Source organism: Heloderma suspectum, chromosome 10 (assembly GCF_057233095.1).
Source record: "Heloderma suspectum isolate Gila_16-S chromosome 10, 16-S_ref, whole genome shotgun sequence".
NCBI lineage: Eukaryota > Metazoa > Chordata > Lepidosauria > Squamata > Helodermatidae > Heloderma > Heloderma suspectum.
The window spans coordinates 9,606,181-9,677,306 of NC_139467.1; the positions used below are offsets into that span (position 1 = coordinate 9,606,181).

Consider the following 71,126-nt stretch of genomic DNA (forward strand, 5'->3'; position numbering starts at 1 on the left):
TTCTAGTTTGTGTTGAAAGGTTTGCAGGAATAAAACTGAACCAGGAGTCAGCACTGGGGTGGGTGGTGGTGGTGGGGAAGTAGCGATAATGAAGAGTGCACCTGAGCAAATGCAGAGTACTGTTTGCATTCCTGGGAGACCATGGCAACCTTCTACATATCTGAGATTTGAGATAATGCAGAAGGCTTGACTCCTGGAAGATTCATTCTTAATTGTGAAACCAAAAAGTGTTTATGGCAGCCGTCCTGGAACTTACATGTTCTGACATGGCAGACTGTTATCACTAATCCCAGATGTGCGACAACTGTTTCTCTCTCTCTCTGCCCAGTTAACGATTTTACTCCATATATTTCCCTTTCCCCAATGTGGCATAATTATGGAGGTTCCAGAAAGTTGTGGTCTATTTCTCTTTTCCAGGGAAGCTGTGGAGGTCCAGAATAAATGCCTGTGGTAGTGATGGACTGGGCGTGGGCTAGCAAGCCAGGAATCTAGACAAGACAGAAGTGCTGTTGGGCAATGGGAAAGCCAGTACACGATTAGTGCACAGCCTGTTGTGGTGGGACTGCACCCCCCTTGAAGGATCAGGTTTGCAGTCTGGCCATGCATTTTGGATCCAGCTTTGCTCCCGGGTGCTCAGGTGACGGCTGTGGCTGCAAGTGAATTTGCACATCTTCGGTTACTGTGCCAGCTGCTGTGCTCTTTCCTGGAGGAAGCAGATCTGGATTCTGTCACATATGCCTTGATCACATCCAGATTTGATTACTGCAATGCACTCTACGTGGGACTGCTTTTGAAAAGTGTCTGGAAACTTCAGCCAGGGCAAAACACAGCAGCCAGTGTTGGTGATTGGGGTTTGCTTTTTGGAACCTATTGTTCTGCTTTGGTTCAACATACACTAGCTGACAATTGGTTTCTGGGCTCAATTCAAAGTGTTGGTTAATACCTATAAAGCTCTAAAACAGTTTGGCAGTGGGTTATTTGAAAGACAGTTTCCTCCCACATGAACCTGGTCTGCTTACTGCATTTATAACCTGAGGCCTTGCTCCTAGGGTCTCTAACACAGTCCCCATGAGTCCCAATGTGCCCACAGACATCTCTGTTGGCACACACCAGGCTCCTTGCCCCTCCTGATTTTTATTTTGTTTCTTAAGATTTTTTTAAAAGGGTGACTGTGAGGCTGGCATGCTGCAAAGTGAAGTGCTGCCCTTGTGTGCCATCGTTATTTGGGTTGAAAAGAGTGTTTTTGCATTTTGGAGCTCCGTTCTCACCTCTGCCTTGTACTTAGGTTCTTGGACAGATCACTTTTCTTTTAGTCTCACCAGTTTGCTTTCTGGGAACTGGCCATGTGCAGCATGGTAGCTATTTTATGGATGGGTAAGCCCCACCCCCATGGCAGCCATAAGCAAATGTGTCCACTGACCCAAAACGTTTGGGTAAAGCTGCTTTGTTCCGTGTCCCAGTGCTGGGGCTGAGCAGAGCCTTCTCAGCGGTGGTGTCCAAACTGTGGAACTCCCCCCACTCTCTACCCACCAGCCCAACTGACTTTCCAATATTTCCAGTGAACTGTGCAAACCTCTTTGTTCTGATCCGAGTTTTCTGTTCTCCCGGCTATGAATATATATGTAACTTGTTCCAGTCTGATAGCGTTCTGTTCTTTTAATTCTTTTGTTACTGTTGTAGCTTATGGTTTTTGGCTTTTAAAGACTGAGGTGAAAGGAGAGGTAAAATACCTCGATAAATAAACAAACACACGCCCTAAATTAATGACGTGGGTGTGAGAGAGAAAGATGACGAGGAGAGAGGCGCTCTGCATGTGCTCAGAGGCAGTCTTTCTAGGTCTCAGTCGTGGCGATGAAAAGAGATTCCAGCCAGGACTGACCGAGCATTGGCTCAAATTAAGCCCCGGCACCTCTCATTTTACAAATCAGGTAAGCAGGGAGGGAGGGCCGGTTGGCGGGGATCCTGTCGACGGCCGGGTCGCTCTTGGGGATCGGGGACTGAAAGGGGGGTCCTCCGCCCACCCCTCGCCTCCCCTCGCCGGCCGGGGAGATTCGCTCGCAGGCAGGGAAGGGGGTGTGTGCGGCTGGGGATTGGGCTGAGCCGCCGGGGGCGGGCCGGGAGGCGGGCCCGGGAGCCGGGCAAGAAGGGGCGGCTGAGCGGCAGCGGCGACGGCTTTGCTGCCGGAGTCGAGTTGCAGGCGCTCCTCCGACGACAGCGCGCATCATGGGCTCCGCTTGCTCCCCGAAGGCGCTCCCTTTGCAGGGCCTCCTGCTGGGGCTCTTTCTGCTCGCCTGCCCAGGTAAGGAGCGGAGGGCAGCAAGCCCCCTCGCCCCTGCGGAGCGGAAGGGAAGGCGATCCCGGGCGGGGAAGGAGCCGGGGGGGATCCGCGCGCCCCAGGGCATGGCAAGCCCCCGGGCGTCTCCGTGCGCCCTAGCTAAGAGGCGATCCGAACTCTTTCTTGGCCAGCTGCTCAAGGGAACAGGGCACGTGCTGTTTGTCCGCCTCTCTCCCTCCCCGGTTTAAAAGTCTTGGATTCACCTGCTGCCCCCCTCCAGCCGTGGCTGCAGCTCCACCCCTTCCTCTTGACCAACCCTTCCACCCCCCAGCTTCTGAGAGCCTAGCCCGACCAATAGTCTTGGGCAACAACTTCGTCTCTTCTTCGGGTGGGCGGAAGGATTTGGGGAGGGGGCTGCTTTGCACCTGTGATCCGCCTTCTCCGGGTCCACCTCCCCACACTCCTCCCGGGAACAGCCAGTCGGCAACCTGCCTCCTCGACCCGAAGAAGGGTCTCTGCGTGTGCCATGGAGGGTCGCTCTGCTTTTCTCTTTTTCTTTTCTCTCTAACCAACCGCCTTTAGTGGCCAGGAAAGGGGGGGGGGAGAACGACTCTTTCTCACCCCAGTCCCAAGAGAGAAGCAGAAATGAATGGGGGTATGGGTGGGGCAGGGGTGGTGGAGGCTGGGATCAGTTCTGGGGCTTGTGGGAAAGACCGGGGTGAGGCTGGGGTGAGGTGGGGGGTAGTGGGAACTAATAGCCAAAGGTGTCCATTGGAACGGAAGATAGCAAGGCTGGAGAAAATGGGTGTTCTTGAGTGCATGTGTGAGGGATGTCTCCTAGGAACTTTTCAGCGTAGCCTCTTGAAAGCTCTGGGGCAGGAGTGAGCGGGAGTCCCGGTGTGGACTGGGTAAGGGGCTTGGTAACAACCCTTTTTCTTATGCCTCCTGTTCTTCCCACTCCCTGCACCCCAATTAATTTCCACTCCGCAATATTAATGATACCTGTGTAGACACCGTAGTATTAAGTCATACAAAAAACGGAGGCAGCCGTATTGGCCGTAAGAAAAATCCAAAATATTGGTGTAATACGTTTATTAGGCCAACTCAGAGATCACCAAAAATATGTAAGCTTTTGATATCTCCAGATATCTGCATGGTCAGAGTCTTTGCCGACACCTCGCCCTCTGCTCTTCCACTTTCCTATTCATTCCTTCCTACCCCAGATGTGCTTCTCTTCTCCTCCATAGCTCATATCCTTGCATATCTTGGCCATCACCCCTCTTTTCCTGGCACCTTCTTGCTCAGCAGTGACTTGGTCATTCTTAAGTGACTCATGGGCACGGTGATGTGATGAGATGAGAAAGTACTGTTTGAAACATAATTAAAAGAGGAAAAGTAAGTGTGTGTGTTTGGGGGTGGAGGGTTGTAGCCAGAAGTAACCCTTCCACAAACCTGTAGTACATATTCTTTCCCCAGATGGGGAATAGAAGCTGTGGGGAATGGTGGTTTTCAGATCCTAGCTGCACCTGCTTCAGCCAGCTAACATCACACATACAAGATATGACTATTTGGTTTCAGGTTAACTAATCTGGAATAAATACTAAACTCAGGTTCCATACTTGTGCTCTAGTCTCCAAATACAGCATGCCTAATGCAGCTTTGAACCTTCCCTCCACCTGTAAACTTGCATTAAAAACACCACCCTAAACCCTCAGCCGTTCACTACTACACTTTTAACCATCTGTATTGTAAAGTATGTTAAGGGGTAACTAGTCCTCATGAACATTCTTATCTCGGGGAGCTTTTCTTTTGTTTGCCAAGGCCGAACACGGTCTGGAGCATGTAAATTAATACTGAAGAAGAACGTTATTTGGCATGGGCAAAGTATCTCATCTCTAAGGAAGCACAGCCCATCTCCACACATTTGGGATTAGGACACCAAGCTCAGATGGTGTGGCTTTCATGCAGGGTTGAGCCCCAGCAGGGTTTTTTTTTAGATCAAGCAAGAGACGCAACCTACTTTTCAATCCTAGGCAAAGAACAGGAACAAAGACCTGATCCCCACTTAAGGCAGAGAAAACTGGTTCTACAGAGCTTTCGCTCAGTTCTAAGTTAACAATAGAGTTCACTTTCCTTCCTGGCCAGGGAGAGAACCTAGGAGTTCCTGACTCTGCCACCTCAGTTTTTACTCAGTTTAACCTCTCCTTCTCAGGACTCCAGAATTCTATGGGCCATATCCCTCTGGCACCGGGTCTTGTAGATGCCAGAGGCTGGCAGAAAGGGGAAGATGTTTATATAGTTGGTTCTTCAGGAGGTGAATAGGTTTGGATGCCAGAGTGGTGTGTGTTGGGTGTGGGAGGGAGGAGGTTGGAATGAGGTAGAGGATGCCCAGGCAGTAGGCGGAGGAGTGGGGTGGCTTGTAAATCACTCTTAAGTCACCAGCCCCCTCCAGCAGCTTGGAGTACTGGGAGGGATGCTCTTACCCAAACATGTCCCAGCTGGTTGTTTGCTCAGCCCCAGCCTCTTGCATTCCAGGTCCCCTGCGTTAGCTTTTCCCAGCCTCCTGGGTTCTGTCTGCAGGAACTGCTCCTTTTGCTACTCCAAGCAATGGGGGAACTTGCTACTCCAAGGCAGTTCCTTCCTACCTTGCACCAGGGAGAGGCAATCGCTGGCAGCTTGGGGGAAGGGGCTGGGGAAGACTGTTTTTGTGGTCTTGTAACCCGCCCATCCCAAGTTTTCTCATCCAGAGCTTAATTTGTAAAAGGAGTTCTGGGGCCTGAGCCTGTGTAGAAACCACAAGAACATAAGAAAAGCCCTACTGGATCGGACTTAAGACTCTGAGCATGCAGACTTCTAGGCCAGCAGCCTGCGTTTAGTCCAGGCTTCTCTTCTCTGAATTGAATTCTTCAGGCTCAGTCCTGGCATCGTTGTCAAATTATTGAAGTCTTGTCCGCAGTTCCAGTTGTGTGAGGGCAGGCTGTTTGTCCTGGTTTTTGATTGGTGTGAGAAATGCACTGTGCACGTTCTCAGAACCACAGTCTATACCTCTTCCAGAAATGAATCCTGGCTGAGATTAAACTCTCACACAGTCCTCTCTCCTTCTGCATAACTTTCCTCTCCTTCAAAGATTTCCCACTTTTGTATAATGTTTCTTGAGAGAAGAGAGATATGGCAGCTCCTTCTTATCTCTCAACAACTGGGTACTAGGGAAGAAATGTGGAATATGCCCCTGTGCAAGGCTCTGGGCAAAGTGCCCTTTGGTGGGCTCTCTTCTCCATCAGTGGTCCTCGCAAGCTTATCTGTTGGTAGACAGCAGTGCTCCAGATAGCAGTGGACTGCTGAGTGTAGTCACCACTTTTAATTTCTCACAGTACTCCGGGCATTGTGGGGAATGGCAGCTAGACCCAGGTGTCCGGGACTGCTCTGAGCATGAGACCAGTATTTTTTTTTTTTTAAGTGGAGGTGGGGGGTGATATGGCAGATGTCAGTAATGGGCCCAGCAGTGGCACTTGGGCCCTGGAAGCTTCCCAAGGATACCAGGTTCTGATGCTGGCCATGCCCTTGTGGATCTTCCCTGCCTTCATTTCTCTTCTTACAGGCCCTTCGTAGCATAGCATATATTTGGTGTGACTTCTACCTTCTTTATCTGTATTCACAGCCCCACTGTATCACAGGGGCCCAAGACAGGGAGCTAGTTTTGTTTATAGATTAATTTAGACAACTGCCTCTTGATTTTAATGCTGAATTTTCAATGTGTGGTTGTTTTGTGTGTGGGGAGGTATTTTATTAATGTTGTAAGTTGCTTGGGAGACATGGTAAAAAAGTGGGATATAAACTGATAAATTTCTAAATCAAACGGATAAAAAGAAAGAGATCCTCTTCAAAGGATTCACAGAATGAGGGCATATAGTCAAGATTGCTTAAAATTGATTAGTTGCTCTTAACACCCTTTAACAATCTTTTTGTACTCTACTAATGGTGAATATATTCAAGCACCAAGTAGTGACTTAATTGTAGGACTATGGATGGAGCTGGTCCTTTGTGCTGTGAGAATTTTATCATTCTCCTGCTTCCCTAGATTACTGATGGGGTGCAGATGTGTTGTAAAATTCTCCCCAACTGTGGGGAAAAACTACAGATGGCCAGCTCCCCATGTGGTCGTATGCCTGCCATGATAAGTTACCACTTGGTGAATGATTGCTTGTACTACTCCAACTGAGATGGTCACAGAGGTAAACAGATATTTTTTCCTACCCATTCGATACATGCATATGGCAGAAGTGGGGGTTCAAATCCTTGTTAATGATAATGAGTTTAGAATTGGGAATAACTTTGTAATTGTGGGGTTCAAAAGCGTGGCCGTGAGTATTGTACCCCTGTGTTAGCCAATGGGAAACAATAGAAGAAATGCAGAGCTCAAGACCTTGATGTAAAAAGGGTAACACTAAATTGGATGTTGTGTACTCAATTGGTGGTAAATGCATACAAGCACGAAGTGTTATCTTTGGTGGGCCTATCGAGCTTTTGATAGACAGATGATTGTGTTTGCTCCCTGCTGCTTTATTATTAAGCCTGCAATATATTATTTTGCTTAGTTGCTGTGTTTTTAGGCTGTGGTGTTTTTAGATGATTTTATTGGTTTGGAAAGGGGGCATATAAATGTTTTAAATAGTAAAATATACGCTATTGTGAGAATTTCTGTTTTAAAATCCTGCATTTCTAGACCTCATAGATATGGAGAAAAACTTAAACCATAAGGAGAAGCTCACCGGTAGTCCACAAACTCTTCTACTCCTTGATAGCTACTCTACTATTTCCTCGATTAATCATCTTCTTGCTGTTTCAAGGAACTACAGCTACCCCCACCCAAGTCACCATCTTTGCTCAATCTGTCATCTGTCCAGTGTCTCCCTACCTATAGTCTGTTTTTTGTTTTTGTTTTTTTAAAAAAGGAGGAAAAATTAATGGCTACTTTGGTGTGAGAGGATGAAAAATGTGGGAATGGCCTAGCTGGCATGCAACGATAATGCTGGATTTTTTAAAAAAAAATTCATCTGGCTCGATCTCTCCCATTTGGCTGTCAGTGAGAGCAACTAAACAATCCAGGGGCGCTATGGTTAGCTACGTCTGAACCCAGAATGCTAGCTTGTCTCTTTCCCTACAAGCCAGAGTTGTAATCCAGGGTTTGTTCTTGGGTTCCAGCTCTGGGTTGTCAGGCCAGAATTCTGAGCCTGGACATAATGCATTAAAAAAAATGCCTGGTTTATCTTTGTGTGCGCACTGGACCAATATGATACCAAACCGACATTTCTCTGCTTGGGGAGATAGAATTAAGCAAGGTAGTGATTTGGCCTGGGGAAAGGTAGTGCTTGGATTATTGTGAGATGCCTCTTAGGGCTTTGGCCTGAGGGTATTGTGAATGAGGCTGGTGCGAGCTTGCTGGCTTTCCCCGGGCACAGTGTGTAACATTTGAGGTGTGAAAATTGCTTTGGCTCATGTTCTATGAGAGCTTGGCTGTGTTGGGCAAGTGAGGAATCAAGACTTGGGCCAGTTTCCTCTGCATGGCAGCCATTCCATGAGGCAAGATGTTCATGTGTAGAGAGACCTCGCACACAGTGGTCTCCATTCTGTGTTTGCATGCGTGTGGGCAGGGCAACATGCAGATAGACAGTGTGGTGGTAGTTGGAGCTGATCCAAATTGCCACATGGGCTGTCCTCTGCACAATTTTAAGTGGTGCACTGCAGGCCAAGGGCCTGTCTTTGTGAAGCAGGCCTATCATGGCTCACTTGCTACGTTACCATTTTGTTGGGCTTGATGTGTTATGTTTCTCTCCCCTCCCCGCAGCCCCCTAACTCTGGCTGCCCACTTCAGATCCACACACGTGGAGCACTTGCCAGTATAGTGCAGCTGAGGGTGGTGTCTATGCCACTTGTTCATGAGCAGCAGGCCCAAGGCCTGCTTGCTGTGGCAATCACTATGCCATCCTGTCAGCTGTTGCACCGTATGCATCTCTCCCCCTCCACTTCTGGCTGCCTCTTTCTCTGATAACATCTCTTAGGTATCCCTGAGCAGGCACAGGGAGACAACCGGTCTGGCCACTTCAAGGGGCCCTCACAGCAGCTGGGGGCGGCATTCGTCGGAGAAGGGGATGCCGCTAATTTGCCCTTCGGGGGCCTACATTAGGACACAGCTCCCTCTCATATTCTCCTGGCAAGCTTGTAATCCCCTCAGCATTGTTCCCCCCCTTTTGCATCAAGGCCTCTAAAAGTCCCTTTATGTGGGAGGGCTGTGGTTTCAGGTGTGTTGAGGCCTGTTCCCGTCCCACAAGAACGCCTTTCATTGCTTGGCACCTGCCCCTGGCTCCTCTCCTCCCTGAGGCAAGGCCTATTTTCGCGCTCTTTTCCTCTCTGTCTCTCTCTCTCTGTCTCCCCACACCCTTTTCTCTCGCTCTGTGTGCCTCCTTCGCTTGTCCACCCCCCTTTGCCGCATTGTGTTTATCTGGCGAAGCGTGTAACCTCTTCAAATCATGGAGTAGAAATTAATGATTTTTTTTGCTACTACACCCGGCCGTGGCGGAGCTTGGACACAGATTCCCCAGGAACGCCAACGAGTCACTTATTGTCACATAACAACAGAGTTGAGAGTGGAATCCACTCCAGGGATTTTGACTCCTCGGGGTATCTTGGCTTTCTTCTAGTTTGCCGTGCTATTCTGCAGAATCCCGGAGTCCTGGCTTTAAATCCTGACTTTCTTAACTGCCTACACTATATCTAGGTTTAGATATAGAAATTGGCCATGGGACCTTTTATTTTAAATTGTCAAGGACATGTGCAGTGGTAAGTGTCTCTAAGCATATGCAGAGGGCCTTTATGTTTCTACTGAGTAACCGTAGCCAGCCATATTTGCACATGTGTACGATTAGGGGGCAGGGTTTCTGAGGCTATGGCTGACATGCAGATTGGAGCCCAGATGTATTTAGAAGAGAATTGACTCCCAAGTCTTGCCTTGTGGGGTCTGTAATGTAGCCCACTTATGTTCCATTCTCTTCTCAGAGCTGGGAAAAGAACCCCGGAGTTCTGGGTCTAATTCTCATTGGGAACCCCCCTTCGCCTCATTGTTTCCCCCTCCTCCAGCCCTGCTTTTCTGCTGAAGTTTCTAATACTTCCACCTTTCCTTGCTCTACTTGGCGGCTGCCACCCTAGGCAAGCCCTAGTTCTCCCCCATGTTAATTAGCTGGCTTCGTTAAGCGTGTCTGCAGGCGCCCAAGCGCGCCTGGGATGCTGATCTGATTCCTTGCTCTTATTGCTGCCCTGGGAGTCAGGGAGATAAACAATGCGCCCCAAGGCACCGCCTTCTCTTTCATCCTTAGATGGGCACGGCAGAGTCTGGAGAAGAGAGCTCCGCAGAGTCGGGGGAAGAGAGCTCGGAAGTCCTTGCTCCAGCACTCACCCATGGTTATTTGCAGACCGGGGCCTTTTTTTAGCTGCTCTGGGGATTTGGGGCCCAGTCTCCCCAGCCAGCCAAAGGCTGGAGCTATTCATAGCTGGGCATTTGGTTCCCAGAGTTTCTCACGGCAGTCAGGAGCTGAGGAGGAGTGGACTCTGAACGTGACACTAAAGAGCAAAGGAGCTTGGTGGGATTCCAGCCCCCACTCCCACCCTCTGGAATGCTTGTGCTGGACATGCCAGGAACCTGCTTGTGTATACACTACTGGGTGTGCCATGGAACCCGCTTGCACACATGCCTCAGGGAAGCTGAGTGTCCTGGAACTTTGCAAGCTCATGCAAACTGCTGAGGGTGGCTCAGCGCACAGAGAGATGTGTCATTCAGACATATGTGTCACTAAGTGTACCTTGAAACACCCCTGTGTGTGTGCCACAGGGGGACTCTACCATCAACGTGTATACTCTGTGCTTATTTTTAAAAAAATATCTCCCAAGGTAATGCAAATGCTGCAAGAAGATGAGCTGAATACTGTGACCTGTGTACATTATGCAAACCATGATGGGGTAAGGCAGGCTTTTTCCCTCTTGCATAATTTATTTTTACCGTTTTGTAAAATTCCGATTATGCCAATTACAGGGGAGGTCTGTAAGGCCCTAACCGCTGGAGATCTTTGTCATCCAACTCTTTGGATTCTGAGATTGCCTATGTGCTTTTAATATCATCACAGCCATTAGAGCTACACTCTTGTTACTTTTCATTTTTGAAACAAACGAAGAGGAACAAACCAAGAACATAACAAGCTGGACTTCTCAGGAAGTTGAATTTTCTGTGTGTGTTTGTGCTCTGTGTATGCTGTCACAGAATCTCAGCGTATGTGCAAATCTGAGTATACTCAGACACACACACACCCCTTCACATTTGTAACAAAAGCTCCTGAAGCAAACTGGAGTACGTAAGAAGAGCCATGCTGGTTCAGACCAAGGGTCCAGGACTTCTGTGGCTAACTAGGGGCCTGTGGGAAGCCCCACAGTAGGACACAAATGCAATAGCATCATCCTGCTTGTGTCACTCAGCAACTGGTATTCAGAGGCATACAAACAATCTGGCATCACTCCTTTACCTATATCTGCCTTCAGGAGGAGACAAGAGCTGTGGAGGGAAAACCCATCCTACGGGATTCTGTGCAGAATAGGAGCTCAGCCCCCCTCCTTCCATCTGTCTCCCTTTGCAGGAGCACCTGCAACAGAAGCAGGATGCTGTCAGAGTTCCTGGCAGGATCTTGTGCTCTTCTGGGTCTTTGTTCTAAGACCGGCCCATGTACAGGCAGGCCTTTTTGAGCTCAACAGCACTAGTCAGAAAACTGTAAGTGGGAGCCAAAGCAGAGCTCCTTTCTGCTCCTCACACATGTAATCTGTCTATAATTTGTTGTGCTGTGGAGATTCCCATGGTATCATGACTGGCTTGAATGAAGGTACCCCTGTGGCCCCATGTTGCTTCTCGCATGCTCGGGCAAAGATGGGCACTCTCTTTCATGGAGTCTTCTTGCACAGGGTTTGCCCTTAATTCATGGTGGAGGCTTAATCTGAGGCAGGATTTTTTTAAAAATGTTGTTAGCTGCCCTGAATTTTGTGACTGAAATATAAGGTTGGGATATAAATCTGCTAAAATAAATAAATAAAGAATAAATAATGAAAAGTTCTCTCTATATCCACATGGAAACTCAATACCTCATCCCATATCTGCTGGAACAGTTATGCTTGGGGTGATGGGCATGCCATACGTGCTCTTTTAGCCAGAATTGGATACCTCTTTGAGGTCTGGTGCAATATTCTAAAACAACCGTTCCCAACCTGGTGCCCACCAGATGTGTCGGACTGCAACTCCCATGGGCTCTGGCCAGCATAGCCAGTGGTGACGGATAATGAGAACTGAAGCCCAACAACATCTGGAAGGCCAGAAGTTGTTCACCCCTGCAATATAGGGAAATAAATCTTGGCGTGGGTCAGACGTGGGTTTTTGTGACCCACACCAGGCCGTGTGTGTCAAAATATTATTATCCTACATCTGTGGCAAGGAAATCTCATTTCTGTGTAACCAGAAATAAATGGTGGAAATAAATTGATTTTCATACATTGTATGACTTATCCAGAATGGCTTGTACAAAAAGATGTACACACATCTCCTTATTCTGTTTCCAAAGACAAGTTTTTCAAGGGATCTGGTTACTGGCTAACTGTGGCTTATAGTGGAACAGGAAGCTGTTCAAGGGACCGCAATTCCCCTCTTGATCTTTACCTCTGGCTTCTGATATTTTCTCAGAAGCTGCAAGGTTTTTCTCCCCAGTCATGAGGTCTAGAAGCTTTCCTTTTCTTTAATAAAAAAGGGGGCTAGAGTCCCAAGAAGTCAAGTTCTGAACTGGCGATCAAATGCCAGTCTTGCAAGCGAGAATGACAATAGCACCAAGTATACACACAATGTCTACCTAGTTCTCCCATTAGTTCTCTACTGCTTGCGTCCCTCCTGGTGCTTCGTTTTTCCCCTTGGGCTTTAGTCACTCTCCTTCCCCTCCCTGTTTTGATTCCTTGGTTGTCCCTGGCTCCTTTTTCATGGTAGGGACAGCTGTTGCCTGGGTCAGCGGCACCTGTTACTGTTTAATCAGCCTTCCCTTTTTCCGTGGCTTTGTAACCATTTCCTCTCCACTGTCCCAGGGACGATCTGGCACCCATGTGGCCAGCAAGGGATCCCTGCCCCCAGCACCACATTCAATGGATCTACAATGACAGGATCACCTGTAATCCAACTCTAGACTGCTGCTGATTTCAACTCCTTAGGATCCTACCTTTTTACTCCTATTGGAATTAAGTAAATAGAGCTTATGTTGCAAAGCTAGAAAATAAGATCTAGAAATGTTGGTTCTAAACCTGCCCCTCCACTCTCTCTCGCTCTTGTGTATGGTTCCAGGATAGGTCCTGGGAGTCCTGTACCATGTCTCTTTCTGTAAACTGGTACTTTCCTTTTTCTTTCTTTCTTAGAAATAGAACATGGGGATTCTGTTCCTTTGGCCCTGTTGCTTTTGTAACCACTAAGCCCGACTTTTCCAACAGCTGGGAGGAGAGCCCTTTCTGTGATGGGTGCCCTGAGATGAAAAAGGGTCTACCTTTTTTCAGGACAGTTCCTGGGCACACCCTTAGTGGAGAACTGGTGTGGTGCATTGGATCAGGTGCTGGGACTGCGACATGCAGAAACCCCAATTAAAGTGAAACTTGAGCATAGTTGTTGCAAACACTAGATGACATGATCAACCATTGTCTGGATTACACCACTTCAGGCCGGAGGTGGGGGCTGATATTATTTTTTAAATGAAGGAGTGTTCAGACAAACTCCTGCACATAGAATGTTAGTTTGTTGGGGGAAACCTTCTCCCTGACACACTAACTTTCTATAAGAATGGCTGGGGGAGGTTTGGTATGAAAAGGCCTCGTGTGAACTCACCACCTACAGTCTGTGCAGGTATATAGACTAGATAGATTTACCACCTTATCTGCTGTTTGTGAGTTTTGTTTGAATCTGGGTTTCCCCATGCCTCATCCCTTAGAAGACCCACTGCCCCAGGAAATCTTCTCTTGGCTCCCCTTTATTAGTGTTTAGATGCAGTTTGAAGGCCTGGCTGGACTTGGGTATCATTGGCTGATGATAAATTTCTCCCTTGGAGATGTCTTTTATCTTCTGTGTTTCTAGTTTGTGTTTAATATTTGTGGGTTTAATTGTTTTATTGTGTATACACCTTTGGTAGCTTTAGAAATAAAATGGAATGACAGGATATGTTTAAAACATTTATAAATGTACTACTGTGCTCCCTGTGGATGGGGCCTCCGTAATTGAAGAGATCATGTCCCAGGTATCTTTCCATGCTGTGGGGAGGCAGTGTTAGCTCCATCAAATACATCTTCAGGATCTGTGCCTGGGGAATCATCTCTCATGTGTTCGCCCTCTACATCTATCCCTCTAACATGGCATGAAGCCATATCTGGGTCGGCAAAGCTAACTTAGGGCGCAATCCTATGCATGTTTAAACAGGAAAAAAGTCCTACAACTCCCAGCATTCTCTAGCCACCATGCTGGCTGGGGACTGCTTGGAGTTGTAGGACTTTTTTCTGTCTAAACAGGCATAGGATTGCACTCTTAACATACGAAGCTACCTCACACCTGGGCAGACTACTGGCATTGCGCTAGAGATTGTTTGCATTTGTGCAACGTCATTTACGTTGGCAGTAATGCAGTGCTGGATACTATACTACCCTTTATATGTATTCTCTCACATACTTGCTACTAGGCGTAGTCAGATGAAAAAATACTAATTACGACTTTGAAACTGTCAATCTTGGCTAATATTGTATTTGCAGTTGGCATCCATTCGTTGTTACTAATGAACTTATGAAATGGGTTTTTTCCTGTGGAAAAATAAAGCACTGGAAAAATTTCCACTGCACATCACTACTTGGTCCTATAGTGGCAGAGCCTAGAGCAGTCTTCTTCCACCAGGCACCCTCCAGATGTGTTGGACCGCAAATCCCAACTTTCTGAGCCAGCATGAGCAATAGAAATTGTAGTTCAACACATCTGGAAAGCACCCGGTTTGGGAAGGCTGCTTACAGTTTGAATAAGAGACCTGCATACAAAGCTTGTGCTCTGCCACTGAGCTGTAGTCCCTGCCTAAGAATGTAACACCCTTAAAACCTTTAACTAGAGAGCTTTGGCTATTGGGCGGTATAGAAATGAAATGAAATAAAGAAATTACTACTCTGGAGTGCTGCACAATAGGGTTGGTGACTTTCCCACGCTTTCCCATATTTAATAAATGCGCACATGACAAAACCTTTCAGGTAAGTGACTAATTGGGGATATTTGTAGGAATTATGTTTATCACCACTTAATAAACAAAAGAAAAGCTGCTACATCTTGCTGTTTGAAGGCAAAGCCATCTTTAGTAGTTTCTCTCTCATTCCCTTAATGCATTAAACACACCACAGCCAAGTCAGCTTTTAAAACCGCACGTTAGCATACCTTCCCTTCAATCTCAGCCCCATCCATTAAAATGTAGCCTGCCAGGTGGCTGATTAATGTACAGATTTAAATGGATTAATTTGGGTTTCTAATCTGTGTTGGTGATTGCGGTGGTAATTCTTGATTCATTAATGCAGGGTAGGAGGGTGTGAGTTGTAACATCTGGATTTCCCACCCACCCCTTTCTTAGCAACAGAGTTTCTTCATTGCGTTGTGTATTTGACAACTTGTTGTGCTTCCTCAGAATTTCAGGAAGTGCCTTGTACTTCTTCTTTTTAGCGGTGGACGCTCGGCCACAGGGGAGCTGACCAGCTCCTTTCCCTGCTGGTTGTACACCCCCTTCTGGGCTGAGCATTGCCACTGAGGACAGGAAAAGCAGGATATACATATGTTTAATGAATACATTAATGCTTGATGGTGAGCAGACAGGCCACCTGAATTATTTTTCTCAGCTGTGGAAAGGTATTTGGAGAGATCCTGTTCTAGGTTTGCACACATCATTACAGAGAAGTGCTATAACTGTTCATTGGTCGAGAAGAGCAGCTTACCTCATGGTTGTCTTTTTTTTTACTTGCTCTTCACAAGAACTAAGGAGGGCAGGTATAAACAGCACAGTTAAGGTTCCTGCGGAGTCAATGGGGCATTGCATACTGCACCAAGGCAAATTGGATTTGTCAACCTGTACAAATGAAGCAAAATTCATGTAAAATATTGTGCATCATTTCTCCTCATGAGGAGAGGCTAAGAACTATACAAGATTATGAAGCCCTGCTCCCTGGAAATCCTACTCAGCCCCCAACCTTTGAGGCTCTGCCCAGCTTTACCCACTCACTTGGAAGCATGGTTACACTATCATGAGGGCTAGGAACTTGGGTTTACCTAGAAAAAGAGTAGCCAAAATGGCTACTAGTCCTGGTGGATGCATGCTACCTCCTGTATCATAGGCAGTATGCCTATGTACGCCAGTTGCTGTGGAACCTGGGCAGAAGGGTGCTGTTGCACTCATGTCCTGCTTGTGGGTTTCCTGTGGGTAGCTGGTTGGCCAGTGTGTGAACAGAATGCTGGACTAGATGGACCCTTGGTCTGATCCAGCAGGGCTCTTCTCGTATTCTTAATTCTTTGATGTCCTGTTTCAGCTTGCCCCTCTGATAGGATAAATATCCAAGAGCTTTGAAACTTGCTAGGTTAAAAAGCGGCAACCCTGGTTGGAGCAGGGCTAGCAAAAGTTGGACTTCAGGGCAGGAAAGTAGAGGGTTTTAGGGCTTGCAGGGTTATAGAAAGGGGTACTAGCTGATGGATTTCCAGGTTCATTGGGAGTCAGTGTGATGTCGTGCTGTCAAACTAGGCTTTCCCAAATGTGTGTCCTCCAGATGCAGTGGATTGCAACTCAGCTGGCTGGGAATGACGGGAATTGCAATCCACCACATACAGAGGGCACAAGATTGGGAAAGGCTGGGTTGGACTAGGAGTTAGGAGGCCCAGATTCAAATTGCCCGTCAGCCATGAGCTCACTGGGTGGCCTTGGGTCAGTCTAACCTACCTCACGGGGTTTTTGTGAGGATAACATGGGGGAGGGACATCTATGCTGCCCTGGGCTCCTTGAAAGAACAGGCAGGATATAAATGTAATAATAAATACATATAGGCAAACATTCTACCACATATTTTGCCGAACGCTGGCAGTTGACGTGTGGTACAATTCTCTGTCCTGCTTGGTAGAAGGATACAGGTGACAGAGTTCTCCCTGTGATTGTTTGGTTATCTGTGTGGCTTCATTGCCAAGAATCAGTTTTCTCATTCTAGACTCCATTTTCTCCTCTGCTCTGGATGAGCGGCATTGATTATTCTAAAGATGCCCCCCCTCCATATGAATTAAGAGGCGGGCATGGGTGTGGGCTGGAGGCTTTAATCCACCTTTTCCTGGCCATTGTGGTTGTGTCTGGCACAGGCTCGGGGGGTGGGTGGGGGTTCCCTTCGTGGCCTGGGAGCGTCCCCAGCCCCAGCTGTCACCGCTCTGTGTCCCCTCGGCGGGACTCCCACTAACGAGGCTAATCTGTCACTCTAGCTTCCCTTCCCCGGCCTGAGGGAGGGCAGGACAGCCCGACCCCGGGCAGAATAGCGGGAGCGATGGGGGCCGGGGGGCGGTTGGGCTCAGATGTGCCAGCCGGGCTGCTTTTGTTTGTATATCTGAGGTGGGCCACGGTCCACAGCCTGGTAAGGGGAAAAGCAATTTCTTCAAATAATATGTTAAGTTGATGCTGAAGCGACAATGGCAGGCCTAGTTTAGTTCCCTGGAGAAGGGATTCACGGAGCAAGGTTTGACTGGAGCAGTGAAGCTTCCCTCAGAATTTGTCTTTATTTTAAAACAAACCAACCAACCAACCAACCTACTCAAGACTGTTAAGCTATCAGAAGTAACTCTTTATTTCAATTTGACTGTGAGGGGAAATAGGCAAAAAGAATGCAGGTGGAAAGAGGGTAAGCGCAGCCTTTTAAAAATAATTGGCGATGTTTTGTCAAATATGTACTTTGGAAATGAGAGATAAAATCACTGAATTGTTCTATGTACAGACTGATGTAGCCTTATGTGGGTGACATGATGATTTAATATATAAATTTCCTTAGAAACCTTTTTGACAAAAAGATTTGTGCTTCTTTTGGTAACCAGGGCTTTGCCCCACCCACCCACCAGAGTTTTGCATTTTACCCTCTCAACAACCCTGTGAGGAAGGGAGAGAGAGAAGAATAAAAGATCTACATTGCAGATTTATACCAGTTTTATAGTAAATTGAACTGTCATGGCTTCTTCCAAAGAATCCTAAGAATTATAGTTTGGTAAGCATGCTGAGAATTCTCTGTACGGGGTCACACACTGAGTGTACTGACTGCTCACAGTTCCCAGGTTTCTCCAGGGAGAGCAAATAGTTACTTAAGCCAGGTTAAGTCTGTGGCAAAGATATACTCCCAGTGTTCAGCTCAAGGTCCATCATCTCCAGTGCTGGGGAATCTCTTCAAGCCAGGGTTGGGTGAGAAGGTGGACATAAACATGGGTCTTATTTATAGACAATGCTCACAAGCATTTAGGCTCTGAAACATAGTTCTCAGTGTTGGAGTTAATACCTACCATATCATGGTCCCAAACAATGTGAATGAGGTTTTTCCCCCTCGACACCTGCAGGCTGCCTAGAGGAGAGAATGCCCCTAAGTACATGCAGAGTGCAGTTCTCTTGCCACAGTAACTGCAGCCAGTCCTTCCTCCCTCCAGGATTTAGCAGGGCAGGGCCTCCAAAAGAAAGCACCATGATGCATCTCATTTTACAAAGTAGGCATAGCGCAAAATGTGTTTCAAGGTCTCTCACTTGCCCACACACATGGTTGAGGGAGGATTAACTGCACACTATTGGCAAACACGTACATATGCTCTCCTTCATTTTGTGTGTGTACAAACTTGCAGCGGAGGGGGCAAAAGCATTTTACAGTCAGTCACAGACACACATGTTCAGTTCAGTGACCTTTTACCAGAAGGGTAGCCTAAACAGGTACCATGTACTTCTGTTGGAGGAACACCTTTAACCTGCAAAAACTCATTTACAATGGGAGGGCTCTTCTTCAGTGGGCCTTAAAGTGCTCTTTACTTTTAAACTCAGGAGCAAAGATTATATGCACAAATAGCAAAATCCTTGCATGATTCTATCAATTATGAACAGCACACATAGGCATTAAAACGGATAAGTTTCCTTGCAATAAACAGAAGCAGGGAGCCAATCCTTTCCCAATTATGGCATTTATTTATTCATTCATTTCATTTCTCTACCACCCAACAGCCAAAGCTCTCCAAGTGGTTCACAAAACTTAAAACCATAAAGTGCAACAATATAATAAAACATGATATAAAAACTTTTAAAAGTTTTAAAACAGAATAAAACAAACAAACATTTTTCGTTGAACAGAATTCGGAGGCAAGTTCTGGGGTGCATCCACATGGTGCTAGTCACAGGCCTGTTGGGACTCGATTATTATGATTATTATTATTTATTACATTTCTATACCGCCCCATAGCGGAAGCACTCTGGGCGGTTTACAGAAGTTAAAACATTAAATACAATATAAAATGTTTAAAATCCCTTTATGTAAAAGCACACAGACAATAAACACAAGCAACATATAACTTTAAACAACTTTGAACTGTCAGTCATAACCAAAGACACATCCAGGACCCATCAAAACTCATCATGTGCTTCCAAACACTTGGAAAAAGTGATAAGTCTTCACCGGGTGCTGAAAAGATATGGCTTTGTGCAAACAAACTATATCCTGGAGCCCCCCTCATCTTTGGTACTAGTGGTGTGCAAGATGTTTCCCAGGGAAACTTGCTCACCACTGCTAATCGTCACATTGAGGAATCCCTGATTTCACAGGGCTTTCCCAAATGCAGATTGAAAAACCACAAATCTAGCCCGATTTTCCATGGTTTCAGATAGTTCTTTCCCAGTCTAGCCACCCAAGATACCTTTTTTAAAACTGGGGATGCTGTAGGTTGAGCTTATACTGTTTATCTGTGTGAGTTACGGTTCCTGTCTATTCTGGTGTGTGTGTCTGTCCGAGGGAAAGAAATTATCTGCTTGGGTTCAAATCCTATTTTACCCATTTAATCACTAGTGTTTGCCTTGACCTGTGCTCCAGTTGTACTTAATTAAGGGCACAATCCTATGCATCTTTAGACAGAGAAAAAACTCCTACGTGCTGGCTGGAGAATGCTGGGAGTTGGAGGACCCTTTTCCTGTCTAAACATGCATAGGATTGTGCCCTAAGAGGAATAGTTTTGGGGAATGCAGTCTGTTAGTAGAGCACTGTTCTCCTCCCCACCCCTCGTGCTCTCTTGAGTGCTAGGGAACTGTGGAGAAGGGAGTGCGCATTGGGAATCGTGCTCAGCCGCCCTTCGTGAAGAGACATGACCAATTCCATCCCAGTGGAGTCTGCTGTGTGATTCTAGTAGCGTTACCAGGAGGGGAAGCTGAGGGAGTGGCACACTTCTAGGGTTGGCAGGTCTTGCCTCCCTCCTGGATACATGGGGTGGAGTGCTGCTGGCCAACGCACACTTGCACTCTTGAGCTGGCAAGGTCCTGGAGGGAGCTGGGATGACTCATTCACAGGCCTGACCTGACAGTCCCAGCCTGACCAAACAGCTTCTGGATGTGGGCCAGAGATTCTCTAATTCTTGGCCTTTCTCAGTTGTGAAAACAGCTGGTTGCGGCTTCCTGTAATGATACTGCCCCCCACCCCTAAATAAGTGAAAGTGTGCCTGACAGTGCTCACAGGGATAGCAAATCAAGAGAAAGGGGAGCAGACCCATATGGTTCCACAGTATCCATTTAAGCCCCTAGGAGAAGGGACCCCCAGGGAAGTGGTAGCTGGATGAGGAAAATTAGGAGGGCTGCTCCTTTGATTCCTGGCATTGGTCATTGTCACAAGGAATGGGGGTCACACAGGCTCTTATTGCATTTGGGCAAGTTGGCAAATTGCCTTCTTGTTCAATCTGCCAGTCACTGGGGCTGTTAGTACTGTCCTGGCATATGTCTCTTGTCCTCTCTCAGGAAGGCTAACTTGTGCTCTGAGTACCAGGGATGTAGGCAAAACCAACTGCAACTAAAAGGCATCCATTTTCAATTTCCTGTAATGTTGATTAATGTTTCCCTGAATATATTACAGGAACACAGAGATTCATTTCACAAAGATAACTTTTTTTTTTAAAGTGTTGATTTAGTAGCTAGAATGGTCTTTTGAAAATATCTGTAACAAATAGTTTCTCTCTTTCTAACCTATCAAATTATAATTTAAGTGTTTTAATAGCCATTTTTAAGACCATCAGTTTTCGCCACCTGGGTTTAGAAGAGATTAATGTAATAACGCATATTATATATTATAGTCCAGCCTTGCCAACCTGGGAGTAGACAGTTTGTTCAGCTTCAACAGCTACATTGGCGAAGCATTGCAAGCTGGCAGGCAGCAGCTAACCTGCCGGAGTTATTTATGCATAATTAACCTCATTTGCATACAATTTAGCATGTGTTCGGTGGGTGTGAAACTACAGCCGGTAGACATTTGGCAATATTTCTGCTACAGTCTTTTGTGTAATTTCCAGTCTGAAGCTAGAAGCGGGCAGCTGCTTAGGTGCTTTTTGGAGTTGTTTGTTACCTACGTATAAAGTCATTTTGTGCTCGAGAAGGTTCAGGAGTTATACACTCCTCCTGTTTTTCTCATAAACCAAAGTACTTCTAGAGAGAAAGAAAAATGGTCAGTTTTAAAGAACAGGGTTTTTTTTGCAAATTGTGTCACAAATCGTCTTTCACAAAGTTTGCACATTATTAATGGAGGGTGGGGCTCCTGTATTCTTCTGTCCCCTCAGCTACATAAAAGTAAATTCCTGTCTCCATGGTGGTGCAGACTCTGCAGAGGGAGCAACAAACATCTCTTGGGTTGTCAGCTCAGGTGTACCAAACCACAGTTAGCACAAAACATAGTTTGCAAACCCAGTTCAAACCATGGTTTCGGATTCTCGTTTGCTGGCCAGTGGCGCACACTGATCTGTCTATTCAGACATTACAGCAAACCATAATTAAGATACCTGAGCCATGGTTTGGAGTTGATATCTGAATTCAGCCAGAGTCATAATGCTACTAACCTTAAATGTTCAAAATCACCAGGTTGCCTCTCAGCATCATGTTATTGGAAGGAGTATTGTGATGACTGTGTGATATAAACCATAAAACTGAACTGATATTGGGATGCATAATAAATTTGGAGTTCTTCTGAGTTTTGATAATATGCTGTCAGCTGGGCTTGTCAGCTTTTCTCTGCAACCGGGAAGGCTAAAATAAATTTGGGGGATTTGGGAAGTCTTTCCCCTCTCACCCCGCTCCCCCAGTACAAAAACAAAATTGGAATAAATGCTACACATTGGAAAGGTCTTCATACTATTATTATGTCCTTGCATGAGGACTGGATCCAAAGGGTTCTACTGCATTTCTAATTTTGTGGATGTTGATTGAGAAGTCCCCTCAATTCAGTGGCTTTGCTTGTAAGGAGTGAGCATGGGGTTCCAGTCGAAGGAAATAAGGGCTTGTTGCCTTTCAGCTCTATGTATGCTAAGCAAGAATGTTCAGTATGTCTCTGTACCAGGATCTGGGTTGCTCAGGCACAATTGCCTGCTCAGGGGCATGTTTTAACCTGTGGGAGGAAAATGCTTGTAAGGGTTTGTTCTTCTGCCACCATCCTCCTGCTGTCTTTCACCCAAACCTCTGCTTCTCCCAAGAAAGCCAGGCTGGGTTTTTCTGCATTCACTGAGCTTGGAGTTACATTTCTCCCCTTTTCATGAGCAACTTGTATTATTATTATTATTAATTACATTTCTATACTGCCCAATAGCCGGAGCTCTCTGGGTGGTTTACAAAGATTGTATCAACATACAAAGCTGCTGAGAGCAGTCCATCTAGCCCAGTGTGGTCTACTCGAGTAGTAGCCCTCCAGGGACTCAGGCAAGGGTCTTTCCCAGTATTATTACCTGATCTTTAGGAACATAGGAAACATGACCAATGGCTATGCTGGCTAGGGATGATGGGAGCTGTAGTCCAACAGATCTGGAGAGTGTCAGGTTGGGGGAGGCTGGTATAAAAACAATCTAGTTTCTCTTTACTTGTATTTTCCACCTACCTGTGTGTTTCACCAAAGGACGGAGACAGCTCCAAGTAACAGCTAAATTTTATATTTTCAAACATGAGGAATCAACCTTGGTTTGTTTATTCTTCTGCCCCAGCAGTCCTGGCGCAGTCCAGGTGCAACCTGAAACCATCACATAACCTGGTAGAGCCTAATTTGAATTCTGCAGCCTCCTCCTACATTTCATCTTAAGGCTCTGACCCTGCAGACTTCATGACTTCAACATCAAATCATACTCCCCCACCTTTTCTTTTTCTCTCCCCTCTCCCCCCTCCCCCCTCCCCCACCCCCCAAAGAAGAGATCTGGAGATCTTGAAAGCTTGCAGATTTTCTTTTTGAGTGTGACCTTGCGTTGGCCTGATAATTACCCTAATAGGGATTTTGGAATTTTTTCTTATTGCCAACACAGCTACCTTTGCTATTTGTATCCCTACAGGAGTATCTTGTAATCAGGGACATTCATTACATATGTCCTATCAAGGTCTGTGAAAGTTCTGGGGAATGTTATGTATGTTCTATGTTCCTCTCTTCATGTCATTGGTTGGTTAGGATGGGGAAATGCATAACACAATGCAATTGGGTCACAGAGTAAGCGCACCCCCCCATGTTTCTTAAAAAAACACAGTTCTACTGAGCATTAGAGCATAGAAGCATTAATAAAAAAGAAGGCTAAAAAGCCATGGGTGGGAGGATATTTGGGAACGTCTAGCTTTACAGCTTAAATCTTTTAAACTTTCCAGCCGAGTTGCTTACGCATCCCTTTGCTACAGGATTGAGGGAGTGGTGATGCTGGCCCTTTAACACAAAGGCACTCACATCCGAATAGTGCCAAGAGCGAAAACCTTTTAATTTGTCCTCACTGTTCCTGCTGGGCTTTTAATTGTTATTTCATTTCCTCTTCTGTCTTGGTGTGCCTGTTCTCCCCCCCACACACACACACACACACCCCGCCACTCCTAGTTCTAGGTAAGGATGGGCAATTCTATCAGTTTCGCTTTCCCCCATGTTCGAATTTTTAAAGTCTCAAGTTCTTTCTCTCCCAAACACGGCAAATTATTAGCAAAAGCAAACTGGAACAAAATACTCAGTCTTGCTACCTGGTCTTTAGGAACATAGGAAACTCAAAGAATTATGTTACGGCACCATGGTTTCCATTCATTTCCTGTTTTAAAGCATTTCAGACTTTTGATAAATTTCCAACTGACTCAGACCATTGGTCCATCTTGCTTAGTATTATTGACGCTGATTTGCAGCTGCTGTCCAGGGTTTCAAGCAGGATTTCCTGATCCCTACCTGGGACTTCCCAGGGATGGAACCTGGGACTTCTGCGTGCAAAGCATGTTCTCCGCCACCGAGCTGTGGCCCTCCCCAACTGCATTTGCACTGGCCAAATTCGATAGGTGCAGTTATTTCCAGCATGGAGAGGACCATGTTGTACCTGCCTGCCATGTAGTTGTTAAAGGTGAGGAGCCTGTCAGAAAAAAAGGTGGCAACCCTAATTCAGCACCACAACCACGGCTGAATACACAGGGATTCAAAACCAGGTTTTTAAGAGCTAAGCACTTAAAAGGCATGGGCCTGGATGGATGAATGTATCAATTTCGCTTTTCCTGCATTCAAAATGTTTGAATCTCAAGTTTTTTCCTTTTCCTTTATGAAGAAATTTGTGGTCAGTTCTTAGCCAGCATTCTCATCTATCCCTAGCCATGGGCAATGATGCCTCTGCCACGCCATTTTCAGCTCAGAAAAAAGTCTGTCTGCCTAACAGTTGTGCCCACCCAACGTCCTTTAGACTTTGCAACCACCCTGTAACTGGGCTGTGTGCCTGGCTGTTCTGCAGTCCCACTAAGTTACTTCCTTCTTGGCAAGTCTGCTACGGAGGGCATCGTCGTATTCTTGCCACGGCACCTAATTTTGGGCATCCTTTGGACTTGTCTTTGCTAGGGTGGGTGGGGGATGATGGGAGAGCAATCTGTGCTGTTCCTTAATCTGTCTCTGTTTGAGATGTTACGTGAAGAGGACTCCTTCTGTCTGTGCATCAGTGTCTGTGAATCAATCTCGCTTTCTTTCTCGGGTTTCCCAGCTGGTTCCCTGGCGTTTAGCAGTTTCTGGGCACTTAGCCTTGCCAAAACCACCCCTCCTTTCCCCTACCCGACCAGGAGATGAAAGCTCGCTCCCCCTCCCCTCATTTGAAGGGGCTTATCCTGGAACAAAGGCCTCAGCGCCAGCCTGGAATCCCAAGCAGCTGCTGGCTTGCTTCGCTGTGGGCCTTTCATATTGTGGATTTCCCCCTCCCTTCACACCCCCACCCACACAATACCAAATAGCTGCTTTATTTTTCTGTCCTGCTCCCTTTGCCTCCCCCCCCACATTTTTTATTCAAGATAGCTTAAGTGAGGCCAAAGGCATATAATAACTGTCCGACGTTTGATAGAGGAAGAAGGAGTATGCTTGTTTGGTTTGAGTGTATGAGAAGTTCACAACATGTCAAGCAAAGGAGAAAGCTTCTTTTATTGGGGGGGGGGGGTGCAATGTGGAGGGGGGATGTTTCCCCTTGGCAGAATTTTGGAAATATTCACTTCGAAAGTATGTATATTTCTAAAGTCCAGGAAAGCACATTTAAACCAGGGTCTGAAATGTGTGTATCTGATTCCCATCAAATTGGCCCTCTGAATGTAATGCTAAACTATAGCTTAGCACAGCCTTCCTCAACCTCGTGCCCTCCAGATGGATTATAAGTCCCATCAGTCCCAGACAGCATGGCCTGTGGTCAGGGATTATGGGAGTTGCAGTCTAAAATATCAGGTTGGGAAGGTGAGCTTACATGCCTGAGCTGTGAGCTTAGGCCAGGGTGTCTCAAGTCAGTGAGCTAAATCTGGCCCTCCGGACTTCCTCAGATGGCCACTCCCCCTTCCCTGCCCCCCTGATCACCGATTGGAAGGTCCCCAGCTTTTGCGCAGCACCCCCCCACCTCCCAGTTCTAAAAGGTTGAAATGTGTTTCCTAAGGCTTAATTACTGGCAGTAGGAACTTTTAAGGTAAAATATGCTGGTATTTTTGGTATTTTTGCCTTGTCCTGTTTTGCCTTGGCCCCACCTACCCCTGGAATAGGCCTTCTGAGAGCGTCTCCAAAATTGAATCTAGCCCTCCCTGGCTTAGACGCTCAGCTCACCCTTCCCATCTCCTCCTCTGGGACACCCGTTAAGAAGAGGAGATGGGAAGCATTAGTTTCCTCTTTTAACTAAGTACATTTCCCCGTTACATCCAAACTCAGGGGAACCATGGTTACTATAAACTGTGGGTTATTCAAACTACCCAGGATCAAACCGGGGTTAATAACCCTATACAGTACACTAACTAGAATTGTCAGGTTTTGGATGTAATGGGGAAGTTTAGTGAGTTTAAAAGCAGCAGTGGATGCTTCCAATCACCTCCTTGTAGCCACATGAGCCAGGGGCTTGCCACTGTCCTTGCTAATACCTGCAAACTATGATTTAGTGTTATGATGAAGCAGGCTCACAGCTCAGTAAAGATGATCCTCCAAACCATGGTTTGGAGGATTGGAAGTGAGCCATGGGCTTGCACACACTCCCCCCCCCCTTTGAGTGCAGCTTCCTTTCTCCATTTCCTGTTCAGCACTAATCAGAGTTTGCCATGACATCTGAATCATCTAGCTATGGTTAGTGCTTGCTCTCCCAAAGCAGATCCAGGAACCCACTTCCAAATGTGATATCTAGTTCTGCTGTGGAGAGCAAAAACTCTAACTACAGTAAAAGCACCATCCTATGCATGGCTGGCTGGAGCATACTGGGAATTGTAGGACTTTTTTCTGTTTAGGGTGCAATCCTATGCATGTTTAATCTATGGTAAGTGCTAAACAGGAAATGGGGAGGGAAGCTGTATGTGTGAGGGAAGGATGGAGTCTGCAAGTTTACAGTGTGTTCACGGTTTGGAGGATCATCTGAATTGAGCCAATCTCTTTCCTGGACTCTTGCATCTTTTCAGAATTTAAAAATCCAGTATATTGTTTATATAGTGCCATTAGTGTGCATGGCACTTTGCAAAATCACACAAGCTGGGGGGGGGGGAATCCACAAACAGTTCTCTGTCCTAAGGAAGTTAGATTCTATATGTAGGCAGGTGAAGGATAAAGGAAGGAGGGGATGGAAAGGCAAGGAAGGGGGGAATGAACATATGCAGATGCGTACTTTTTATGTACTTTGTTCTCATTGACAAAAAAGCCTAAACCATCTGAAGCAGTAAGGAAGAGTCGGTGGAGTAGTTTAAGGGAATAGGAGACCTCTGAATAGCTCAGCAGAGTTATGGAGCCTTGGGATGCTTCCAGACAGAGGACTCCTAGCGCTACCAGTCTGAAGGCATCATGCAGCTATTCCATCTTTCCTTTCTTAACATATTACATGTGGTAAGAGAAAATATGAACAAAGCAGTGGGAAAACACAGGAGGGTTACGAGTGGAAGACGTTGTCATCTGGACCCCCCCATAAAATTATGTGAATGAGGCCGGGCAATGGCACCATAAGAGATATGTCTGGAATCACCCTTGGTTCCCAGGCTAAGACCCTTTAGTGTTGCTGTTCGTTTTTCTGCAAGTTAAACAGATGCACTTTTGACTGTGTGCCAGATTGGGAAAACTGTTGTATAGGCTAGCAAAGCTGTTGGATTGTGTATGAAAGGAGGAAATATTTGTGTGTGTGTGTGTGTGTGTGTGATTAATTGGCCCATATTGGCTACAATGCCACACAGAGAATTAGGTACTTGTAGGCACAGTACTCAAAACACTAGAACCCCATGTTGCCGGATTTATTAAAACAGTGAAACTTGGGGGTTGTGGCCAAATACATTTGAGACTTTAAGCTTAGAATTTCAGATTGCTCTGGAGGATGTTGCAAAGGATGTGGCATCTGGACCAGAACCATTAGGCAGACCTCTGGTGACAAATGAGTGCAGAATAAAACGATTTGTGTTTTCCATTTAAAGCCAAGCTGCTCGGTCCCTCGCCCACTTCCAAGGCACAGTACCGGAGTGACAAAACCAGGCATGAATATTTTTAGAAAGGCTGAGGAAAGGGGCTGGTCTGGTTGCACAGCTAAGCCCTTTGGAGGGCAAGCTTGCCTTGGTGTCTCAGCAGCCGGGAAAATTGGTGTTAAAATGCTTTGGTTGAGTTCTAGGAGGACCCAACCATTTAAACAATTGTGGAAACGGGAGCCTAATTTTGTGCTCTAACCCTGAGGAGCAAGAGGGCAAGCAAAGGGCTTCCTTGGAGCAGGGAGACAAGACAGGGCCACATCAAGCAGAATCAGGCATAACGTTCTGTGGTGGAAGATAGAACAGACACTGCCAGTTCAGGTTGCAGTGTGTGGGGTGGGGTGGGGGACGACCATGCTACCCTATATGGAAGATTAGCTGTAACAGTAAAACTTGGCATAGCAGGGAGTGGACTGGTCTAGAGATGTGCTGGGTTGTCGCTTTTTCACTTTCAAGGAGAGGTGGTGGTGGTTTCACATGGAGGAGCATTCAGAAATGGCACAGTCTGAAGTGGTACAGTGGTATAGACCTTGACATCCAGCAGAAAAAGTGGTAGAATGAACTGTACTGCTTCGGGCTGCAGGGAGGTGAGCCATTTTTGAATGCTCCCCCATATAAAAACAACCACCACTACAAGCAACAGCCCGCCAGTCCACTCCTTGCTGTGTGAAGTTTTACCTTTGCAGCTAATCTTCCATATGGGGAAGCATGATCTCCCCTGCCCCACACGCGTGCATACACACACACACACGTCTGCATTATTGGGCGCTTGTCAAGGGCCACACCCTAGCAAGGCCCCACTGCTGATACCCAGAACCTCCCCCTCTGCACAGCCTTGCTTCTACTTACTGTGGCTGTTTGCTTATCTGGTCTCTCCAAGCATGTGAGCCGTGACAAGTGCAAGAAGAAGGAGCAGCACCTTCCATTCTCCTCCTTCTGGGCAGTGGTGGGATTGAGCCCAGAGGAAGAGGGCAAAAGAATGGACAGCGATGACAGTGACAAGGAGGTGGGGTCACTCAAGCAAGGCGTCCACTGAAAGCATTTTGTCCATGCACCCGCCCCCCCCCCCCAAAAATAAATAAATCTGGAGCAGACACTGAGACTGGCCAGGCCTCAGATCTGTAGTGAGAAATGTTATGGGAATCATAAGTTAGTGCAAAACGAATTTAACATGTTTGAATTCAAGGTTTTTAAAGTGGGAAGATGAACTGCATTTTTAGGAGGATCTTTTCTTCCCATTGGAGAATGTTACTCATTGTGATAAGGATAAGCTACCAATTTTAATATATTTTTGTTGGAAGGTTAGGCAATTCACTATGGCTGGGGAGAACTGGTATAGGGTGAGAGCATGAGCTATGAGCCACAAAGTCAAAAGTTCAAATTTCACCTCAATCATGAATTTACTCGGTGGCTTTGGGCAAATAACCATTCTCCCAGCCTTTCTTCTTCCCACTCTTCACCTCATCATATAGGAGTAATAATACCTAGCCTACCTTGAAGACTGTTGTGAGGAGGACTGAGGTGAAGCAACTTGAACACTTTAAAAGAGCCGTACAAATGCTAAATAATGTACTATTTATTTTTGAAAATGTGACCGTTAGGATTTGAAGCCTGAAATAAGTCGTAGCAATAATAATAATACATGTATTTATGACTTCGACAGCTGAAAATGTGCATTCTGTATTGCAATTAAATGTATCTTTTGACAATTAAAATTTTCAGGAAACTGTGGCCTTAGCAAGTATACCCGTTTTCTTCTGCCAAGCAGTAGGTTGTGTTCACATGAGAAAAGGGGGAACAGCATTGAAAACTTTGTAAGGATTACACTGAAGGAAACTTTCATGTCAGCATGGTCCATGAGATACAGGTCAGCAACTGGCAGTCCCTGAACCTTATCTGGCCCCCAGAAAGAAGCCCCAAAGTTGTCAGCTCAGAGGCAAAAGGTGAGATGTGGAGGGTGCCATGGCCATGGTAATGACACTTGTTGGCAGGCCCTCAGGCAGGTGGGAACTAGGCCTTGGGCCTACCTTTCCCCCTCAGAGTAGGTTTCTGGCAAAACTAGTAGGATCATGTTTTGTGGGCCCACCTGATCATCCTCCATTCTTTTTTGCCCCCTCCCTCTCGCCTTGCAACAGAATGCCAGGCAGATGTGCAAGTATCTGTCCCAGCTGTAATGGACGTTCTCCTCGGTGACCCGGTGCCCATTTTATGCACACACACTGTGACCGGGGGAGACAGCTACCTTCTGGTGGAGTGGTTCATCGTGAGTATATGGGGTTGGGGAAGGAGGGTGGTGGTGATTGAGGTAACTGGAATGTTTTAGACCGGGGTGGGCAATTTCAGACCCTCCAGATCCTTTGGCCTACAACGCCCATGATCCCTCACCATTGACTATGTTGGCTGGGGCTGCTGGGAAATGTAGGCCAAAACAGTTGGAGGCCCGCAAGTTGCCCACCGCTGACCACTGTAATAACCAACACTTTCTTCCTACCCCACCCCCACCCCCCGAAAACCCCTAGACGGACAAGAATGGGGAACAGCGGCGGGTGGCCTACAGTGATCAGGGTCGCCAGGGGGTGGACAAAGGCACTGAATACACGGACCGCGTCTCCATGGACCCCAGCCACAGTCTGGTCATCCAAGCCGCTACTGTGAGCGACGAGAGAGCCTTCTCCTGTCAGGTGACGAGCGCATCAGGGAGTGGAATGGGAGTGACCCAACTCAAGGTGTACGGTGAGATTCCTGACTGTCGCTTCTCTCCTTATTCAGACCGTGAAGTGGCCCTCCTTAACGCCCTTCACGGGCTTCTTTGTCCCCTTCAAGGTGCAGCACAACCTTCTTGTCCTTGCTTTTAAAACTCTTTATGAGCCTGTCTCACTTGATCTCGCTGCCCTTAGTTCCCTACACATCCTGCCTCTGACTTTGCTCCTGCAACTCCATTCCCCTCTGCCCACCCAAAAGTCCCCTGCTTGCTTAGAATAATAGAATCATAGAATAGTAGGGTTGGAAGGGGCCTACAAGACCATCAAGACCAACCCCCTGCTCAATGCAGGAATCCAAGTCAGAGCATCCCTGACAGATGGCTGTCCAGCCTCATCTTGAATGCCTCCAGTGTGGGAGAGCCCATCATCTTCCTAGGTAATTGGTTCCATTGTCATATTGCTCTAAGAGTCAGGAAGTTTTTCCTGATGTTCAGCCGGAATCTGGCTTCCTGTAACTTTAGCCCATGATTCCATGTCCTGTATTCTGGGATGACTGAGAAGAGATCCTGGCCTTCCTCTCTATGGCAACCTTTCAAGTACTTGAAGAGCGCTTTCATATCTCCCCTCAGTCTTCTCGAGGCTAAACATGCTCAGTTCTTTCAGTCTGTCTTCATAGGGCTTTGTTTCCAGTCCCCTGATCATCCTTGTTGCCCTCCTCTGAACCCTCTGCAGCTTGTCTGCATCCTTCTTAAAGTGCAGTGCCCAGAACTGGACACAGTACTCCAGATGAGGCCTAACCAGTGCTGAGTAGAGGGGGACTAGTACTTACCGGGATTTGGAAGCGATCCTTCTATTTGCCTTTTTTGCAGCCACATCACATTATTGGCTCATATTCAGGTTGTGATCGACAACAATTCCAAGATCCTTCTCGCTTCTAATGTTGTTGAGCCACGTATCCCCTATCTTGTAACTATGCCTTTGGTTTCTTTTTCCTAGGTGCAGAACTTGGCCTTTATCTCTATTAAATTTCATTCTATTGTTTTCTGCCCAGTGCCCCAGTCTGTCAAGAACATTTTGAATTTTGTTTCTGTCTTCCAAAGTATTAGCTGTCCCGCCCAATTTTGTGTCATCTGCAAATCTGATCAGCATTCCCTGCACCTCCTCCTCCAAGTCATTAATAAAAATGTTGAAGAGCACTGGGCCCAGGACTGAGCCCTGTGGTACCCCGCTCGTTACCTTTCCCCAGTTTGAGAAGATCCCATTGATAAGCACTCTTTGAGTCCAGTTCTGTAGCCAACTGTGGATGCACCTGGCCGTTGTTTCATCTAGCCCATTTTGAGCTAGTTTGCTTAAATGGCTTCACCCTTGCTCTTCCTTTTGCCTGGAACTGCCGCCTTTCTGTGCTTTGAAATTCTTCCTTCATACACACTTCCTTCATGAAGCCTTTGGTTTAACTCAGGGATGGGCCACATTTGGCCCCCACTACTCCCCCAATCTTAAAAAAACCCACAACTGTCCTTTTTTAATCAAACAAAATGACACTCCATAGCTGCTACAGAACACTAAGAGGGTCAAATTTAGCTTTTTGCAGGCTAAATTTGTCAATTTTAGAACTCAGTGGACATTACAGACCATCAAAAGGTCAAATTTAGCTTTCAAACAAGCTAAGTTTAACTCTTTTAGTGCTACTGAGTGCTATGGAGCAATTGCCGCCAAATTATTTTAATTATTTTTTTAAAACCTACTGCAGCCCATTGGGGTGGGGGGCAGCATCCAGAGGGCAAAAAAGCCTCCCGGAGCTTCTGTAGATGCCAACCCCTGGTTTAACTCCTTTGTCCATTGCCTGAACCAAAACAAAGATTATGTAAGTCCCCATGACTGAAGTCTACATTATAAGTTCCTTGAGGCAGGGCCCTCTCTCTCTTTTTTGCTTATGTTAGTTGTAAAACCTCCATGTACATCAGTGGCACTGTAGCAATAATAACAATAATTCCAGCAAAATCGCCCCCCTTGGCTGCAGTGGTCCTAAGTCATATTTGTCATCATTCCCACTGTCTGAGCCCTTTCATGCCGTCTTTATTTTCCCAGTGCCAACTACTGAAAACCCTAGAAAGGGAGCTCTAGCCCCAGGATATTTTTGACATTTGAAGGGGAGAATTCAAATGGCCCCCCACAATGGTGGAAAAACATAAGAAATAACTGACAACTTGGTGGCACCCTAAAATGTTCAGCCTGAGGCAGGCTTCCTCACCTTGCCTAATGATAGGGCTGCCCCTCTGTAGGCTCCTTCCTCCACGGTGACCAATGGAGAAACTAGAGCCAAGTGGTAAAAACACCTGCCTTGCTTCAGGACATATTTGCTAGTAGCTCAAACATGAAGATGTTTTCTTGCCTGCTTTGGAGGCCCTTCTCTGTGTCCCATCTTCACTGGTGGTTCAATGGGTGGGCAAAAGCATGTTGGTCTTCTCAGTGGTGGCTTTAGGGGTGATCCCCTTTATTTTCTTTGAGACATGCAGCCAATATATTTGTTTTAGCAGGCTTTTAATGTGCAATTGTGATTTTTATAAATCTTTTTATTCTTTTACTTGTGATCCTGGCTGATGAAAGACTGTGGTGGTTTGTGGTTTTTATTTAGCATTTTATTTATACTTTAAATTACTATTATTATTCAAATAACTTACTATTATTATTCAAATGTGCTGTCATTTTTCATATCCTTGTTTTGCATAAGCTGCTTTGATGATCATTAATAGAAAATCAGGGTTTAAATATAGTAAATAAAAAACATACTTATTTTTATTTTATTTTATTTTTATTTTATTTTATTAATTACAATTCTGTACTACTCAATAGCCAAAGCTTTCTGGACAGTTCCTGTGGGCAGGTGGTCTAGTAAAACATTTGTGGATTAATTTGCAAGGCTGCTTTCATGGTTGCCCAAACTCAGCTTCACCCTGCCCACTATTAGGGCTGGCCGTGCTCAAGAAAGGAAAATAATTGTATACATAGATCAGAACACCAATGAAATCAATGGATCAGGTTTTAGCATTGCGGGGAAGTAGTTCAATCCAGGGCCAGCAACTAGCCGGGCCCCCAGCAGAGCCTGCTGCTGATGCCTGCTCTGGCTGCTGTATTAATTTCCCACAATGCCCCTGACATAGCATCACTTTGAGGATTGTGGGAAATTAAAATGGCGGCCAGACTCCTCCACCTGATGCGGCTTGTAGTGCTGCTCCGAATGCTGCTGCCTGCTACTGAGGGGACCCCCTCACACCTGGAACCAGCCCTGAGTCAATCTGCTGCTCTGCATTGACCAGGAATGCCCATACCCCATCTCTCATTTATTTTCTCCAACCATTTGTATAGATTTCCTACAATCCTTAGCAACACAGGCCTCCTGCACCAATCTCTTCCCCCGGGCAGCCAGGCGTTCCCTCGCCTCGTGATGTGTAACTCTTTTGCTTACGAAATGATTTCCCTGCCTGCAGCAAAACATCTGGAGAGCAGCACCTACTGTCAGCAGCCCTCGTGTGCTCCAATCTTGTAGCGGCCATATTGGTGCATGGAGCTGCAAACCATTGCTTGCAGCTACACTTGGTTCCACCAAGACAGCTGCAAACACAAAATGGGAACAGCAGGGAGAGGCAGCTGTGTTTGTCTCTACACCTTCCTTGCTAATAAATGGGAAGCTCCTGATCATTTCCCCACTCTCTGATAAAGGAAGAACAGGGGGAATCTAGCACAGATTGATCCAGCACCGCTGGTTTCTGTTTGTGTTTGAACTTTGCTTTACTGATAAGGGCTTGCATTTTGGAGTGAGATTGTTCTGAATTTTACTTTGCCTGGGGCTCCCTATTAGTTTTCTCAGTTCAAATCCCTTCATTTTTCCCTTGATTCTGAAAGTGCTGGGAAAGAAGGTCACCACTCTCATCCCCTGTATTTCAGATACAAATTGGTGTGTATCTGAGTGGCCTATCAATTTAAATAATTGCTTGTTGGTTGGTCTGCCTTTTAACATATTTAATTGATGACATTTATATGAACTGTCAGATTACCAAATCTTGATATAGCTGGTTTTTTGAGATACTGCAGGAAGTACAATGGAACTTAGAATCCGATAAACAAAAACAACCAGTGGGGTTAGAAGGAAAGATAGTCTTTGAAAGTATTTCCTTTTTTTCATTCCCTATTACAGTAACACACTGGAATCAAAATAGCATAAAAAAACCAGGCATGTGTCATTATCTCTCAGACCCACACATCAATATCTCCCCATACCAGCTCAGTCAACCTAAAGAGTTGGTTGATTAATGTACTGATTAAATCGTGCAGCCCTTGGGAATAATCCAGTGAGCCTTAATGAAAGCAGTGAAATAGGACTTGATTGTGAGTAAAGTTCTGTTGATTTCAGTGAGACTGACAGTCTAATTCTATGCATGTTTATCCAAGAAGCAAATCTCTTTTTATTTAGTGGGATTTACCGCTGACACAGTGTCATAAGTGTGCATAGGATTGCGTCCTCAGTGGCCACTAACCTTTTGCTGGATTTTTCCTCTAGAGTGGATGCACATACACAATGGATTAGCACAAAATGGGGTACCCCTTCCCCCAATTTTACCAAGGCCTTCCTTTGTAGAGCAGGCGTAGTCAGAAGGCAAAGCACAGTCCCAATTTTCAGTGGCCCACCAAGTGCCTATTTACTTGGAATAAAAAAAAATAAAATGCTGGACTAGCCAGCTCTTGGTCTGATCCAGCATAGTACTTCACATAAAGCAAGTGTGCATACTCGGGATCAGTTAGCACAGATTAATTACGCCTCAGCTATGGAGAGATCATGAGTATGTCCTGTTTCTTTGTAAGTGTAAAACACTCAGGTGGGCCACAGGGATTCTTGGAAAAGCCTTCTGTGACTAAATCTATCCTGCTGTTCAATTGGTTGATCAGGGGTGTTGAACCTCTTTCAGCCCAAGGGCCAAATTACATTTCAGAGAAGCCCTCAGGGGCTGCATTCCAGTGCTGGGTGGGGCCAAAGGCAAAGGGGGTGGGGCCAAAATACCAGGATATTTTAGCTTAAAGCTCTTACTGCCAGCAACTAAGCCTTGGGAGGCTGTTCAGACTTTTAGAATGAGGGAAAACGTGCAAAAGCCAGGAAACTACTGAAGAATCAGCGGTGGGGGGAAAGGGAATGGGGCCAGAGGAAGCGGGCATGGCCCTCGGGGGAACCCCAGAGGGTCGGATAGGGAGTCTAGGTGGGCCAGATTTGGCCTGCAGACCCCAGGTGGATCACTGCTGTAGATCCACAAGACTAACTGAAATAAAAGTAAAAGACAAAACCAACCACCCAACAACAGAAATGGCAACAAAACCCAACATCAGCAGCAGAATTAAGAGAATCTGCAGCAGTGGTGATTGCTCAGTAACACACATGCTTAGTGAGGCCCCTGAAGGGCTCTCTGAAATAGAATGGCCTCCACTTGTAGCCCAGTAATAAAGGTGGAGGGAGACAGACTTCTTTAGGAAGGGTTGCCACCATTTTGGTGCCACTGTTGGAAGTCTTAATAAACAGGGATATTTGTGCTGGAGAAGGCAGTCCTTCAGTGAGCCACATTGGTATGCTTTCTGTGAGATGCCCCTACCTTGTCACCAGACCTGTCTGACTCCTCCTCCTCTCACCACAGACCCACCTGAGCCCCCAGAGCTCACGCAAAACTCCGGGACCCTCTCAGTGATCGAGAACCATGCATCAGAGGTGAGACCTTGGCTTCAGGTTTTTGTAAAGACCTCTATGTATCTCGAGAAGTTCCAGGCCTCCTGTCTGCCTAAAAGCCTTAATTCCTGACCTCCGGAGCTTGTGGGTGGGGTCTGGCTGTGGTTCACCCCGCAGCGGTGGGGGAAAGGGCACTCTGTACGCGCTTAGAGGAATTCCTCCTTCTCCAGCCATGCTCCTGGTACTGAAGAAAAATGTTTCTGGGAGATATACAAGGATGAGATGGACATCCTGAGGCCCAGCGGTGGGTTTTCAAGCAGCTTTGAAAAAGCCTGGGAAGGGTGGGTGAGGGGGGACTTAAGGCTTCCCTTGGGTGTGTGAATCTACTTTCCCCTTAAGTGGGCAAACCCTATGGGGCAGCTTTGTCTATGCCACTAGGGAGATTCATTGAGAGAACGTGTGAGGGAGACATGTGGACTAGCCCCATCCCTGCCACAGCCATGCCCCTGGCTGCTGTTGCACGTGGTGAAAATGCTTCGTCATCATCTGCACATTTGGATGGCGTTACAAAGCGTTATCCATGTGGAGAGCTCCTCCAGGTGAGGAGGGGATGCACGGGTGGAGAGCTCCTCCAGGTGAGGAGAGAACTCCAGCTAGCCCAGTCAGGGCCCCTCTTTGCATAGAAGTGTGCGCTGCATATATTAGTATGCACGAAGAGAGCTTTCCCACATCGTCTGAACATGTGGATGGCAGGGAGGCATTTCCACTGTACACGACGGTGGCTAGGAGCATGGCTGCAGTGCGCCATGGGTGCAGGGCTTGCCTGCATGGCTCCATGACCTCCCCCCCCCCATGTTCTTTCAACCCCCTTGCATATTCTTTCACGTGAACCTCCCTGCAATATTATGGGGAATGCAGAAAAGACCCAAAATGTGACATAAGTCTAATTGAGAATCTTTTTTAAAAAATGTTTTTATTTAAAGCAACTTCCTCATTCTTCAGAATGTGTGGGCAAGAATTCCTAGGGAATTGCAAGAGAAATTGTTGAGTAAGATGTTCAGGGGCCACAAGTAGGGCTTCTTCACTGCCCTGCATAGCTTAAGGGTAATCCTATTCATGTTTAAACAGAAAAAGATTCTACAATTCCCAGCATTCCCCAGCCAGCCATGGCTGGCTGGGGCATGCTGGGAGTTGTAGGACTTTTTTCTGTCTAAACATGCATAGGATTGCACCCGAAGTCTCTCCTCCATTATTAGCAGAAAGAATAAGGTATGCAAAATAAGAAATCATATACACTTAATTTGCCTAACCTATCCAGGGTTGAGGAGTCCAGATTTTCTCCAAGTTGAATTTTTTTTTTTCATAGCACATGACACATGCTGTGAGGTTGGGAGGGCGCAGCAGTAAGGGTCGGTAGTATCCTGGGTGGAAGGACAGTACCATGGTGGATGGGGAAGAGTTGTCAAGGCTGACCTTAGCAGCAATTCAATGACAACTTAGCAGCAAAAGAATACCTTTCTTTCCTCCCCAGATTGCAACATGTGTCAGCAAAAATGCCAACCCGGTGCCAACCATCAGCTGGTACAAAGATGGCCACCTTCTGAATGCTTCCACTGAACGTAATAAGGGTAAGAAAGATATATATTATTTACATGCCTATCAAATATATAAATAAGCAAGTAAGCAAGCTGTTGCTTTCAAAGACATCAGTTGTCTGTATCAGTGGAGGCTGGTGGTTCCGATGTCAGTGGGGCGGTGAGTCCGCTCCGGGTTTCAGTCAGAACGAGTCAAAACTCTAAAGGAGCTAGTAGTCAGTTCTAACTAATTAACTGCCCCAATGACATCGGAGCCACCAGCCTCCACTGGTCTGTATGTTCCTGGCTGCCACTGAGAATCTCCCTTCTCCAGACAGATTTGGAATCCAAATCAAATTTGGAATCCAAATCACAGTCATCTTTGAAGGAGCCCTGCAATCTAGGCCTATCTAAAGAATCTTCACAAAATATTTTTAAAATTATGTCTATGCACAATGTTCAAAGTGGTCTACAACAGAACATAAACCATTTTTTATTTTAAAATACTGGTTCTTATTATTGTTAGCGCCATTTTTTGTGTGTGGAAAGGTATGATATAAATCACATAAATAAAAAAATAAATGCATTAAAACAAAACTGACACAGCTGAAAATTGTAGCTGCTAAATCCTAATTTAAATGACATTAAAGGCATGATTTGTATCTCTTTAAAACAACCCAAAATACAAGTTGAATAATCACCATGCCGACCCTGTTTCCTGAGCTCTCCCCTTCCTGCTTACCCCCTACCTGCCTAGACCTCTTGACCTGCTGCCTCCATCCTCCCCATCTCCCATATTTCTGTGCTCCTCCCCAGATCTGTACGTGGTGTCACGGACGGTGAAAGAGGCCTCGGGACTCTTCTCCATTTCCAGTACACTGTACCTGCGTGTGAACAAGGCTGACAAGGACTCGGCGTTCCTCTGCAAAGTCAACTACTCGATGCCATATGGAAAAGTCGGCAGCACTGAGTCGGACCCGTTCCAGCTCAAGGTGCACTGTAAGTACAGGGCCAGTGTCGGGTTTGAGGGCGTCCTGGGCACAGTGCCCTCCACCCCCACCCCCCATGCCACCCTGATGGGCTTCCTGAGAGCTTACCGGAGGCAGTGGGGATGTGCAGCGGTGCTGGGCAGCGCTGAAGACAGGCAGCAGTGCAGAAAGCAGCGCAGCTGCAGCAGCCTGGTCCTTCCTCAACCCGGCCGGCACTGCGAAGAGAAGTGCCAGGTGAGGCAGCTGCAGCCACTGTCGTCTTCCTGATCCCCAGTGCTCCTGGGCGTGCTCTGTGGCAGGGTCCAGAGGCCTTGGGGAACATGAAGATGGTGGCAGCTCCAGCCATCAGCCCTTATGCTTCTCTTTGCAGCACAGGGCCATAATATTTTAAATTTGTTTTTAAAGGGTGGCTGCTGTTAGGTGTGGGCATTTGCCCCACCATGCCCAGTGCTGAGGCTGGGCCTGTTTCAGTATCTCCTGTGCCTCTTTCCACACTGAATATAGTACAGTCATATTCATTGTCTCCAGCCAATGGCCATTCCAATACAAGACACAACATGTACACATATATATATCCTGAGAAATCAGCATAAAATTCCAGAAATGCAAACCACCAAAATAAAAGCGTTTAAGTTAGGGAATCCCATTGGTAGTTAACGGTATTGTGGTGGGTCAGGAAAATTACTCTTAACTTTCTTGTTGCCAAACCATACTGTATATGGCCTCATATGTATGTACCTGCCCAGGTTTTAAGATCTGCTTCGGAGGCCATTCGATGTGTCTCATTTTCAGCATGCGGCATGAGTGTATGTGTGGTGGTTCTTAGATAGTGGAATGCTTTTCCAGGGGTCTGTCTGCCAGGCTTTCTCTTCATCTGCCTTTAGCGGCATAACCGGAATACCTCTTGCGTGTTTGTTTTGCTGCTGCTATCTTGTTGTGTCTTATTTTGTTTTTGTAAGAGATAACTCTTGTGAGCCGCTCCAAGGATCCTATTGGAATGGAGGAGAGGATACAGGTTTTTTCTTTATAAATAAGTCCATTTCAGTAGGCTTTGCTGTGATCCTGGTTGATGACTTGCTGCCTTCTGGTGCCTTGTTGGGAGTTGGTTATTTCATTTTATTGTGATGGTCTAAACTAATATTTTTAAATGTGTGTGTGATTTTCTCTCTCCCCCCGGCCCCCGTCTCTCTGTCTCTGTCAACACACTCATACACACTCATTTTCTTTCTCTGTATCTCTTTATGCACATGTGTGTATACACACACACACACACACACACACCTACAGAGAGAGAGAGAGAGAGAGTGAGAAAGCTTTTGATTATACTTTATAGCCTTCCCTGAGCTATAGCCATGGTTTTATTGGCACAGTCTGATTTTAAAGGTTTTAATTATGTATTTCCATTATCATCGTTATCACCATCATCATTATTATCATTACCATTGCTGTTACTATTATTTCTCCCCTTTTTATTGTTCACCGCAGGGATATTTTATTGGCTGTAGAACGGTATAAAAATCTTGTAAATACTTAAATCTAGAAAGATGGGGTGTAAATAAAGTGTCAACTGTATGCCACAGGGTGATCCTCCTTCTTTCCTCCCCATCCCATCCCCACCCCCTAGACTATACAGAGAATGTGCACTTTGCTTTGGATTCTCCAAACGTCATCAAGGAAGGGGACGATGTGCAGCTGCAGTGCGAGGCTGATGGGTTCCCCGAACCCGAGTACTTCTTTACTAAGTTACAGGTACTGCTGGCCACGATCCCCGCCCTTTGCCCCAGCCTGTTCCTTCCTGGGGGTCAGGGGTCGGGTTGGCGCCTGAGTTTTGGTGAAAGCTGAGAAAAGCAGAGCAAGCGTCTGGCTACATGTTCTCGCAGCAGTGTGCGACCAGTCCCTTGTTGAGGCCTGAGCCTTGGTTTGTTTGATGGGACCCAATGGCCTGTGTCCAACTGTAGCCAGTCTGAGGCTTCCAGGAATCCTGGTCTTCAGAGAAACAGCTGCCTCTCACTTCCAGAGGTTCATTTAGTTCTCCTGGTTAATAACAGCCATTTACTGACCCTGTCATAGGAAGCTTTCTTGTACAGAGTCAGACCAGCTTGAGGACATGCCAACAAGTCCTGTAGCCTCCAACACAGGCTCAACAGCACTGGGTGGCATGGTCAGGCCCCACACACCAGCAGGAGGGCCTGCGGCTGACTGGAGCCCTTGAAGCTGACCTTTGGGCTTTGCCTGAACCAGCTAAAAGCTGGCTGTGTGTGTGTGTGTGTGTGTGTGTGTGTGTGTGAGAGAGAGAGAGAGAGAGAGAGACTGAGAGAGAGAGAGAAGCTGAGTCTGAACCCAAGTCCTCCAGAGGCCTCTTGACCATGCACTAGGAAAACCTGGAGTTGGCCTGCTTGGTTGTTGCATGCTGTGCCGTGCACTCTTCTTTCAGCCTCCAGAATGGCAACTTCGGGGCCAGATGGCATCTTTCTCAGGTGCCAGGTTTCATTGATATTTTCCCCCTTTTAAAATATTTGCTCCCTTTTGGTCCCAATTGGCCTTGGGGCCTCCAGTTGCTGACCCTCCCAAGGCACAAGCCAGAAGATGCTTTAAGCCAGGGGTGGGCAACATGACCCCCCCACCCCCTCTGACCACCACCACCACCACCACATTTGCCATGGAGGCCAAAAAAAAGCCTTGATTTCTCTTTAAATCACAGCATGTAGTGAGCAGAATTGTTCTCCTGGAAACCTCCCACGAAGGGGGATTTTGCTTAGTTTTCAGAGAAGATGTGCACATCTTTGCTGCTGGTTTTTTTTTAAAAAATTTTTTTTTTACTGAATTCGGCAGGGAATTCAATTTTTGCAGTGGTAGGGAGGGAATTTCGCCTGTGGTGGGTAGAGGTGTGGGTTCCGGTAGAGCGGGGAGGGGAAGTTGCCCAACCAGGTTGCCCAACCGCTGCTTTCAGCACACACCTAAATGTGTGAATACAGCCAACGCGTGCAAGATGTGCCCTTCAGGGAGCTGGAATGGGCTGCAGCTCCTTGTCAAGAGTCCACCTTGCAGCAGGCCTGGGTTCACTGCCGTGTGCTGGGCTCAGTTCTGATAGGAGATGCTTGGCAGCCCAGCTTTGAACCAGGCCCTCTTGACCTTTGTGCTTTGGTTTCTTCCCTCTTGCCTTCTTTGCCCACTGCTGCAGAACCTGACTGCTGGAGTCGAGCAGGACATGGGCTCCAGCCCCACTGGTGTCTTGCACATTTCAAGGGTGACCAAAGCTGATAGTGGCACATACCGGTGCCAGGTGCTCGACTTTGACAGTCCCGAAGAGGTAGATCTGGAGCAGGAGGTGACCATCTTTGTCAACTGTGAGTGCCCCAGACTGCTGGGAGAGAGGCCAGTAGGCCTCACTGGGCAGGGTGGGAGGAATTGCTAGAGATCAAACGCTCTGTATCACCAACCCCTTTCTACTTTTTGCTACCCCCACCCCCGTCACCCCGCAGATCTGGATCCGCTGGTCATGAATCCGAGCAAAATGGTGACGGCAAACTTGAGCGCAAACCTCGAACTGGCCTGTTTGGGTACTGGCTCCCAGATACCCACACTGTCATGGTGGAAGGTGGGTGGAGTGCTGCCTGTGTGAATAACTTCGCTGCTAGAGGGGGATGTGGGCATTGGAGAACACTCACACATACTCTCATAGGAAGCTGCCTGATACTGTGCAGACTATTTCTCCATCTATCTCAGTATTTTCTGCTCTGTCTGACAGTGGTACTCGAGGATTTCAGGCAGGAGACTTTCTCATCGCCTGCTACCTGATCCTTTTGACAGAAGATGCTGGGGGTTAAACTTGACACCATTTGCATGCAAAGCGAGTGTTCCGCCACTGAGCTGTGGCTTTTCCCTCAAGATGGACACCTGTACGTCACTTAGGAAACGGAGCAGATTTGTCCGCTGTTGCTCCGGGGACTAGGACTAGAACCAGTGGGTGGAAATTTCAGGGAAGCAGATTTCACCTAATGTTAGGAGAAACCTTCTCAAGGGAAGAGCTGTTCAATGGTGAACCAGGCTGCCTTGGGAGGTGGCGGGTTCACATTCGCCAGATGTATTTAAACAGAGGCTGCGCCTGCATTGCAAATCTTGCATTGAGTGGGCAGGGTTGGACTAGATGACCTCCAAGGATCCTTCCAACTTTGCAATCCTGTTTTTTGTCCCTTGGGTCATAAATGAATGTGGAGTTATGTGGAGGGGTTAATCCACCTCCCAAATGTGGAGGAGGGAGGTGGATTAACCCCTCCCCCGCCCCCCAGTGCTGTGGTCCCAGTCTGAATCAGAACCTAACTATAGCTGCATTTGTCTTAAAAAAGAAAAAAAGGTGTTCCAGTTGTGGATCCCCCCTGCTGTCTCATCTAGTGTGTCCTTGTTTTGAGGCAGAGACATGACAAGATTTTGCCCACGCTTGAAGGAAGCTGCTTGCTGCATCTCTGCATGAATCAAAGCTCTGGACTTGCCCCCTGCAGCTGAGGAGGCATGCCCAGATCAGGGACTGATGCACAGGCACAGTGGGGTTGGGCAGCTCTTCCTCTTTCAAAGTGAATCATTTCTGGTGAACGAGTGAAGTGGAATTGCGCCTCCAATTTTTAATTCTGAAAGAAAGCGTGCCTGTGCTATCAGGATCTCTTTGAAACATTGCAGGCATTTCACCCCACGTCCTCACTGTGTTGCAAAGCAGAAATGCCACAAACGACCTTGGCAGGCTATGATAGAGTTTTTGTTGTATTTTTTCCCCCTCTCCGTCTCTCTTTCTACCTATTGCAATTACACCACTATCCTTATTTCTGGCCTTATCTTATTCACATGATTGCGAGTTGCTAACTTAAAAAGATACAAAGCTGAAACTGTACTTTGGACTCAACTTGACATGCAGAGCAAACAAAAAATCCTAAAGCTTCCCACTCAAAGGCCAAATCTTAGAATTTCTATGTCACTGCAGCTGCTTTCTCCTGACTGGTGTGATTGGAAGCTGCATAAGAGCACTACCCATACTCTTGTGTGTCGCTTGTTCATATTAACAGGGCTTGTGCAGGAGAGCTTTCCTGCTGGAGTGAAGAGGATGCATTTGTTGACAATTGAAGGGCATAATGGTGGAGCTGGTAACCTCACAGAGTGAAGAAACTCCAAACCCTGAATCCTGGAGCCTTTTTTAAAGACACACTGCCTGAAGGGTTTCAATCATGCTGTTCCAACACTGAGGGACAAAAACTTGATGCCAGTTTTAATGTAAAATGTTCCTCCTTCTATCTAGCAATGGACCATGAGGCAAACAGCTGCCTCTTCCTCGCTCCTGGTTTGTTTTCAATTTTTTTTGGTTTACCTTCCCCCCTTTTTGAAGACTCAAGGCAGGTGGCAACGTTTTCAAAAGCCAGACCTATTTCCAACAGCCTTCTCTTATTTTGTTTTGTTTTCTTCCTCCTGCAGGGCAAGGAACAGGTGGGAAATGGGAAGACTTTGGTCCTGAATTCGCTGACTTACCACATGGCTGGCATGTATACCTGCCAGGCATCTGTGCCCAACATCCCAGGGCTGCAGCGGGATGAGTCAGTCCATGTCATTGTGGAAGGTATGGTGGGAAACATTCAGAGTTGGCTAGGTGGGAGTAGAAATTGGCTGGGTGCAGGTGGAGCACAGGGGCGCTGCAGAAAAGCGAGGCGCTTAGGTGGGCCGCTGGGAACAGGGCTGGCGCAACCTGCCAGGTGGTACAGATGGCTTGCCTGGGGTGGCAGAATGCCAAGATCCCTCAAGGAGGAGTACACAGAGCTGGCCCAAGACAGCAATTGGCATCTCCCCCCTTGCCCCTGCCACCCAAAGGTGCATAGTACCTAAAGCCAACCAAGTTATTTTGGCAGACTAGGCAGAAAATCCCACAAGAGCATCTCTCCATGGCTTGCAGTAAAAATACAATAATGACAAATTAAATAACCACTTGTTGCCCTTTTATGACACCCCAAATCTGCTGCTGGAGGCTGCCACCTCACTCTCCCTAATGGTAGGGCCGGCTCAGGGAGCACAGTTCCCTCTCCCCTGCTGTAGACCCTTGGCCCATCGGGGTCTGAATTGGGGCAGGGGCAATGGCTTCCCTGCTGTGGTTTTCCTGACAGTGACCTTCTTGTCCCTCAGTTCATCCATGTGAATGGAGTGAAAGTGTCCACTCACTTGTATGGAGCAGGAGAAAGCAGCTGTCATTGGGAACATTGGGTGGTAGTGGTGGAGGAGAGAGAAAAATTTCCCACTGCCCCAGATCCTGTTGTCTCCTTGACAATACAATCTCATGCAAGAGCAAGAACTATTTTCACCTAACGTGGCAAAATAGCTTAAGCCAGTCCTCGCAGAGTGGGAGATAGCCACAGCAAACCTGGCAGTGTTCACAGAGAGGGTAACTTGTGTTTGTTGAAGGTGCAGTCCTATGCATGCTTAGACAGAGAAAAGGTCTACAACTCCCAGCATGCCCCAGCCCACCGTGTCATGCTGGGTGGGGCATGCTGGGAGTTGTGGGCCGTTTCTCTGACTAAATATGCATAAGATTGCATGCTTATTTATTAGTAATACTTGTATATCTCTTAACCTAATAAAATCCCTAAGCAGTTTAACTTCCGGTTGCCAGATTTTTCACACAGAAATGCAGCCTTTCCCTCGAACAGGGATGGGAAACTGGTGGCCCTCCAGAGGTCGCTGGACTATAACACCCATCATCCCTGGCTATTAGCCATCCTTACTGGGGCTGATGGAAGTCCCCACCCCTGCTGTTACAGAAGTACCCACAGAGAGGATAAACCTGCTGCATTACCCTCCCTCCTGCTCTGCCAGTCCCTTTGCCCATTTTTTTGTCCACTTGTGGGAGCAAGCTGAATTCTGGTTTAGCCTCCTTGAGGGTGAGGAAGGAGTGGCTGGGTGAAGGGAGCAGGGGAGCTGTGAGGCAGGAGATGCATGATTCCATGTAAGAGGAGAAAGCCTCCCCTTGCCCCGAGGATTTGGTATTAGGCTTGTAGTTACTCTCCCTGAGCAGTTTCAGTTTGGGATTTTGGTTTGTTTTTTTTAAAAAAGCAAGTTTCTAGTCCATAAGGTTGTGAAGATCAGCTTAAAAGTGTATGGGCAGTATAATTCTGGACACTGTAGGATTTCTACTGCTTAGGAGACAGGTCTTGAGTGCCCCACACATAGATCTTTGCCCCTCACATGCCTAACAGAATGTATTATGAAAAAAGGACAAAGCAAATTGGCATAACCTATGCATTAATAACAATAGTAATAATAATTTCATTTTTATACTGCCCTGTAGCTGAAGATCTCTGGGCTGTTTACAACAATTCATAAAAAAAAAGAACAACAACATCACAAAATACAGCATTATGATAAGAACAGTCTAAAAAATCAGCTAAAAACAATTTCAGTAAACATTTTTTTTTTAAATAATAGACCTATTCAAGATGGCAGACATGAATGCCTCATCATAGGCCATTAAATTCCTGGGAGTTTAAAAAAAGTTATGGAAAAAGCAATGCACGTTAGGTGTGTCCTGCACTCTAAATTATTTTCCAGCCCACATCCTCATTCTCAGGTGGTATCTAAGGATAAATTATGTGGATTTAAGATGCGGCGCATTTGTATGCATGTTGCCCAATTCCTCTTCTTCTTGGTGCAGAACTTGAGTCTCTTGGGCGCAGGGGTCACAAGGTCCTGGTTGTAATGTCTTTAACTTCTTCCCACAAACAGGAAAGCCGGAAATAGAGCAACATCAGTCCATCAGCCAATACCACAGTCTGGGTGAGACAGTGATGCTCACCTGCTCAGCTTTGGGCCATCCTCAACCGGAGATTAGATGGAGCATCACGGGCAAGGAGGTGAATGCAGTGACGAGAGAGTTGTCCAGGAAAACAAAGGGGGGCAAATCATAACAGTGGTGGGTCAGTTGTGCACAGGAGGATATTGGGACTTTCACTCCGTCCCATGGCGTGCCCTCGAGGGTGGTGGTTTTTAGGATATGTTCTGGGAAGGTGGTCTTTCTTGGGATCTGGTCAGGGGTTCCTTCGATGAGAAGATCAGTGGCGGCAGCATCTCTCCTGAAAGACGGTTCGCCCGCCGCTACTGTGCATGGCTTCAGGAGAACGTTTGGTCTGTTCCAGAGCACTGACTGTGCCCGTTACACCACAGCTGCATGTGGAGTGACGCCCCCAAAGCCCCTTCTCTGCCGCAAAGTGCCCTTGGGAGTAGGTGGTTTGCATCGGAGGAGGAAAGGGCGTGCTTAACCCTTCCCCTGCCTTTCCCCTGAAACTTCATGTGCCAAGGGGGTCTCAAACCAGGACCCTTCCAGCACCTTACCTCTTGTGCCATCAGTGCTCTGGCTCCTCAGGAAGGCGGGCAGACCAGGCCTTGCAGGTGGGGAATTTTTTTTTTTTAAATATTCAGGGCGGCATTTCCTCAGGGGCTGTATACTGGTGGTGGGCAGTGCTGGAGCTGGTGGTGGGTGAGGCCAAAGCCAAAAGTGGGCAGCTCCAGGGCCATTTGTGAATGGGGCCACTCCCTTTTCTCTGCCTTGCTCTCTGCCTCCCCACTTTCCCTAAAACATAGGGGAAAGGGGGACAGCTGACTCTCCTAGCCAATCGGGGGGCACCAGGCTGTATGACGCCCTTGCAGCTATGCCACCTTATTGGTCTGAGCAGCTTCTGTTGAGCGTGAGAACTCTGCGTGCTCTTCTGCTTCCTTTCCCCGACTGCTGTCTTGGATCATGACCGCTGCGTGCCATTGCCCTTGCATCTCCTTCTGGCTCCACCAGCCCGCTATTTCTGCCTTGGAGCTTGGCTTTCTGCATGGTTCTGACTCCCCCCGCTCTTCTTTCCCTGACCACGGCTGGTGGCTTTTCACCATTGGAGGGGTGGGGCAGCAGCAGCAGCTTCTGTATGAGAAGGGTGGGGCTGATTAGGGGAAAAGTAACTTGGATGGGAAGAGTTAAGCCCTCCCTTCCCTTCCATTGCTTCTCCCTGCAAATCACCCCCTCTTGAAGGTCCAGGGAAGGGATTGTTGGGGCCTCATTTGCACAGGGTTGCAGTGCTAACATGTGGGTTACCCCATAGCTCACTGGGAGATGCCACAGGCCAGGCTGGCACTCTGTGTTAGGCTTCCCCAACAACTGGAAGGCACCAGGTTGAGGAAGGCTGCCGTGTGCGAATTCAACAATTGCGTACTAAAACGCATGCTATAAATCCTATGCTTTGTGCTGGGGTTGCATGGCAGGCTTGCAGGTATCCTCAGCAGATGAACCACTGTCCAAAAGCTTCCCTGGGCAAAGAAAATGTGCAGACTTCTGACTTGGGGGTTCTTCCATCCCTCCCCCCGCCTGTCAATATGATATCCAGCTGCTTTCAAGCTGTTGGACTGAGGAACGGGGAGGGGAGCGCAGAGAGTGCTTGTGGGTGGTCTCTTTATGTGCTGAGATGAAGGGAGGGAAGAGGCGGAAAGTGCAAGAAAAAGCCAAGGTCGCGGATGGACCTACTGGAACTGGCTCTGTCTCTTTGCCGTGGCTTCGCCCGCTTTCCCCCATCACATAACCCTCAGAAGTGCAGTTTATAAGAGAGTGCTGAGAATTCTCTCCGAGAGCGCTTGGAATCCTCCTCTGTCAGCCTTCCCACACCTGGCACACTCTGCGTCCGTTGGACTGCAACTCCCATCGCTCAACCAGCATAGCCAACACATCTGGAGGGCACCAGGTTGGGGAAGACTGCTCTGTGTAGCACCGGAGTTCTGTCACGATGAGCAGAAAAGTGGGAATCCAGTAGGTGCAGCTTCTCTCCCCCTTGTGTGACAAGTTCTGCCTGCCGCAGTCTCCTCTCTCAAAGGCCCCCTTTCTTTCTTTCTTTCTTTCTTTCTTTCTTTCTTTCTTTCTTTCTTTCTTTCTTTCCTGCCTGTACACCATTAGCAGCATTTCAGTGTTTTTAATCCTTCCAAGAGCTCATATACATAGCCAAGAGCTATATTTATTCATTAACAACAATCCTATTTCATAGAATTAGGCTTTCGAGGGTTCAGCAAGAGCTTCATATATATCTCTGGGGTGGAACTACTAGTTATGAGATAAACACAGGATCCCAACCCTGTCTTTGCCTTATAACTCTGATGTAGGGCTCAGGAAAGGTTTGCAGTGGAGAACTGGCGGGAGAGAGTGCTACTTAACCCCTTCCCTGCCCGTTGATTCCCTGATGGCAGTAGCCTTGCCACCTCCACCTCACATATGCCTTGTCTTGGCAAATGTAGGTTTGAGGGCACACATTGGCCAAAGTATGGTGCAGTTCTGCTCTCCAGCACTCTTACAACGATGTTGTAAGGTAGGCCAGTATTTATTTATTCCTATAATGGAGCTGGGGCTGGGGGGAGGGGAGGCTGAAGCAGAGAGCATAAATTTTAGCAGAGGGGAGATTCAAACCCAGTTCACAGCTCAGGTTCCAAGGCAACGGTTAGGCAACGTTCATCCCCTGCCACCTCCTGGTTTGGCCCCTACCACACTGCTGAATTCGGCAGTGGTGGAAAAACAATTTTTTAAAGAAAAAAATGGCATCCATAGCACTACGGTGTTCTACAGAGGTCAAATTGATCTCATTTGCAAGGTAAATTTGACCCTTTTGGCATTCCATAGTTGCTACAGAGCATGCAGGAGTCAAATTTGGCTTGCAAACAAGCTAAATTTAATCCTTGTAGCATTCTGCAGCGGTTTGCTGCCAAATATTTTGGATTTTAAAAAAAACCAATTCAGGGAGTGGGATGAGGCCTGCAGGTTGAAAATGACCCCCAGCCCTCCTGCAGTTGCCCACCCCAAGCCACTACATTATATCAGTAGTCTTGATTGCTAGCCGTAGTTACAACTCCCACGTGGAGGGATGTTATTATGCCGAAGATGCAGGTACAGGCAGAGGCAAAACTGAATTTGGGGGGGATGGAGGCTGTGCTCCATGTGAACATTGTTCTTCTTTGCTTCTCCCTCCAGGCTCTGAGACACTCTATGAACAAAATCATTGCTGAACTGTCAGTGGAGGTGACCCCTGAGCTGGCTCAAAGTGGGGTTAAGTGCTGGGCAGAGAACAATTACGGCTCTGCTGAACAGAAGTTCCAGCTAGAGATTGGTGAGTGGCTACAGAGGGAAGCAAGCGACCTTTCATAGTTTTGCTCTTTAGGGCAACTGTTGCTGATTTTTTTTTGTTCACAGTTGATTTGTAGAGAAGCCTGTGGCTAAACTACAGTGAATGGCCAAACTTGATGTGACCTTCATTTCATAATTGCAATTTAATGTGTCTACTTTGAAAAATGTAGCTAGCTGTGGGGTGGGGTATGTGTGTGTGAAGTAGGGATGTCGGAGAAATCCGTTTGGGGGGTGGAGCTCAATGAGCTTTCTTTGACTCGGCCCCCCAGATGTTGGTCTGTTTTCCGCTAAACTGGCCTGACTCAGTCTGCAGCAAGTCACACCAGTTAGTGGATTTTCTGTGTTTTTCAGTTTGCGCAAATTACGGCTGCAGTTTCTGGTAATTTGCACAAGCTGCACAAAGTATGGCTGTAACTTGGGCAAATTACACAAATTTCAGCTGCAATTTGCGCGAATTACAACATGTCCAAAAATAAAATCCGCAAAAAGTCTCCGGAGTTCAGGGGAAACCTGCAGTTCGGCTCACCAGTGCCAGCCAAGTCAGGCAGGCAACGGAATTCCGTCAGGCCACAAAAGGGCCAGAACTCCAAGCAATGGACATCCTTAGTGTCAGGACTGGGACTATGGTATGCAGGAGCAATGGGCTTAACCGGTCCCCTACACACTACAATCCCAGTGAAAATCTCCCTCTGAGCTGCCATCCACACAGGGAGTGTAAGCATCCATTGGCACCAAGAGAAGATTCCCTTCTCTGGCGAATAGCAGCTGTGCGAGCGTGAGCATTTTCATTGTAACTGCAGCACAAGATGAAAGGGTCCAACCCCTCCTCCTCACGTGACACCGTCCTAGTCCTGATTCTCCCCCAGCCCCCCTCCCCTTGCAGCTGCTATTTAAAACGAGACACATTGAATTGCAATCATGTAATTAATGTGATGTCTCATTTGGTCATACTTGGAGATGGTTTGGGGGATGCATGAAATGCTTGGATAGATGAAACGTTTGGCCTGGGTGTAGCATATGTGGCACTTTTCCCCAACCTGGTGCCCTTCAGATATCTAGGATTGCAACTCCCACAGTCCCTCAGCCAGCTGTGTTGTACTTGAAGTCCAACATGTCTGGAGGGGGCCAGGTTGGGATGGCTGATGTATGGCCTCTTTTCCCCAGGCTGGCCAGGTGCAGGCAGTTTGGCTGGGGCAGGGAGCACACGGCAGCCTCTGGGCACCCACAGGATGCATGTCTGGGGCATAAAGGTGGCAGTGGGTGGCTCCTGGCAAATGCAAGGTGCTTTCTTGGCCCTCTGCTTGATCTCAAAAAATTGCTGCCTCAGCCAGCCTAGTATTCAGACATATTGTTTCTTTAATCATGTTTATGTTAAACATGGTCAACCACATGATTAGCTTTTTGCTGTTTCACACAGCTTTCAGTGGCGCCTCCAGTGCAAAATGTCTTGCTACAGGCCTGAGCAACTGTGGATCTAGCTGCTTAGGAGGGCACCTTGATGCGTTTTTGCATCTTGTTGCTCTCATTCTGTGATCGCTGTGCACTGTATGGTCTGAATTTTGTAGGTTAATCTTGCGAAGATGTGGGGGGCGGGTGAGGATTTGGGCTGCAGAATCTTTCAGCCCAAGGCTGAATTCCATTTCGGGGAAGCTCTTCAAATGGTGAGCGGGGCCAAATCCACAAATAATACCAGCATAATTTAGCTTAACGTTCTTACTGCCAGTAACGAAACCTTAGGAGAGGCATTTCAACCTTTTAGAATGGGGAAAAAAACTGCACACAACCCAGGAAACCATCAAACAATTGGCAGTTGGGGAAAAGGGGATGGGGCCCAGGACAGGAACGCTGGAGGGCTGGATTTGGCTCCTAGGTCTGAGGATATGCACCCCTGTCCTAGACTTTTCCCTGGTTGTGTGAACTCTGCACAAGATAACAACCCTAAAACGTGCATGGAGAGAGATGAAAATCTGTATACATTTGCTTATTCTGGATCATTTGTATTTCAATCCTATGCACTTTTCCATGGGAGTAAGCCCCACCTTTGCACTGTCCTTCCCTGGCTAGGCCCGGGGTGGGGCAGTGAGCAATTGAAATGGTGCTCAGCCCCAGCCTCTTCCTCCCCCATCCCTCTTCTTGGAAGATTTCACTGCATATGGTCTCCGCTCTTTCAGCCACCTCCACTAAAAAGGAAACACCCCATAGCTGCCTGTGAGTGGTTTGGGGGATATTTATCTGTAATTGTCCCAAGTTCTTTGGAACTAGACAAAATTGTTTCACAGCAATGAAGGGACTATCACAAGAGGGACTCGACCCCCCCCCCCTTCCGTAATTCAAGCACTGGTGTGCCATGCAGTTCCAGAATGGTAGAAGACATGCAGTCCTGGGAGCAGGGATGTACAGATTTTATAAAATCTGTCACATCTGCATTTCATGAACTGTCAGGTGCCTTTCTCTCCATCATCCACTCATTGACAGAATCAGATTTTTTCCCGGTTTTCTGAATTTGTGCAAATTCACACTTGTGAAAATGCACAAATCCCCCCCCCCCGTGCACTCATTTTCATGCTTTAGCCTATGGAGGAAATGCACATTTTTGGCCAGTGCTTTTTTATTTAATTTATTTTTCTATGACTACATTTGCATAACATTCCGGAAAGTAAAAAAAATGGTCCGCAAGTCCACGGAATCCATGCGACTTGGGAAAAGCCGGTCTGCTGCAGAATCCATGGGTTGGATTCATAGAAATCCAGACTCATTTGATTCCATTGTGGATTTCTCTGACAACCCTCCCTGGGAGTCTTCTTGCCCTGTGATGATGAAAGGTGCTGGTTGGGAATGGGGATTTGGGGTTCTTGGCAAGAGTTCGCCATGAACCTTTGCTAATAGACCTGTCTCTCCCTGTAGTTTCCCCAACAGCATCTGCTTCCCCGGTGCCAGCAGGTAAGTCCTTCCCTTCCTCTCCCTAGACTCTGGTGCTGCTAATTTGGTTGGTGAGCAAGGGCTGGCAATGTGGGTGGCCCTTGACCAGGTGGGCTTTGCAGACAGGTCAGATCAGGTGATTCTGCCCACTAACTGCTTTTTCCCTCTCCTGCATGCTGCCTCAGGGAATCCTGAGCTCCGGACAGGTGGGTGATAATAGGGTGGAAACTGTGTAGAGGGAACATTTTGGCTTTAGTTTATTTCTGTTTCCAAATCCCTCCCCCACCCCCACCCTGCATGGAAGAGAAAAATGGGAAACATTGGGGGAAATGCCAAAGGAAGCATTCCGTGGAATCTCATTTTGCCAATAAGAATGGAGTATATCCATTTCTTAGCTGTTTCGCTGCAGGTTTCTTTTGCATTTGTGTGTCAGTGAAGTTTTGTTGTATGTAAAACGAGAGCTTGGAGGAGAGTAACCCAAGTTCAAGTAAATGCTGTTCTTCTTTCAGTTTTCTTCACTTCCTTCCCGAAGTAATAAATAAATCCCAAGCTTGCAAACTCTTTGAAAACGCTGCATCTTTTAGAATGGGGTGGAGATGTGTTGCAGGCTCCTCTTACCTTGTAACACATATGGTTCACATTAAAATACAATGTAGCAATATGGGGAAAAAAATAAAAAATAAAAACATTAAGAACATTTAAAAATGTTAAAATAGGGTGGTAACAAGAGTCCCCCACAGGCCAGGGAAAGCTTGTGTGAATAGGTGTGTTTTCAAAAGGTGTTAATACTTGCCACTGTTTCTGCATCTCGAACCACATGTGGGAGAGTCTTCCAAAGGGTGGATGCCACTGCTGAGAAGGCCTGCTTGCATACTGCTACCTGGTGACCTTCCTTGGCCATGGAACAACCAGTAAGGCCTCCTCAGAAGATCTCAGGGGTTGACTGGGTATACATAAGGGAAGACGGTCAGCTCAGTATCCTGGGGCTAAGCCATTTTGGACGTCATCTGTCAACCACCACGTCACCTTTGTGTCTTTCTCCCCAACAGTGGATGGTGAAGAGAGTCAGGGTGGCAGCACGGTCGCGGTCATTGCAGTGTGTGTTTGCGTCCTGCTGCTGCTCCTCATCGTAGCCTTCTTCTACTTTATGCAACGCCGTGGCCAGCTGCCCTGCGGCGGGGGCGAGAAGAGATCTTTGTGAGTGAGCTCTTGTGGGCCGAGCAACCAAATCCACAGCCATGATGCCTTCCGCCTCCCCAGTCTTCAACATGCTCCCCCCCCCCCCCGCCCTCAGAGACTTCCTCTGGGAAGCTGAAAGGTGGGAGGAAGGAGAGGTTGCCGATGCCACTTGTGCGCTTAGCTCCTCGGTATAAACTTCTTCCGCTGGGGTTCTATGCCAGGGATGCACAACGAATAGCCTGGGCGACATGATCGTCCATGGCAGGGGTGGGGAGCTTCTTTCAGCCCAAGGGCTGAATCCAATTTCAGAGAAGCTCTCGGGGGCCACATTCCATTGGTGGGCGTAGCCGAAGGCAAAAGGGGCAGAGTCAAAATACCACCCTGTTTGAGCTTGAAGCTTTTCCTGCCAGTGACTAAGCGTTAGGAGAGGCATTTCATTCTTATAAAATGGGGAAACACTGCACAAAAGCTGGGAAACCACCAAATGAACAGTGGTCAAGGAAAAGGGGCTGGGACCATGTGGAAACCCAGCAGAGCAGGACTGGGACCACAGGAGGGCTGGATTTGGCCCCTGTCCTGAGGTTTCCCCACTTATGCCCTAAGGGGTCCTGTTAGACCCTAATGTATTTAATTAATTTTAAAAATGGACCCCACTCTTCAGTCAGAAAAGGCTTCCAGAGCACTGTCCTGGCCCCCAGGCTTATAACCTAGAGGATACGACACAAGAGGAAAAAGAGATGGAAAGGGAGGAGGAAAAAAGCAAAGTTCGGCACTGGTTCTTAAAGTTACAGGGTTGCTATAATGACCAGCTGGGATGGAAACAATTCAGGAAGAGGAGGGGCCAAAAGAACCCATCTCTTGTAGTAGCCCTGTTCCCCTTCTCTCCTGTTGAAATGGCCCTGATCCCAAACACCCCTTGCTCTACATGGCAGCTGCTTTCTCCTAGGCAAGGCAATATACAGGGGAAGGGCTCTTCTTTAACCCCCTCCTCTCCAGTGTGGGCAGCAGCAGAAAGCCTGGCAGAGTTTGGCCATGCATGCCTGCACCTCAGTCGCTCACCCCCATTTAGAGTTTTGGGCCTGCTTCAAGCGAGTGAGCAGTTGAGGTGCATAGTAAGGGGAGGGTTCTGGGGAAATCTTTGCTGCTGTGCACACTGGGGATCACTTGCCTGTACTTTCACGGCCGCCTAGTCGAGGAGGGGATGATGTTGTGGCCCTTCACACTGGCTAAGTTCAAACTTTGCCTTCTGTTTTAAAATTGAACTTGCCAGTTTAGAGTTTATACAGTTCCTTCTCACTTATGCTTGGGTGTGTGCCTCCCGCAACCTGGTGTCTCCCGATGTGTTGGACCACAACTCCCAGCATGCCCCATGCTGACTGAGGCATGCTGGGAGTTATACTCCAACACATCTGGAGGGCACCAGGTTGGGGAAGGATACATGTAGATGTGCCAGTGGTCTCTGATCCCAGACTTTAATTTTTAATATGTAACTCTTGCACAGTCCTTACCAGCTGCACAGACATAAATGGATGCAGGATTTGCCAGGGGGGAGGGGGGAGACAGGATGAAAAGAATGCCCGGCAAGGAACCCTATCCTGTTGAGTTCCTCGCCCACCTGTCCCTGTAATGTTGTGCTCAGATGTCTGTTTCCTTCTTCTGCCAGGACTCCCAGGGAAGGGAATCCTGATGACACGGTGGTGGAGATGAAGACAGACAAGCGGAATGAACAGACGGGGCTGCTGAGCCCTGGGGGTGGCGGTGGGGGCGGCGGGGCAAATGAGGTGAGTGGAGAAGAGGGCAGCCCCACTCCCACGGAGCGTCAGGGTGGGTGGGAGGGGGTTATCCCTTTTGCTGGCATGAGATGATGCAAAAAGAATTCTGGGGCTTCTTTGTGGAGCGTTTCACCCTGATGGGGCTGCGGGGTCTAGAAAGTTGTTTTTAGATACGTGTGTGTGTGTGTTGTCTGTTTATGCTTTCTTATGTAAATTGTTTCTAAATTTTGTATACTGTATTTTTAATGGTTTTTAATCTTCGCAAACAGCCCAGAGAGCTTCGGCTGTGGGGTGGTATAGAAATGTTACTACTACTACCACCAGAGAGGAGATTAGGGTGGATCAGGGGAAGAGTTGGTTGGGTGAATGTTTTTCTTTTCTTTTCTCTTCTGCCTCCTCCCTGCAGTGCTGAGAGTGAGCCCAGACTTGCCTTGTTCCAGAGGAAACCCCCTGCCTGCTGTGCACCACCCACCATGGATAAAGAGGATGCCCTGGCTGGACTGTGCGAGGGGAAGACGGTCCTTCCAGGCCCTCCCTTCCGTGAGAGGCAGGAAGCATCCATGCATCTAAACTTTTGCTGTGAGACTGGGCTGAAGTGCAGGGGTTGTGCTGCCACTATTTCTTCCTCCTTAAAAACGCCTGGTTTTGTTTTGTTTTGTGTTTAAAAGAAACTGACATATGCCCAGACCCTTCTGATGTGAGCGGACACATCATCGATGCACAGGTTCTTGCATATCCCCACACCTGCCACAACCTGTATGCCTGTTGCCCACCTGTGGACGTGAACTAGCCCACGCAAGCACTTATGTCAGTAACATGCAAACACAGCCTTGCAAGCAAATTCACAAATGTTACTGGCTCATCCCTTTTTACTTTATGTTATTATTTTTACCACAACCTGCTGGCACACTTGCAGTCCAAAAGGAGCCAGCTTTTGTAAATCTTTCCTGCCTGGTCACTTGGGGGTGATTCTTGCTCGCCATAGGCAGCTGGGCAAGCATCTATTTTTCAAGCTTGCATGAAGACATGTGTGCACCCATGTTTCTGCATGCATGTAGAGATAGTGTCTGTATCCTCAACATAAAACAGGCACCCAAACTGAACATATACAAGCGCGCCCTTGTTCATCATGCACACACAAAGGCACTAATTACTCCTGCTGGTTGTCCTGAGGATATAGCAGAAGTGAACTTGGGTGCCCATTCTTCATATGTGTGCACGGTAGCATGTACGTGTGAATATGCCCCATCCAAACACCAACATGTACACATATGCTGCTAATTTGCCGAGTGTGTGTCTGTATGCACACATCCCATGAACACTTGCCATCCATGTACCTTTCCAGCAATTAAGCATATCTGTATTCGCAGCACATTTACAAATCCCCGTGGTTCATCTTTCACATGCATGTCCATCAACATATTAGGGTTGCCAGTTTTTGTACTGGGCCCCTGTGGTCATCCCTCTAACAACTGTTTGATCTGCTGCAATGAGCAAGTGGCAATGCTATCACCATTTCATGGGGCTTCCCAGTGCTCTGTTTAAAGACACAGGGGCAGGGCAGGCCAGTTGGGGCCTGGCTGTGTGTGTTTTCTCCCCTAGTCTTGTTAGTGACTCTAAAACACTTGTGCATCTTTCCCTCTGGTGCCCATGTGCCATGTACACAAGCTGGCACCTGCTCATGTTCAATTTGAGTGCAGGTTCCCAACATGTCACCCCAGGATAATGCTTTTTGTGTCTCTACCTGATGGTTGGCTGGCGAAGAATGCCTCTCTCCCCCCATGTTCAGAATGTGCTTCCCTCAACATTTGTCACCGTATAGCCATCTCTAGCTCCTGGAGTTTAGAAGGCGGGGGTTCCCAGTCAGAGGGGTGTGGTTTCGAGGCAGGCTTGAGCCGTAGCAGCATCCCTCCCTCCCTCCGTTCCTTCACCAGCTGGAGAATGAGCAAGCCACCCCGAATGTCAAGTCTTAACCAATGGGCAGCTAATGTGTTTTGGTTCCAGCCGCTCTCTTGATGCCTCTGCTACCAGGGTGATGTACACACACACACACATGCACACGCACACACACACTCACACCGACCTTCAGGGGATGGCCTGATCCTACCCCTTCCAATGTTTTGATTCTCTTCCTTGAAATGTTTTTATATGGCATTTTTGTCTGTCCAGGATAAGCCTTTTGAGGGCTGTAGTCTTCCTCCCCTAATCCCTGTGGCATATCTGCTCCTTTCTCTCTTGCACTGTCTGGTCAAGACACTGGCTTTTGGGGGGGACTTGGGGCTATCTTTTTTTTTTTTTTTTTAAGGTGTAGTATATTTAATGGTGTTGCATCCTAGTGAACAGGGTGAGGCTGTGGAGCTATGGCAGAGCATGGGGGCAGGGGCAGGGAGGTGGCAGCAAGGACAAGAAAAGGGAGGGGCTCATCTATTAGCCACAATGGTTTTAAAAAGAAGCATTTTCACAGGGAGGGAGCCACATGTCCCCTCTTTGAACGGCAGCTGGGAAAACCCTTGACTTCCTACCCCATCCTTCTTACTCTCTTTTCTCCATATTTTCCTAATAAGGTATGCATCTGTCTCACATAACCCATTGTCCAAAATGTCCCCCTTAAACTCTGCCCTGTTTTCCTGCCCCTTCCTTTTCCTGTCCTTGCTGGCTGCTGTTTTCCTGCCCCTTCCTTTTCCTAACCTTGCCGGTTGCTATTTTTAGGGTTGCCACCTTTTTTCTTTCTTTTTTTACAACCGAACCCTGATGCTCTGTGTGCCTTTCACAGCAGCTTGATCTGCAGGCCATTCGCTGCTGAGAATGCTCCTCTCCATGCCAGTGCTCTAGCTCTGGATTTCCTGCATCCAGCATGGGGTTGGACTAGAGGGCCTCCAAGACCTCTTCAGCTGTATGATTCGGTGACCTAATTCACACATAACGACAATCCAGAGTATGGGTTGAGTATGGGTTTTTGAATCCTGGGTTGTCGTTTCATGTGAACCTGGAACTATGGGTTAACTATGGATTGTTAACCAGGAACAACTCAGGAAGAGAACCCATGGCTTATTGTTGGGTTGTGAACTCTGGATTGTTTTAACTATGGGTTGTCATTACACAGAACCATGGGTTGTTTCGCCAGGCTACAGAAGCGGCAGGCAAGAGTGGTAAAAACACACAGCCGCTCTACATACCAGTACTGCAGTGCTACAAAGGCATTTGGGATAATGGGGAGGGAGCAGGCAAAGGAGGAAGGAATTAAACAACCCAGGAATTGAAAAAACAACCTGTGCTTTATGTGATCGTCTGGCAGACAAATCATGGGTAAACTCTGGGTATGGGTTTTATGTGCAAACCAGGCCTATGGAAAAAAGCTTCACCTACTGATTTTTTTTCCTGCAGAGCAAGCTACTATTAAAGACACAGGAGCAGGTCAGCTGGCAACCCTGTTTTGCATCAGTCAGTCATCTCTCCACCCCCCACCAATGCCATAGCTCCAGTTTCGCCATTCAGATGTGTCTGTTGCCTGCTGCCCTTCCCCTGGGTTACACTGTACATTAACAATTAAAAATATTGTAACCTCTGTTTGGCTCCTGCATTTGTTTCTTCTGCTTCATCCGTTTCCTGGTAGACAGTTGTGCCTCCTTCCCACAAACCCCCCCGTTAACACTGAATTTCAAAACTATAACCTGTTTCTTATGTGGGATGCACCATTTAGGGTTTCTGAAGTGTTGGAGGTAGCCAGTGTCTCTCCATCCCCACCCCTCACCCTCCATTTACTTTTGGCATTGACTTTGGAGCCATTCAGCCTTCCTTCCTCCAGGGAAGGAAATGTCAGCTGAGAGTGAGAGGGGAGTAGTTTATTTTTACTTTATTGTTTCTCTCCCACAAGGTGGTCAGTATGATCTGGGGTGGGCTGGGTTCCATCTTCTATGGTCTACTTACTGTTTGGTTCAAGATTCCCCATGGTCCACCGCTGTGTATTACATTTAAAAAGCCAAGAGTGGAGATTAGGGATCTCTTAACAGTTAAAGGAGGGGCAAGTTAATCTGTGTTAACTGATCCTCCCTGAATATTCACTTTTTTGCTTAAGAACATAAGAGACTTGAGATCCACTTGGTTCCACATTTTCTGCAGGAATCCCAACAGGCACTGATGGTTCACTGGAAATTGAGGGCAAGCCGATGTTTTCAGTTAAAACATTTGGCACGATGGGGGGGGGGGTACAAAATGACTCCCTTCTGTGTTTTTGCTCCTACCAGTTTATCAGTGATTGTAACAGCCCTTCCTTGTGGTTGCAACAGTAATTTTCTTTTCCCAGAATCCACCTGGGAAACCAGTAGGCATTCCCAAATGAATACTGGGAAAAGACAATGGTAGCTGCCATTTCCTGACCCCACTGCAAGTCCTATGTGAACAGTGCTATGTCATTGTGTAATGTTCCCAGATGGCCAGTGGGAAAAAGAAGTGGTGGCCGCCAGCTGATGGCTACTAGGAAGAACTCTGATTGCTGCCGACAGTGATCAGACCTCCCTTTTCACCACATTTCATCCCCCTTGCAAAATCAACCCCAGTGGTCTAATGATGGACCATTTTTGGTCCACTACTGTTCTAGCCCATCCTCCTAATGCCATTGTAAAATCTGCCATATATCTACATGGTGGCTGTGGTTTGCTGAGATTCCAGCCTCTGATGTGTGCCTTGAATCTGCATTGTAATGCACTAGGAGATTTTTGTGATGAGGTCTTTCGTACCTGGTCAGTTGGGTTGATGTGATGTCATGGAATGTTCACAAACACTCTACCTACTGAGGGAAATGGTCAACCTTGGAATGTTCGAGACAGCCCAGCTTTGTGAAGTGAAAGGTCAACTTAGCTGAGGTGGGGGAAAGAAACTCCAAACTCATGCACAGATACGTGGGCAGGAGGTAAACCAAGGATTTGAAAATGCAGTAAGAGGAAAACCCTGGAAGTAGGGAAACCAAGGGGGTGCTTACTAGAAGGCGGGAGGAACTGGAAGAAGAGGGAAGCAAAGGCATTGAAATGGAACTTGCTTCAGAGCAAGAGTGGGCCCTGATGTCTGTCACTGGGAAATCTGGTTCTTTTGAGGCTCAACGGAGTTCTGTGGTGTGTACAACTCGCTTTGTATCTGCAAACTGAACTGTGGGCTGTTCCCCAAACTCCAGGAACTGTCTTACACATTTTGGGGGGAAGTTTCTGCAATTTGTGCAAATTTCTGAGCAAATTACAGCCAAATTGGTTCAAATTGCACGAATTTGGGGGTAATTTGTGTAAATCTGACCGTAATTTGCACAAATTGCACAGAGATTTGTGCAAATGGCAGAATCTCTCCCCCACCCCATGAGCAAAATTCCTGGAAAATCTGCAAACTGGCCCAGCTTGCTGCAGATCCAGTTGGGCGCCGCAGTGGGAACAAAAAGGATGTGGGGGGGGGAGCCTAGGAAAACCCATTGAACTCCCCCCCCCCCAAACAGATTTCTCTGACTTCCTTACCCTGGTCCTGAAGACAGCAAGCCTTTAGAGTTCTGACTGAAACCCAGAGGATTCACTGCCCCACTGACATCGGAGCCACCAGCCTCGACTGCCCTCCAGATGTTGGACTATGATTCCGGTCATCCCAGGCTATTGGCCATGCTGGCTGGGGCTGATGGGAGTTGGATTCCAACAACATCTGGAGGGTTGTCCGGCCCAAGTCCAGTTCAGAAGAAAAGATCCATCTGAAGGGAGGGCAGAAGGGGCCTTGGAGCCATCAGGACTCCGCCAGTGTAGCAGGCACACGGCTCCCCTGCTCAAGATCCTCCCCGCTAGGAGTTTCTCATAGAATCATAGAGTAGTAGGGTTGGAAGGGGCCTACAAGGCCATCGAGTCCAGCCCCCTGCTCAGTGCAGGAATCCAAGTCAGAGCATCCCTGACAGGTGGCTGTCCAGCCTCATCTTGAATGCCTCCACTGTGGGAGAGCCCACCGCCTCCCTAGATAACTGGTTCCATTGTCGTATTGCTCTAACAGGACGTTTTTCCTGAAGTTCATCCAGAATCTGGCTTCCTGTAACTTGAGCCCATTATTCCATGTCCTGCACTCTGGGATGATTGAGAAGAGATCCTGGCCTTCCTCTCTGTGACAACCTTTGAAGTACTGGAAGAGTGCTATAATATCTCCCCTCAGTCGTCTCTTCTCAAGGCTAAGCTTGCCCAGTTCTTTCCATCTCTCTTCATAGGGCTTTGTTTCCAGTCCCCTGATCACCTTTGTTGCCCTCCTCTGAACCCTCTCCAGCTTGTCTGCATCCTTCTTAAAGTGTGGCGCCCAGAACTGGACACAGTACTCCAGATGAGGCCTAACCAGTGCTGAGTAGAGGGGAACTAGTACTTCCCGGGATTTGGAAGCTATGCTTCTATTAATTTCTATTTAATTTCTTGGAATTCTTTCTAAATATGCAGCTATACATATAATTAGATACAAAAATCTGGGTCCTCTGTTTAGGGGGTGATGCATTTCTTCTTCTTCGGCAGTGCGTAAGCAGCTCTCCTATATCTACCCCCAGGATACAGAAATCCAAGTGGGAGTGAAAGAAAAAACAGCTTTTGAACAGAAAACACCAGAGGGGAAAGGGGACAGCACACTGGAGTGGAGGGAGGACCGAGGAGGACCTGGGTTCAAATCCTCCCCACTCCGCTATGAAGCTCACTGGGTAACCTTGGGCCAGTCACGCTTACCTCACAGGATTGTGATGATAAAATGGGGGAAGGCAAGAAGACCCATGCATGGCAAGTTGAGCTCCTTGCAGGAAACGCAAGGTATAAATTTAATAAAGAATGCAGCTCCCCGTCCTTTGCATACCTCCCCGCCATGCCAGTCCTTTGACCTGCAGCCTCCCATGGGCTCTTTTCGTTTAAAACTGGGGCAGGCCCGACAGAGATTAGGGTCTGTTTCCATATCTCCTGTGTACCGACTAACTTGAACAAACCAGGCTCAGTTATTCATGAAGAGATGTGTCCCTGGAGGGCAATTAATGCCTCTCTGCATCTCTGTATTGGGAGTGACTGGATGAACCAGTTGCACTTCATGCAGAGATGTGGCAGAGCCGTCCCCTCCCCCCCCCCACCCCCACGCACAAGTAGAGGCTGAATAGAAGAAGGCAAAGGGCTTGAGTACGTCATGCAGAGAGACAACGGGCACCCCCTCCTGTAGGAGGAAGTCTGTTTGCGCTTGCCCTTTGCAGGAATCATGGACTTATTTCTCAACTAGCAGTAGACTGGCTGGGGATGCTGGGATTTGTAGTCCAACACATCCGGAAGGCACCAGGTCAGGGAAAACTGAGCAGCTTTTTACAAGTTTTAAGGGGCAGGATGGAGTGGGGGGGCGGGAGCTCTGTCCTGAATCATGGATTCCCACAACCATCTTCAGCCCTGGGGCGCCTGCCCTAACAGAGCAGGACCAGGATGGGCAAAATGGCTCACAGCCCTTCTCGGAAAGGGCTCTCTTCTGCTTTTTCTTTCTTTCTGGCATTGCCACAATCATATCCCCCTCAGATGTTCACACATGTGTGCATCTGTTCTGGGCTGCCATTAAGTCCTCCAAGGGTTGGAACAGAAGTGGCGTCAGGTGTGGGTTCTTAGGGGTCAGGCCTGTCAAGGCAGAAACCAACCACTGCAGCAGTGCAGTTTTCTGACCACTGCTGTAGATTTTCCATCTTTCACACAGGCTCCGTGGAGACCCTCAGCCTCTGGAAGACTTAAAGAGCTAAATAGAGCAATTCCTTTCTGCACTTTTCATTAGTCACAGCATCCTCCCTCACTTCCTTCAAAGAATTCCCCACACAACTTTCCCTTTAACATGTTAGCTCCCTCCCTATTCTTTTCCAAGGAATGACCAGGAATGCCTCCTTCCACTAATTCCACCAACTTCCTTAGTAAGCCTGGCTCCTGTGCTTTTAAAAGCTAAGTGATCTGCAGCTATTAAAGGGTCCTGTGGCACATTTATTGTGCTGTCATCAGCTTTTGTGGACCATGGTCCACTTCATCAGAGGTGTGAAGTGTTATCCTGAGTTTCAGGTCTATGTACCCATGGTTAAGGGGTGGGATGCATGGGACTGTAAACAGGTTGGAAGTAAATGAAATGCGGAAAGTACTGATGATTACAATCACATTATGAACATTGTTCACGAATCAGTCATAGCCAATAACACAAACATCAACCACTGGGTAAGCCAATTAACATATGTAGTGGGATTTTTTTTTTTAACACCTTTATTGTGATCCAAGCCTCTGGAAATAGAATTGAAGCTCTTGATAAATTGTAACTCAGTTTGCAGAGGATTGAATCAGGATAAAGGTTTCTTTTTTAAAAAAACCACACTATACACATTAATTGGCTTATGTTTGTGTTATCAGCATTTTGTGGTTGGCCACGGCTAGCAGCGTGATTGTCAATCACTGTCAGTACTTTCTGCTTTTCATTTCACTCCTATCTCACTGTTTACAGTCTCTACTTCCAACCATATGTGTATATATACTTGTGACTTGGGATAATACTTCAGCCATCTGATGAAATAGACTGTAGAAAACAAAAGCTTATGCCATAATCCATTTGTTCATCTTTATAGTGCCACAAAAATCTTTGTTGTTCTGCTGCAACCGCTTAACAGGCTAACCCTAGGGATGTCCGGATTTTGTGAAATCTGTCTCATGTGTGTTTCGTGGATTGTGTGGTACCATTCATTCCAGCGTCCATTCACAGATGGATTTGAACTTTTTCCCGTTATGCGGAAAGTACACAAATAATTCCACAAGAGGGTTTGCAACAATTTACGTAATTTATGTTAGTATGTAGCATTTACCGTATTGTCCTGCATTCCATTCAACTTTTCCCTGTGTATATTTACCAGTCTCAGCAGAAACATGCATAATTTTCCTACAAATAACTTTGCGTAAATCTTGGGAAAGTTAAAAAAAAAAAAGATCCGAAAGTCTGAGGACAATGCACAACCGGGGGAGACCTGTCCGCAGCGGATTCCGCAGGTCGGATCCTTAGAAATCCAAGCTCATTTTAGTCCATCTTGAATTTCTCAAACATCCCTACCTAAACCTCTGGAAACTGCTGCAGATATTAGCTGGTGACCAGGCTTAACTCCATGATAGGGAAAGTTTCAACCTGCTTGTTTCTACAAGCCATGCTTCAGCATAAAGGCACAGGAGCCAGCTATGCTGTTCCTTTCTTCTGATCAGTTGGCAACATACGATAATTTCTTCCCTTATAACATTGCTTCAGAGGGTTCAAAGGCTTCACTTGTTTTAACCCAGTCATCATTATGACAACCTTGTGAGGTGGGTTAATATTATTATGCCCAAATTGAAGATTTCAGGTTGGGGTTGTTTTGGGAAAGAGCGATTGTGCCTTTTGTAAGGATACTTTGTGAAACAGATGATACTTGCTTCAAGAGGTTTCTTAGTTTATTCACAGCTCATACCCTTACCCACAGTCAATATATCATCTTCTTTTGAAAAGCAACATACAATTGTGTTTGAAATAAAACAAAACCCAAAGCTGGATTTTTCCTGAATTTTGATTTTGTTTGTTTAAAAAAAATGCTTATTTGTCTTTGGGGATAGGGGGAAAAAAATCTATTAATGCACTTGGCAGGTTGATAAGGAAGGATAAGGGTGTGGCAGTGTATGCTTGGCAGGACTTCTGCCAGGGTTGAAGTAGCCAGGGTTGGAGGGGAGAATGAGCACTGGAAGATGTCTTATACCAGGTCAAACTCCTTATCCACTTCGTTGTGAATTGCTGCCTCCTCTGACTGAGAGCGATTTTTCGACACCGTGAATTGCTGCCTCCATGGATCACTGCCTTGTTGTGGCGAAGGGGCTTGCGTAACTCAGTGAAGCCATAAGCTATGCTGTGCAGGGCCACCCAAGACGGACAGGTCATGGCAGAGAGTTCTGACAAAATGTGGTCCACTGGAGAAGGAAATGGCAACCCACTCCAGTATTCTTGCCAAGAAAACCCCATGGAATGTATCACAAGGCTAAAAGATATGACGCCGGAAGATGAGCCCCTCAGGTCGGAAGGTGTCCAATATGCTACTGGGGAAGAGCAGAGGGTATTTCCAAGTAGCGCCAGAAAGAGTGAAGCGGCTGGGCCAAACCCGAAAGGACACTCAGATGTGGATGTGTCTGGCGGTGAAAAGAAAATCCGATGCTGTAAAGAACAATATTGTTTAGGAACCTGGAATGTCAGATCAATGAATCAAGGTAAGCTGGAGGTGGTCAAACATGAGATGGCAAGATTGAACATCGACATCTTGGGAATCAGCGAACTAAAATGGACAGGCATGGGCGAATTTAATTCAGGTGACCATCATATCTACTATTGTGGGCAAGAATCCCTTAGAAGAAATGGAGTAGCACTCATAGTCAACAAAAGGGTGGGAAAAGCAGTACTGGGGTACAATCTTAAAAATGATAGAATGATCTCAGTACGAATCCAAGGCAAACCATTCAACATCACAGTAATTCAAGTCTATGCCCCAACCACTGATGCCGAAGAAGCTGAGGTTGATCGGTTCTATGAAGACCTACAACACCTTCTCGAACTAACACCAAAAAAAGATGTCCTCTTCATCATAGGGGATTGGAATGCTAAAGTAGGAAGTCAAGAAATCACTGGGATAACAGGCAGCCATGGCCTTGGTGTACAAAATGAAGCAGGACAAAAGCTAATAGAGTTTTGCCAAGAGAACATGCTGATCATAGCAAACACTCTTTTCCAACAGCACAAGAGGCGACTCTACACATGGACGTCACCAGATAGTCAATATCGAAATCAGATTGATTATGTCCTTTGCAGCCAAAGATGGAGAAGCTCCATACAGTCAGTAAAAACAAGACCTGGAGCTGACTGTGGCTCAGATCATGAGCTGCTTCTTGCAAAATTTCGGCTTAAATTGAAGAACGTCGGGAAAACCACTAAACCGTTCAGGTATGACCTAAATCATATCCCTGATGAATATACAGTGGAGGTGAGGAATAGATTTCAGGGATTAGACCTGATAGACAGAGTGCCTGAGGAACTATGGACGGAGGTCCGTAACATTGTTCAGGAGGCAGCAACGAAATCCGTCCCAAAGAAAAAGAAATGCAAGAAAGCAAAGTGGCTGTCTGATGAGGCTTTACAAGTAGCTGAGGAAAGAAGGGAAGCGAAAAGCAAGGGAGAAAGGGGAAGATATACCCAACTGAATGCAGAGTTCCAGAGAATAGCAAGGAGAGACAAGAAGGCCTTCTTAAATGAACAATGCAAAGAAATCGAGGAAAACAACAGAATGGGAAAGACTAGAGATCTCTTCAAGAAAATCGGAGATCTCAAGGGAACGTTTTGTGCAAAGACGGGCATGATAAAGGACAAAGAAGGCAGGGACCTCACAGAAGCAGATGAGATTAAGAACAGGTGGCAAGAATACACAGAAGAACTATACAGGAAAGATCTTAATGTCCTTGATAGCCATGATAGTGTGGTCACTGAACTTGAGCCGGACATCCTAGAGAGTGAAGTGAAGTGGGCCTTAGGAAGCATTAGTAACAACAAAGCTAGCGGAGATGACAGTATTCCAGCCGAGCTATTTAAAATCCTAAAAGATGATGCTGTTAAAGTGCTGCATTCAATATGCCAACAAATCTGGAACACTCAACAGTGGCCACAAGACTGGAAAAGGTCAGTTTACATTCCAATTCCAAAGAAGGGCAATGCCAAAGAGTGTTCAAACTACCGCACAATTGCGCTCATTTCACATGCCAGCAAGGTGATGCTCAAAATCCTACAAGCTAGGCTTCAGCAGTATGCGAACCGAGAACTACCGGAAGTACAAGCTGGGTTTCGAAGAGGCAGAGGAACTAGAGATCAAATCGCCAACATTCGCTGCATCATGGAGAAAGCAAGAGAATTCCAGAAAAACGTCTATTTCTGCTTCATTGACTATGCTAAAGCCTTTGATTGTGTGGATCACAACAAACTGTGGCAAATTCTTAAAGTGATGGGAGTACCAGACCACCTTACCCGTCTCCTGAGAAACCTGTACGAGGGTCAAGAAGCAACAGTAAGAACCAGACACGGAACAACCGAGTGGTTCAAAATTGGGAAAGGAGTACGACAAGGCTGCATATTGTCACCCTGCTTATTTAACTTATATGCAGAGTACATCATGAGAAATGCCGGGTTGGATGAATCAGAGGTCGGAATTAAGATTGCCGGGAGAATTATCAATAACCTCCGATATGCAGACGATACCACCCTAATGGCAGAAAGCGAAGAGGATCTCAAGAGCCTCTTGTTGAGGGTGAAAGAGGAGAGTGCAAAAGCTGGTTTGAAACTCAACATTAAAAAAACTAAGATCATGTCATCTGGCCCTATCACTTCCTGGCATATAGAAGGGGAAGAAATGGAAGCAGTGACAGATTTTACTTTCTTGGGCTCCAAGATCACCGCAGACGGTGACTGTAGCCATGAAATTAAAAGACGCTTGCTCCTTGGGAGGAAAGCTATGGCAAACCTAGACAGCATAGTAAGAAGCAGAGACATCACCTTGCCGACAAAGGTCCGTCTAATCAAAGCTATGGTTTTCCCAGTAGTAATGTATGGCTGTGAGAGCTGGACTATAAGGAAGGCTGAGCGCCGAAGAACTGATGCTTTCGAACTGTGGTGCTGGAGAAGACTCTTACGAGTCCCCTGGACTGCAAGGAGGTCAAATCAGTCCATCCTAAAGGAAATCAACCCTGACTGCTCATTGGAAGGACAGATACTGAAGCTGAAGCTCAAATATTTTGGCCACCTAATGCGAAGAGAAAACTCCCTGGAAAAGACCCTGATGCTGGGAAAGACTGAAGGCCAAAGGAGAAGGGGACGGCAGAGGATGAGATGGCTAGATAGCATCACGGATGCAATGAATATGAACTTGAGCACGCTCCGGGAGAGAGCGCAGGACAGGAAGGCCTGGCATGCTATGGTCCATGGGGTCACGAAGAGTCGGACACGACTGAACGACTGAACAACAACAACAACTGACTGAGAGCGATTTTTTGACACCGAGAGAGAGAAGGAGAGAGAGATGGTTTTTTCCTACCTAAGGTGGCCATGTGTCCTCTTTTACAGAGGACCATCCTCTATTTGAACGGCTTTCCTGTCCTATTCCAGTTTAAAGATAAAGAACCCGGAGGGAGCAATCCTATGGCTCCTAGACATTGTCTGAAGGACCATAGGATACTGGGGATTCCCGTCTCCGAGGTCAGAGAGAGCAGTCCGACCTTGGAAGGGGAAGTTGGAAATCAGCCCCCACCCCCTCACAGCTGGCGTGGAAAGAACCATGGTGGCTGCCCTCCAAAGTCAGAAAAGGGGGAAAGGGGGTGGGGAAAGGGGGTGTTCCAGTCGACAGGGAAGGGAGGAGGCAAGGGAGGACAGGATATGAACTATCCTGAGCCTCTGCCATCCTCCACCCTTCGCACCTCAAAGCACCATTGCTGGAAGGGCCCAAAACCCCATCTAATGAAATATGCAGGGTGGGCAGATAGGTAGGCGAAGAGCAGAACCCTCTGTGTTCAGGGGCTTTTGATCCTCAAGGGTGCAATCTATAGGACTGTGCCCTAAGAATGGTTGTCTGTCACCAGTTAGCACCTGGAGAGCAAAGTGAACAGGCAGGTATGCCTCCCTGAGCTGGGGATGACTCCTCTCCCGCCTTCCCATTCCCCACAGGCCCTGGGCTGGGGGTGGCTGAGGCCTGTGTGTGGGCTGAAGAAAGCAGTATAGATGGGGGGGGGGGCTGCCTGCCTGCCACCCACCCACCCAGTGGAGGCTGGTGGCTCCGATGTCAGTGGGGTGGTGAATCCGCTCCAGGTTTCAGTCAGAACTCTAATGGAGCTATTCAAGGTGCTTCTGACTGGTTCTGATGGAAACCCGGAGCGGATTCACCACCCCACTGACATCAGAGCCACCAGCCTGTACCGCACCCACCTGTCCCAGAGACGTCACCTCTCGGCTTGTGCTGCAGTCAGTCTGACCCCCTGCCAGAAGGACAAGCGTCACTGCCTGAAAATAGGAACTTGGGCAGGGGAGTGAGGAGAGAGAGACGGAGAAATGGACCTACTGGAAAATATGCACTATGCGGAAGCAAGGGAGTTACAGAAATTTTGGACGCCTTCATTTGAAGCACGGCCTGGCTCCAGATCCCGTTTCAGTGCTGTCACTGAGCCCTGGCGCAAGGCTGGCCCTACCATTCAGCAGAGCGAGGGGGCTGCCTTGGGTCAGAGCAGGGGTGAGATCTTGGAGGACGGAGCTGTGTGTGCCTTGTGGCCTGTCCTTGGGGCCGGGCAGCACCTAGAAAAATCTGAGAATAGTGGAAAGGGCCCCACTGGGTCGGGGTGTGTGTGTCTTGAGCCCCAGAATGTTTCCATAATGGAATGTTGGGGCTTTGGCCAGCGGGTTGGTGAATGATCCCAGCTGACGGATGAGAGGAGTCTAGAAGAGAGGAGAACATTGCGGATAAGAGAGTGAGGAGAAGTCCTCCCCCGTCCCTTCAAATATCAACTCTGCCACCAACTGACTAGGTGGCCTTAAGCAAATCCTTGTTTCTCAGGTATCCCCCAACCTGCACCATGGTGGTAACACCAGCCTACCCTACAGGCCTGCTGTTGCGAGCATTACTGAGATAATGCCTATGTGGGGTCTCCAACACTTCTGGTTACCTCTCTTGGTGACCACCAAGCTCCCTCCCCCTCCTGATTTTTAATTTATCTCTTCAGATTTTAAAACATTATTATTTTTAACTGGGAGGCTGGATTGCTGCAAAGTGAAGGCTTCTCCCCAGCGCCATCTTTACTGGGGTTCAAAAGAGTGGTTTTCTGTTTGGGAGCTCAGCCCCCCCCCCCCTTGCACTTTAGTTCTTGGGAAAGGTGTTTTCCTTGTGGTCTTACCAGTTTGCCTTTTTGGAAAACAAGTGTTTTGTGGCTGGCCATGCCCAGCACAGCAGCCACTCTGTGAGAGTGCCCATGGCATGCTCAAAATTCCACATGTGCCCACCGACTCAAAGAGCCCGTTGGCCATTCTGGATGAGAATGATGGGTGTTGCAGTCCGACACATCTGGAGGGCACCAGGTTGGGAAAGGCTGCTCTACAGGGCTGTAGCACGCTGGTGGAGCACCTGTGTTGAGTGCAGTGCACAGATGAACTATGGTATTTGCTACCACGACACCGGGTGATGGCCACCAATTTGGCTGGCTTTAAAAATTAGACAAATTCATGGAGGAGAAGGCTATCGATGACTACCAGTCCTGATGGCTGTATGCCTCTTCCAGGACCAGAGGCAGTGTGCCTATGTGCACCAGTTGCTGGAGAACAGGGGCGGAAGGGTGCTGTTGCGCTCATGTTCTGCTTGTGGGTTTCCTGTGACTGTGAGCCGCTGGTTGGCCACTGTGTGAACAGAATGCTGGACTGGATGGACCCTTGTTCTGATCCAACAGGGCTCTTCTTATGTCTCAGGTCCAGTCCCTGGCATGGGATGGGGAAAAAGCCCTGCCTGAAACCCTAGAGCCAC

At 47.3% G+C, this 71,126-nt stretch overlaps 1 protein-coding gene across 4 annotated transcripts; it reads left to right on the forward strand.

The window, feature by feature from the left end:
- The first annotated feature begins 2,182 nt into the window (after positions 1-2,182).
- BCAM (basal cell adhesion molecule (Lutheran blood group)) lies at positions 2,183-59,118 on the forward strand. 4 transcript variants are annotated; one of them, XR_014785045.1, is made up of 17 exons: positions 2,183-2,299; positions 29,682-29,809; positions 30,066-30,279; positions 35,927-35,997; positions 37,487-37,583; positions 38,346-38,528; positions 40,143-40,267; positions 41,700-41,865; positions 42,001-42,116; positions 43,976-44,117; positions 46,268-46,395; positions 49,530-49,665; positions 52,587-52,622; positions 53,651-53,798; positions 55,444-55,561; positions 55,959-57,740; positions 58,770-59,117. XR_014785045.1 is itself a non-coding variant. In XM_084815029.1 (16 exons), the coding sequence occupies exons 1-16, from the start codon at positions 2,224-2,226 to the stop codon at positions 55,962-55,964; spliced, it is 1,890 nt and encodes a 629-aa protein (XP_084671155.1). In that variant the 5' UTR covers positions 2,183-2,223; the 3' UTR covers positions 55,965-59,118. The 4 variants fall into 4 exon arrangements, 2 of the variants coding, with proteins under 2 accessions (XP_084671155.1, XP_084671156.1); XR_014785046.1 differs by having other exon boundaries at positions 55,959-56,131; positions 58,937-59,117; XM_084815029.1 differs by having other exon boundaries at positions 55,959-59,118.
- Positions 59,119-71,126: the final 12,008 nt, after the last annotated feature.

Excerpts from the sequence above, each read along its gene's own strand:
- BCAM (XM_084815029.1), top strand. The coding sequence starts at position 2,224 with ATGGGCTCCGCTTGCTCCCCGAAGGCGCTCCCTTTGCAGGGCCTCCTG. Across the intron at positions 35,998-37,486 it reads TCGAGAACCATGCATCAGAG|ATTGCAACATGTGTCAGCAA; the intron begins GTGAGACCTTGG and ends TTTCCTCCCCAG. Across the intron at positions 37,584-38,345 it reads TTCCACTGAACGTAATAAGG|ATCTGTACGTGGTGTCACGG; the intron begins GTAAGAAAGATA and ends GCTCCTCCCCAG.